Consider the following 60,948-nt stretch of genomic DNA (forward strand, 5'->3'; position numbering starts at 1 on the left):
CACATGGCTGGGGCAGTGGTCCGCAAACCACAGCTGTCCACCGAAGGCGCTGACCACGAGCCAGCGTGGTCTCTGCACAGAGACCAGATGCGTTGAGCATCCCTTGGCCCATTGTATCCCCTCCTGGATCCCAGGAGTGAGTCTGTTCTACAGACGAGGAAAGTCACCTGCCTAACCACCCCTGTCCCGCTTCCTAGATGCCACCACGAGGAGACTCGGATCAGGGGTGCTCACCCCAAAGCCTGAGAGACCAGTCCGAGCTCTCCCTCAGGTGTTATGAAGGAATGATTCCTGAAACTGCCAGACGGCAAGCCCTCCTCACCGCCCCCCCGCCACGCAAGTGCTCACCTGCCCGCTGCCCCTCCTGTTTGGGATTGACATTGGAGGTGAAGCTTCTCCACCTGGAGCACTTGGGGGTACTGAGAAGAGCCGAAATCCGTGGGATAGAATAGAGCCTGTTGGTTCCGGAGATGGGTCTTAACTGGGGGCAAAGAGCCTTTGGAGTCCGAAGCAAAGCTAAACTCTGTATAAAATGTGAACACACACCACGGGAACAATTAAGTAGTGTGTAGTTGGACTCAGCTTCTGTGGCATCCCCTGCAGGGCACGCCAGGGTCCCCTGGACAAGGCTCCAGGAGGCTTCTCTCTCCGCTCCTGGGTGCGAGGCTGCACAGAGACCGTGGCACAGAGGACCTGAGGCCAAGGGAAGGGGGACCCCTCCGTCCACTCCAGCCCTGCGCCTGCCCCTGACGGCTCGGAACCTGACAGCGCCCCCCACCATGCACTCTCCTTCCCTGTGGCTGTAGGGACTGATCACGGCCACTGCCAGGCCACGGAGCCTCCCTGAGGTGGATGAAGGATCTTGGTCCATTTGCTCCATCTGACCGACGTGTGCATGGGGCTCCCGGCCCCCCCAGAACCCAGAGCCTTCCTGACCTGAAGACCCTAAGGACCCTGGGCTGCAGGGGTGAACTCCCCATCATGGGAGGGGTGTGGCCACAGGTGGGGTGCCACAGAGCCAGCGGATCTTGGGATGGAAGATGGGAAGATGCTGTGTGCTGGCTCAGAATGTCGCCCGACTGTACTCAAGCGTTCGCCCACGCACTGAGCAGCCACGCCGTGCTGGGTGCTGCGGCCCCCCGGACAGCCACCAACCCCAGTCCTCAGCAGCGAGTCCTGATCCAGTGGGGTAAACCATGTTGAATGCAACCTTATAGAAATAACCTCAATTCCTGCCCCTAATGGTGGGCCTGGCTGTCGGGTGGGGCACGCAGGGAAGGTGCCCGGAAGAGGAGCGCTGGGGTGCTGGGCTCCCCAGATGCGCCTCTACCCCGAAGGCAGGCATGTGGCCCGAGACTGTCCCCCTGGGGTTCTAACAACAGAGAAAAGAAGCGCCTGTTTCATTTTAAACGTGGCCTCTGCTGGGGGTTGTAGGCAACGGAACTCTATGCTTCTTAGTTTTGTTTGAATTTTTACAATGAAGGGAGAAACGCCATTTTCTTTTGGGTAAAAAAAATGTAGCTGGTAAATACAAACATGTGTGTTTTTCCTCAGTTGGTGTTGAAGTGAGGAAAAAAGTAACTTTGCAGAGAGAGATGAAGAGTAGCTGTGGGGAGGCCCAGGCCCTCCAACGGCTGATGGTGTGGCCCCGCCCTAGGGTACTCTGCCTCAGTTTCCCTTCTTGGGAAGCTGAGGCTGCCCCTGGCTAGCTGAGACCGAGAGGAGGACGCCCCCACGCTCCAGCTGTGTTCTGCTGTGGCCGTCCCTGAGTCTCTGCCCGCTGGGTCCCTGGCCGTGACCTGCGTGGCTCGGGGGTCACCGCCCTGCTGCAGCGCCCAAGCAGAGGGTCTGTCCCGCTGGGAGGGGTCCAGGTGGGAACCAGGCCCTAGGCTCTGGGCTCCAAGGAGCTGGGGCCTCCTGCTGGGGTGGGGCAGGCAGGCTGGCCCCCTGGAGGCGGTGCTGGCCAGCACCGGACTCCCTACACCTCATGGCACCTTCCTTCCTTGGGGCCTCCTGGGACAGAGACCAGGACCGCCGTCAGCACAGGGCCCAGCTCAGAAGTGGGCCGCACATGCCACAGGGGCAATCCGCGGTGGGGAGGGCGGCAGGTGCCTCTGGGAGGTGGGCGCCGGCTCCTCCCCATCTGTCCAGAGGGAGGCTGGTCGGAGCCTCAGGCCGCCCCTCAGGCTCCTGGAGTTCCCACAGGGTGTCCTCAAGCGCTGGTGCCTTTCTGCACCGTTCAAGGTACGGGAGGAGTGCCCACAGCACAGCCTTGCCATCGCTGGCTCCTATAGGCCCTATTCCGGAACCCGCCCCAGGCTCGGCCACCCCTGCTGTGTGCGGCCCCGAGCACAGGCCTGTTTGGAGCCCTCGCAGGGACGGGAGGGGTCTACAAGGGGGCACATGGAGTCAGGTTCCCTGGGACCCGCAGGCCCTTGGCGGCAGGGGCGTGGGAGGGACGGGAGCTGTGGGGTGGAAGGGCAGGGACACCTGCGTGTTCCTCCCTCGCATCACCTCCGAGCCTCGCTGTTCTAAGTGGGAAGCCAACATTAGTACAGCCACACTCGGTACCCCCCGCTCTGGGGCAGGAGGCCAGACGGCCTCCACGAGTGAGGGCCTCTGGGGAGCAGGGGAGGGGGTGCATGTCACTTGCTTGGGCAGCGGCCCACCTCCCCTGGCCCCTGAACGTCCCCTGGTGCAGAGGGACTTGCCAGCTTGCTGACAGGTGGGCAGTACGAGGGCAGCCACCCCCCTATTTGCACGCTCACCCTGCACCAGCAAAGCCCCGTCACCCCTCCCCGCCCAGCCTCTGGGGGCAGCCACGGGTGCAAGGTGCCTGCGTGGTGGGTGCTCAGCCCCCACCCCGCCCCCGCCCCGAGCAGGGCACCGGCCTGAATACAAGTCCTGAGTGCGGTGGCTTGGCCGAGCCCCGGCGTCCTGGACCAGGGGCGCCCATGTCCAAGTCCTGGTTTTGCTGCAAGGTCCCCCGGAGACACACACCCTAAGCCCATGATGGCCTGCCGGCCCACGCATCCCTCTGCCCGAGGGATGGCCGTGCTGATGTGTGCTGCGCAGAGCCCCTCAGGGCTGAGGCTCCCCAGAGACAGGCTGGGGCAGGCCGAGGAGCCCTCTCCTCCAGCTGGGCCAACGCACTCTCGGCCACATGAAAGACCTGACTTTCCTTGCTGATTTTTGAAAATTATTGCACCAAATGTTTACCAGTGAAATGCTGATTGTGATGATAAGGAGGCTGGAGAAGCCAAGAGAAAGAGCCCAGGGCGCGAGAGAGGGAGGTCACAAAACCCCCTTTCTGGGCACAGAGCTCCAATCCCAGGAGCGCCCCACTGGAATTTGCCACCAAAGTGCCTGTTTTTATTTAAATGGCCCAGAGCAAGTCTGACTAAACTAACATTCCCACGCCAACACTCAGCAGCGCCTCTGGTTTTTGGCAAATTTTTTCCTTAGCTGTCAAGGCAGGAATATAGAAGAATTCTGGTCTGACTTAAGGATGGTCAGGGGTTTTTCCCTTCCCCTTGGAGACATGGAAATAACTCACAGATGTGCTCTACCTGCTGATGTCTGCGCTCGGGTTTACCTCAGGAACACAAGTCCCTGGGCGCCCTGTAACCCAAGCCCCACTTGCTTTGTAACAGGGGGGCCTGGGGGAAGTGTGGGGGAGGACGGAAGTTCTAAACATGTTTAAATGTGTCGGGAGCAAATGGGAGGGAGCCCAGGAGGCCCTGAGAAACAGGCTGAGGCTAAGGATGGCAGAGCCCCACCTGGGCCGCGGGGGCTCCTGGCCTCTCTTGAGCAATTCTTCCCTGTAAAAATAAAAGTGGACTTACTTTTAAAGGGAAATGTCCAGCTATTTTTAACCCCAGAAAGGAAGAAAGGGAAGGAGGAGGAGGTCGGGAAGGAGGGAGAGAGGGAGGGAGGCAGGGGAGAGGGAGGAGGGACTCCCCGCATGGCCGGCTTTTCCTTGAGTGACTCAGCCTGTGCAAAGCTGCATTTCTACCAGAGCCTGAGGGGTGGGGCCAAGCAGTTTCGTCCCCTGGGGCCCTTTCTTTTTGGAGAAAGTTCTGGGCTGCAGCCAGTGGGGCGGGCAGGGTGGAAGGTCCCCAGAGCTGTCGTCCTTGGAGCCCCGTGCCCACCCCGCAGGTTCTGTGGGGTCCTGGGACCCATGGGGGTGAGGACTGATGTGGGCAGCCCCGGGTGCCAGGCTGGGCTCCAAGCCACACTAAGAGCATCAGTGTGCCCTGTCCCTCCGACGGGCTTGATGACAGCTTCCCCGTTGGGGCCCAGCCCCCTCGGCCAGCCCCTGCCTCAAGGGGTCATCTCTGGACTCCAAAGCCTTCTCAGAGCCTGCCCCCACGATGTCCCTCATCCACGGAGCTCCCCTGATTTTCTCAGCATCCAAACAGTACCTTGGAGTCCCTGCAGGACCTTTCCTCCTTGGAGCCTCAGCCTCCAAGGGACACCCAAGGGGTGAGCCACCAAACCCTGAGTGACCCAGCCCCAGGCCCGGCTGAGCTCGGTTCCCGCTCCGTGGACCGCTGAGGGGATCCGGGGGCCTGGAGAGGTCCGAGTGGGGCTCCTCCTTCTCAGGGCATGGGATGCCACGCCAAGGGCCACCTACAGTGGGGGTTTCTGCTCTGAGCAGTCCAGGGGCTGCTGGGAGAGGCAGGGAGGTCTCTGTGGGGTCTGTAGTGCTTTGGCCCCCCTGTAGCATGTTTCTCAAGTGACAAGCCTTGTGGTCCTCAGAAGCCACCCCAGCCCGTGCTCGCTAGCTCACCTGCTCACAGGCAGGCTACCTGTTCGGGGACTTGCCCGGGCAAGGCGCTCCCTAGGCTCTTGGCCTACCTCTGTGATGCCAGCCCTCCTTCCTGGGCCTCACCGGCAGGAGGGAACGGGCCCTCGGCCTGCGCTGACAAGAGGCCTTGAGGCTCCTAAGCAGTGACCACCAGGGGTGGTAGGTGTACAAGACGCCCCACAGGCAGAGCCCTGTGCGGAGCCCCACATTACTGTTAGTCACAGCTGCATCCGGAACGACAGACATCTTCCCGAGGGCTCTGGGATGGCTTCCTGGAGGAGGTGAAGGCTAAGGAGGGAGGGGTCATTTCTGCAGAGGACAAGACGTGCAGACAGCAGAGTGGGGCACTGACCCATTGCCGGCAGGCCCAGGGGGAGATGCTCAGCCCCTGCAGGTAGCCCCAGCCTGCTCACTCCTCGTGCGGACTTCTGGGTGCACGCCTGGGCCTGGTGACTGTGGACCCCTGCGTGAGGTGCAAGGGGCAAACAGGGATGCGAACTCTAGACCCTAGCCTATGCCCTTCCTCCTCAGAACAAGGGGGAGCCCTCCAAGGTCTGCCTGAATCCATCCTCGGGAAACACAGCAAGATGCTAGTAGAGTTCCACACGCATGCGCCCGCGTGGAGACGCACTGCTGGAGCCCAGCGTCCAGCTCAGGGAACTGGGTGGCTAGCCCCAGCCTGTCCACCCGAAGCAATGCCACAAAGCCACTAAGCCCACACCTTGGAAAAACTCAGCCCTCCGGGAAATGCTTCTGGTTGGTCTCAAGCAGAAAAAAGTAGATAGGACTTTAGAAAGGATGGGGCCACTGAGGCCCAGGGGGCAGTGGTGGTCCCTTGCGGGGGGGCGGTCAGTGGCCAGAATCCAGTGCTGGACCTGCACCTGGCTGTGGCTCATCATGGGTGGGGTAACAGGTTGGACACTCCCCCCTGGGCTCTCTTTACAAGCAGGTCAGATATGTTTTACGATCAACTTCAAAAGGTGGTGAGTGAGGCCCTTCCCTTGTGTTCTAGAATCTTCCCACAGCTGCTCTGCAGGGTACCCCCTCCCCCCAGGTCAGGCCTATGCACTTGTCAAAGGCTACAATCTCAGCCCAATTTGTGAGCCCTTGCTCATCCCACCAGCACCCCTCCCCTCTGCTTCAGGGCCCCTGCAACCCACACTGAGCAGACCTGGGCCCATACCCTAAGTGCAACTGGCTGCCCCCCACCTTGTGACCCATATAGGAGGGTGGTGCACACACAGCCCTCTGCAGCCCTCCAGGGGCCCATCTGCTGTTGGGGACGGAGGCCCAGACCTGGCCTGATCAAGAGCCAGCCTTGGCCTAGCTTTTCTGAAAACTCAGGAGCATACGCTTACCTTCCTCCAACCCCCCGGGGCTGCGAGGTGTCCCAAGGGGGCACAGGAAGCACCCAGACCAGTCGCTGCCAGAAGGAATAGGCTCAGCAGCCCATGACCAGGGTACTCAGCCCTTGCTACACCTTAGAATCCTGGGGAGCTTTAAACACATTGACCGCCCCCCCAAAGCAGGTTGAGTCACTGCTGACTAGCTCCCCCCCCAAAAGGGGGCTGGAGGGGTTTTCTTCTGGGGGCAGGAATAGGCCAAATGTCAGCATGGCCTCCCCAGCCCTCCCTGACCACAGCACCCCAGTATCTCCGGATGCAGGAGAGGGGAACTGACCCAAGTCAGTCTGCCCAGGGTGAGAGTGTGGGGGCCTTCTCTCCATTAGGGCCTGGCAAGCTGGCCCAGGGGAGACACCGAGAGCCTGAGGTGGCCCCTGGCCACTGCCAGCAACCCCTCTGGAAGCCAGCCCTGCTGCCTCACCCCTACTGGTTCAAGCTCCGCAGCCAGCCTGGGGCCTGTTCATCAGCGGCCTTGTCGCAGCCCCGACCTGAGCCAGGCAGGCACCCAGTCCAGCTCCATGCTGCCCCTGCCCCTGCTTTCCCATCAGGTTTCTGGAGTGGCCAGCACCCTGCATCTACCTCCCTCTCCTTGTTTCTCCCAGCTGCCCCACACCTACCGTCCACAGGCCCTAGGCTGGCAGAACCCCTCCCCTCCCTCCAACCCCCGGGCCTGGGAAGTTTGATCAAGACCCACACACAAGAAGGCTAGGCCAGAAAGCTCAGGCCTAATTTGTGAATGAATAAGCTTTGCATCCGCATGCCAGGGCCCTGCCCACCCCCTGGCCACCCACCTCAGGCCAGCCGCTGCCTTGGCCATTCACAGGCCCTTCCCAGCCCCAGCCACTCCGGCTCTCCAGGGTCTCCTTGGCCCCTGTTGCCCTTGGGGTACCCAAGGCAGCGGGTGGTACAGGTGTTGGAAGCCTGGGAAGCCTGGTTGTCCTGTCTACCATGGGCTGAGAGCACCCGGCTCCTGGGTGAAGCCCAGAATAGAGTTAGCACAGCCGGGCCAGACCCAGGTAAGACTCCCCTACCCAGAGCGCCCTCCTCCCCTCCTCCCCTCCTCCCTCCAGCGCTGCTCCCTCCTCCCCTCCTCCCTCCAGCGCTGCTCCCTCCTCCCCTCCTCCCTCCAGCGCTGCTCCCTCCTCCCCTCCTCCCTCCAGGGCTCCCTCCTCCCTCCCTCCAGGGCTCCCTCCTCCCTCCCTCCAGGGCTCCCTCCTCCCTCCCTCCAGGGCTCCCTCCTCCCCTCCTCCCTCCAGGGCTCCCTCCTCCCCTCCTCCCTCCAGAGCTCCCTCCTCTCCTCCCTCCAGTGCTGCTCCCTCCTCCCCTCCTCCCCTCCTCCCTCCAAAGCTCCCCCCTCCGCTCCTCCTTCCAGTGCTCCCTCCTCCCCTCCTTCCAGAGCTGCTCCAAGGCAGGAGGGTGAAAACCTGCTCGCAAGCCAGGGCTGAACTTTTGGCCCAAAGCCTATTGGCAGAATGCAGGGCCCCAGTGGAGGGCACACAGGCAGTGGCTCCTGAGGCCTTCAGTCCTTCCCCAAGAGTAGAGGGGGATGTGGTGGGCAGAGCCCTAAGTCTGTGAGCTGGGGAGGGGGGACAGGGAGGGACTTTGCAGCCACCCTCTTCCTTGTACGGACAATCTGCTCCTCCAGGCTGCTGGGCTGCCCTTATATAAACATCTCTGCTGCCTCCAGGCGCCTCAGCTCCCAGGCACTGGCCCCGAGAGATGTTACCCCAGGTTCTGGGAAGGGCAGCCAGCTTCTGGGAGGAGGCAGGCAGCTGCCTTGGCCTGGACTGGCTGTCCCTCCAGCACTCACATCACCCCAGCCGCCACCAGTGCCCCACGGCAGGTGTGCTAAGAGGAGCAGGCCGGAGTCAGGTGTGCAATCTGCCCACCACCAGCCCACTCTGCCTAGCTCGCAAGGCTCCCTGCAAGGGCTGCTTGGCTGCCAGCCTCCAGGTTCTGCAGTCCTGCAGGTGCTCCTTCCCCTCCCTCCCCAGGATCCTTCCTCAGGGCCCTTCACCCAGCTAGGTCCCTCTCGGCCTTTAAAGGCTCCCTTCTGCCATCACCTACTCCAGAAGCCCGCCAGGATGCAGGGCTGGGTGGTTGTACCTCCTCCCGTGGGGCTGACCACCCTGCATTGGGATAGGCATGTCTGTCCTCAGTGCCAGGCCATGAACTTCGGTTTCAGTGGGGACTATGGCAGGCATTCTGAACGTCCAGCGCTTAACCCGGCTTGGCACAGGATGCCCAAATCTGGCATCGCGGCGGAGAAATAAATCATGCGGAAGGAACACGTGGGAGGCGTCCAGGGCGGCATGGGCGCTAGCCGCGGGCCTGCTGGACTCGTGGGCTTTGCGGGGCATCTTAGGCTGGAGGCGCCAGAAAACGGGCCGGACAGTGACCAAGGAGCGTCTGGGGCGGGTCCCTCCTGGGGGAGTGGCAGCGCAATCCGTGTGGCCACCAGGCACTGGCCCCAGGTTGTTTCATTGGGGCACCCAGAGCCCTCTTTCCAGAAACCGTGGCTTTGGCGCCGCCATCCCTCGGGGTCAAGTGTCAGAGCCAGGGTGTCTGTGCGGTCTCCAGGGGGCTTACAACTGAGACCTCAGGGCTCCGGGGAGTAGAGCCTCCGGTTCAGGGCTTACCTACGGCTGCTGAGGGTACGACTTCTCCCTGAGCTCCCGCCCCGGGGCCTGGAGACCCTTAAACGGCCTCGGCCGCCCCTCCCCACCTCCACGGGTCCAGCTCCCCACCGCGCACGGTTCCCTCAGGATCCCCAATCCCCACTCCGGCCGCGCCTCCTCCGCTATTGAGATGCAAATCTTTGCCAATTGTCGCCGAGTAAGGCGACAGAGCCGGATCCTTCCGCAGTCCTGAACCAAACTTTTTGCCGCTGAAAACTTTCGAACAAGAAGTAGTCCCTAGGGCCGGCCCCCGACGTCCCTTCGCCCCGCCACGTCCCCCAACCCCAGAGGACCCGGGCTCCGGATACGCGTCCAGGCCGAGGCGACGCAGGGCTGTCGCGGTGCGCGCAGGGGCGAGGCCAGCGAGGGAGAGGGGTGCGGAGGGATCGGCGGGGCGGGCCCGAGGGGCGGGGCCGGCGGGCGGGGGCGGAGCGCACGGCGGTCTGCGCCTCACTAGTGCCTCGGCCGCGGGAGGGAGCGCAGGGGCGCGGGGCGCGGGGCGCGGGCGCGAGCGCAGCGGAGGAACGAGCCGGGGCGCCGAACCGGGCCCCGAGGCCGCGAGGGTCCAGCGCCGCCCGCCCGCCAAGAAGCAGGGAGCAGCGCGGGCCGCCGCCACCGCTCGTGGGACAGTCCGGCGAGCGCCTGTGCGCCGGAGCCCCGCCGTCCCGGCGCAGGAGGCCGCCACCGGGCGCAGCGGGCAGCCGGCGGGGTAGGCATGCCGCCGCTCCTGGCGCCCCTGCTTTGCCTGGCGCTGCTGCCCGCGCTCGCCGCACGAGGTAGGCGCCCGCCCGCGAGCCCGCAACTTTCCGCGCCCTTCGGAAACTTTGGTGGCGCCCTGCGCGCGCGCCCCGGGCGTCTGGGAGCGGGCGGCCAGGGTGGGGAGGGGGGGCCCGGGTCACCCGGGGCTCGGGGAGGTGAGCGACCCTCCCCCGCACCGCCTGACCGACCGGGATGGACTCGCGCCGCCCGCGCCTAGGGCCGGGTTTGAAGCCGGGCGTGGGGGGCTAGGCGCCCCCCACCCCGGGGCCCCCGGAGGCCCAGCCCTGGGCTCGCCATCGTCAGCCACGCGTGGGGCTTGCCGCCGGGGTAGGCGGGCGAGCTGCCTACTACTTTTCGATTTGAATCGAGTCGGTTTTGGTTTCCTGTTGCTTTGGGGCCATTTATCTTTTTCCTCGCCTCTGGCCCGCGCCGGGGGCGGATGTTGGGGCGCGGAGTGTGGGGTCCGGGGCGTCGTGTTGCCTTTACTGAGCTGTGCGGCGCGACCAGCCTGCCGGGCGTGGTGGGCAGTGGGGCACCAGGCGGACCGGCCTTCTCCCCATTCAGGAGAGTTGGCGAGGGGCCGGACGAGGGGCGAGGGGCGCTGACGGAGGGGTCTCCTTCCCACGCCTGATCGCCGCCCCCATCCCGGCTCACAGACAGTTTGGCTGGGGAGGGGGCAGGGGTGGTGCGGGTGTGCGGAACACCCAGCGGTGACTAGCGGGACTTTCACTTTGCCGAGTTCAAGTTTGGAATCTTGCAAGGGTGAAGAGGGACAGGGAGAAGGAACGCTGTCCCTCTCCACTTCACATCGAGGAATCCAGTGGTGATTAATTCCTCTCTTCCCCTAAAAGTTGGAGGGGAGAATTAGCTCCCCACTTCCAGAAGGTGGGGTTCCAAGTCACACCCCATCCCCGCCCCCATGAGGGGCTTAATTTACACAGCACTGGTAAAATGGGGAGGGAGCGACTGGATTAATCCCTTCTTGGGAATGGGGTGGAATTCCTTCCAACCAGGGTATCTTCATCCCCTTTTCCTGGGTGTAGCTGAAGATGCCCGCCTTCAGGAGCAGGTATTGGGTGTCCTGGAGGCTGGGCTAGGTCCCCGAGGTGCAGCCCCTGTGCCCCAGGAGGCGGCCCTGGTGACAATGGGCTGCTCTGATTCTGGGGCTGGTGCTTTGTTGGCGGGCGGAGCCTTGAGCCTTGCAGCTGTCGCCTTTTCCCACGAGTTGGGGGGGGTGGTGGGCCAGTGTGGCCACCCCACCCCTCAGCACCGCCCCCTCACAGAACACGTTTGAGCAGCAAGACAATCTTGGTGGCTGGATAGGGGCCCCAGCCCCGATGGGCTCCCCGTTGAAGACCCGTTGAAGATGGGTCGGGGGTGCAGAGTTTGGGAGAATGGCCCAGGTTCATGTCAGATCTTCTTCATTGTCCAGATGGCATTTCAGGACACCGTACCCACTTTGAGTGTGACCTGCCCACCTGCCACCCAGCCAACCTGTTGCCCTTCCCCCCATTTCTGACTACAGAACTCTGGGCAGATTTGAAGCCCCTTGGGGGTTCACGTTTGGGAGGGTTCCTGAGGTCCCCTGCCCCCAGCAAGCCCATGATGAGGCAGAGCCTTCTAGGTAGAGGGGTAGCTGTACCCCTTGGAGTGGGCCCTTCCCTGTCCTGAGGGCCCTCCTGCCACCCAGGCTGACCTCTCGTCTTGCCCCTCCCCAGGCCTGCGATGTTCCCAGCCCAGTGAGAGCTGCTTGAATGGCGGGAAGTGTGAAGTGTTCCCCAACGGCACCGAAGCCTGTGTGTGAGTACGCACCCTGCACCCCTGTGGGGACCTGTTGCTTTTGTCGGGAGCAGAGCCCCTGCCTTCTGCATCAGCGGCCCGCAGGGACAGAACACTAGGCCATTGTCTTCTGGAGATGGCCCAGAAGGCTGGGCGCGGTCACGTGCTACTTTTATTGGACAAAGTCTGGCAATTACTTAATCACCAGCAATTATGTTGCGTGTGGAGCTGGTCTGGCCGCTGGAGGTTCAAGCATGCCTTTGTGGGCCACCTTGGACTCCTGGGGTACTAGGTGGGAATTCCTGGTACCCCATTTCTTTCTAAAGTCCCTGAGAAACAAGTTGCCCACCAGGGGAGGCTGTGGACCTTTAGAGAGGCCCGGCCCCCACCACCTTGCCTACGGGAGTGCCTCCTCCAGGCAGGGCCTCTCAGCCAGAAATGGGCTCTTTCAAAGTCAGACCTGCCCCTCCAGGCCCTCGGCCTTCCCCAGCAACCCTCCTCTGACCTCAGGTGAGGTTGGGGAACACATCATCATCATCATCGGGAGCCCATCTCCCAGGTTGAGGGTGGGTGGGAGTACCTGCTGGAGCTTGGTTTCCATCTTGCCATCTGTAGCTCCAACCCCCCACCGTCTGGCCCACCATCCAGCCCATCACTCTCCAGGCCTTGGTCCCCATAGCTGGGGCAGGGGTGTGTGTGTTGTGGGGGCGCGCGCCGCAGCCTGCCTGGACTCCAGCGGGGAGTCCTGGTACAGTCCGCGCCCTGCCTGCCCGTGCACACCAGCCTCAGAGAAGTTTTCTGTTGCGCTGGTGCCCTTCAGCTTGACTTCGTCCGATGGGGATACAAGGAGGTGCTTGGTGGCTGGAGGAAGGGCCCCTCCGCCCCCAGGGGGAAGCTCCCTGGCCGGTCCTGGGTCCTCTGTCCTCCTCTGAGTGCTGCATTCCCACTGCCGAGGGCCCCTTCCCTTGACAACCCTTGGCCCGTGGGCAAGCAGTCCCCCCTTCCACTGCCCCCATCCCCCCCAAACTGAAGCCAATTAAGCAGGTCTGTGAGCAGTTTAATAGACAAAGAGGATTGTGTCTTTGTCAGATGCTAATGAATGCACACTACTTTTTTTTTTTTTTTTTTTTGCTTTTTTGGGGCCTTTTTCTTCTCCTGCAGAAGCCGCACCGACGCTTGATGCCCTAAATCTTGTTTCCTTTCATTCAGAGACCGACAGCTGGGATTCAGGGGAAGCGCAGCGGCTATTGTCGGGAGGCGGATTAATGCCGTGTGATTAATTATGCGTGGCTTCCCAGAATGCACGACTCCCTTCCCGCCAGCCCCGGGCCTGCTCTGGCTGCGCGCTCACCCATGGGGTGTGTGTGGGTGGGGGGGGGTCTCTGTACTTCTGCAGAGGGCTTTGGGAAGGCAGGAGGGGTGCGGTGCTGGGGAAGGTAGGAGCAGTCTTTTATCAGGGCCACCAAGGAGCAGGGACAGCCCGGCCCAGGGGCCACTAGGGTCTCCCTGGGCTGGAGCCTGGGCCACGAGGGGGGTGCCTTGGGGTGCAGGCTACTGCATCCCCCTCCTTGGCATTGGGGTGAGACACTTCAAGGGGACAGAGCGATAGTGCGGCATGCTCTCCCACCCCTCAATCCTAGAGCCCTGCCAGCCCAAGCCGGACCACTGCTCAGGGCTCGGGCGCCGGCCTTGTCTTCTCCCTGGGGCCTGGGGCCCCCCTCCTCCTTGGCGGGAAGCCTGCCTTAGTCTGGCCTGGCACTCAGCCGAGCTCAGCCCACAGAGACCCCATTGTGCACACCCCGCATATCCACTTGGAAGGCGGAACGGAAGCACCGTCCTCAGAGGCCCTACCTCTGGGTCACACCGTGTTGGAGACTGGGGAGCGGGGATGGGGTGCCAGCCAGGCCCAGCTGTGGAGAGGCACGGGTCTGGGCTCAGGGTGCAGCTCGGGGATGTCGTGGCCACTCCTGTGAGGGGCCCTGGCTCCCTCTGATCCTGGGCCCTGTGCCCTCTGCTGGGACCTTCTGTTCCCTTGAGGCCCCAGAAAGTCTGCTAGTATGGGAGGCCGAGTGGGGAAGCCACCTTCTTTCCTCAAAGGTGTGAGGGTGGAGGCCTCTGGTGCCAGCCTCGGTGTGAATTCCAACTCTGCAGCATTCATCCTGGACTCTCTCGGAAAGTTCTTTGACTTTCTGGATCGGTTTGCTGGCTCTCCTATGGATAGGGCGTGGGAAACGGTGGTGTTCCCGTTCCAGGCACATTAGTACCTGGTGAATCATATGTTTCCACCCCAAAGAGAAGGAACCTTCCCCAGAGGCCGCGAGTCAGGTGGCTGCAGGGATCAGGGTCAGAGAAAAAGGTTTCTGTTGGTGTGAAAGCCTTCCCAGGATTTCACGGAGTAGCTGAGGCTTGGTGGGCCAGTGGCTGCAGAGGACGGGCCCCACGGCCTGTCCCTGTGGGCAGAGTGCCGTTTCTGGACGGCTGCTCTGTGTGTGCAGTACCCTGCAGGCAAGCCCAGGGCAGTCGGTGCAGAGGGGGGATACTCACATGGGCTCCCCCTCTTTTGTTTGGGGGTGGGAGAAGGCTTGAGGGGACTGTTGTCTGTTTGGGTGGGCGTGCGATCTCGGTCTGAAAGGCTTGTGGGGCCTGCCCCGGCCTGGGCGGGGAGCTGAGGCCCCAGGATTGCTAAGGTACTCCCCCTGACTGCGAGAAAGGCCATCCCCGCCCCCCGCTCCCCGCCCAGGGCCTCTCCCAGGTGATCACAGAAGCGGGGTGAGCCATCATGCTCAGGGCACCTGGGAGGGAAGTCCAGCTGGCTGGCAGGTGGTGGGCTTTAGCCCGGGACCATCCAGTGTTTGAGGCCTGGCTCCGCCACCCACTAGTTCTGTGACCCCAGGTCGCTGGTCACCTGAACTCCGACTCCCCGTCTGTAACGCGCAGCTGACCCACCATTGATCTCTTCGTGGTGCGAGGATTGCATAAGAGCCGCATGCTTTAGGCACCGGCTGGAGTGTCCGGTTCCCTGCCTGCCTTCTCCTTTTGAGCTGACAGGGCTGGTTTCAGGATCCTCATTCTCGGATGTTTAGTTGGCTGATGAGTTAATTCAGAGAACTCAGAAGGTGCTGCCTGGGGAGGGGCTCACCGATGCTGAGGGTCCTGTCACCGCCCGTGGCTCTGATCCCCAGTCCTCTTTGCTTTTTCCCAAAGACGCTTTTGAGCACCTGCTGTGTGCGCCAGGTTCTGCCCGAGGCACTGGCTAGCAGGCTCAGGGCGCCCTGGCCCTGCTGGGGGTGACGAGGTGACTTTCTTGGCAAGAACACGTGGGTGGGTGTGACGTGTGAGGCAGAGGGGAGCGCGGTGGGCAGGGCAGCCTGACCCAGGGCTGATATGGCTCCTCGCAAGCCTGTGACACCATGTGGGCCGGCCATGGGGGGTGTGATCTGCCAGGCTGGCGGGGTGCAGAGTGGCACCTCTCTCTCTCCAAAGCCTGTGTTCCTACCCACTGTCCTGTCTTGCCCGCGCCGCCCCAAGCCCTCCCCGGCCACTCTCCGAGGCAGCAGGCCCGCAGGACAACTTCCCTTTACGAGGGGAGGTCGGGAGGCTCAGGCGGGAGAAGTGACTCGGCCCTGGGCTTCAGAGGGACCGCTCCTTCGGCTCCCGTCACCTGGTTGGCTGTTTCCACTGAGTCACCTGGGAGTCTTGGGCGAGGCTGGGGGAGGGCCAGCCTCACTCTCAAGGCTGCTGTGGGGCTTCCTCTGTTTATGTGGTGCCTGGGCCCCGGGACCAGGTTAGAAACACACGTGTTAGACACCCAGGGTGAACCAGACTGGCTCCTAGGCTCACCTGCTCTGTGCAGAGACGTCAAGGCACATGCCTTCTTTGAAGGAAGGTGCCTCCTGGGACCAGGCCTGCCTCTGCACAGAAGCTAACATTTTTCCCGTTGCAAAGAAGTACATACTTTTTTTTAAAAGAGAGAGGAAACTGTGCCCTTAGCAGGAAGAGGGTGGGTCAGGGCCAACAGTTGACGGAGGAGAAGCTCTTCAACAGGATGGTGGGGGGTGTGGCGTGGGTGTTGGGACCCCCTGCTGCTGGTGGCTGGGGAGGGGCCTGCGGGACCCCACGGAAGCCAGCGCCAGCCCCCTCTGTGCTCGGCGTGCCTTCGATGGGTGGCCGGGGCTGTGCTGGCAGGTGGGGGGCCCCGGGGCCGTGCCGGGCCGAGGGGTTGCACCCTCCTGGAGTGGGGAGGGCACCTTTCCTGTTTCATGTCTTGTCTATAAATAGTGAAAGGATGTGGCTTTGCAGAGCTGATTGAGCACCTAGATTGCTTTCCTCAACAACGTACCAGTAATAACTCCACGCGCAGACAGCCCCATAAAACCCTGGCAGACGCGTTTCTCGGCGGGCTCACACCCCCTCCAGGTGGTGGCCAGCTCTGCTTGTCTTTTTTTTTTTTTTTTCCAAAGCCAGTTTACAGGTGGGAAAAACTGAGGCCGGGCCGGGGGTGGGGGTCTGAAGCCAGCTTCTGTCAGCGCCCCCTTCGTGTGCAGGTGTATCCAGAGCTACCCAGGCTTTGACAGGCAGCTGGCTTCGGGGCATCGTGACTGTGGGGCCGATGTGTCTGATGGCCCTGAAGTTTCCCGGGGCGGCGGGGCTTGACCACCTCTGGGGGGCTGTGTGCCCTCCCCCCATGCCCTGCCGTGCCTGGTCGAGAAGATACAGAGCCAGCGTGGTTCTGGTTGGCAGGGCCCCCTCAGACACACAACCTGGGCCTCCGTTTCCCCCTCTGTACGTGAGGGAGTTCCCCTCCACAGCATCCCAACAGGACCCTGGGACAGGCCTGTAAATGCCTGGGTGCGGGCGGGGGTGCGTGGCGGTCAGGCCAGGCCGCGCAGGAGGGCAGGTTCTGCGAGTCTGGGCCCTGCTCTAGGCTCCGGTGTTCTCACCAGCTGGCCCCTGGGGCCGGGCAGTGCCTGATGGGGAGGGTGTAGTGATGTGCAGGTGTCTGGAGGAGGGGCGGACAGGCAGAGGAAGGCCCTTTTCGGGAGCAGCCCGGGCCCCGGGCTGTCTCCTCAAGACGGAGCGCCCCCACCCCTAGGACACGGAGGGGCTGAAGATTGGGGGGGTTGGATACATATATGGATGTCTTGGTGATCAGTTATAGGCATCGTGAGTTTTGCTGCTTTAGCCACTTGAAGGGTGCGATTCCAGCATTTAATACGTTCCCAAGGCTGTACCACCACCAGTGTTGTCTGGCTCTGGAGCTTTGCCCCCCACCTCACCCCCACCACCCCCCGTCTCCCGCTCTGCTCTCGGGGCCCGCTCTCTGTCCCGCAGTCGGGTCCTGCAACATCGCATCTCTCCTACACGGTGGGGCCTGTGTCTGCCTCGCCCGCCCCCAGCACCTCTGGGCTGGCCCCGCTAAGTAGGCCTCCCATTCTCCCGGCCCCCGGCCCTGGTCAGCCCATGTCTGCTTTCTGCCTCTGGATTTGCCTGTCCTGGACGTTCCTGGGTCAGCTCAGAGTTACCTGGTGTGGCCCCGTAGAAGATGAGAGGGGGCTGGGGGCCTGGCCTCTCGCTCTTAGACGCAGATGGGGTCCCTCCAGGTTGCCTTCTGGGCTAAGGGAGGCTCCACGTCTCCCGCAGGGCAGCAGAGTGGTCCCTCCCGGTCAGGCAGACTTGTGAGCGTTAGCATCTGGACTCACCCCCGCTTGGTGGGGGGGTTGCTTTCTCTGCATCTCCGAGACCCATGGAATTCTGGGGCAGAAACTCTCCCCCGCAGTGTTTCGCCATTGAGCGGTTCCTTCCGACCCTGCACCCACTGCTCCTAGGATGGAAGCATTCTGGCAAAGGCGGCCCCCAAAACGACTTTCCCCACTTTCCCCCAAGCTCAGGGCCAGGGATCAGCAGGGGTCAGGATGTCACGTCATTAGCGCTTTAGGGTGAATTAGTGCAGTTAAGCATTGTGCTCTCCCTGCTTCCTCCCTGACGCAGAGCTGCTTCTTTGAGTGGGTGGTGGACCCCTCTGGGAGGCCTGGCCTCTCCCACCAGGCAGCCTGCCCCCTCCGGCCCCCACAGCCGTTTGTCGTGCTGTGGGTCTTGAGCTCTTCTGGGCTGGGGGCTGGGGGCTTTCTCTGGAGGTCACACCTGGGGCCCCCAAGCAATGGAGGCAGCCCTCGGGGGCTCACAGTTTCCAGGAAGAAGTGCCTGGGGTCCTGGTTTCCAGTGGGTCTTGGGGAGAGGCGTGCACTGGGGAGCCTGGCGTCTGATGCCCACACCTGCAGTTCCCAAACCTGAGCGTCCCTCACACACAGCTGCCAGCCCCCGGCCGGGTCTCAGTCTGGGAGGCCCCCACGGCACTGGCCCAACTGCGGCTTTGGACTCTTCACCCTGAGAGCTCCCCCCGCCAAGGTGGGGTCCCTCGATCACGGGGCCCTCGCCAACTCCCCTGGCTCCCTGCGCACAGGCTGCTCAGAGATGGGTGGGCGTGCAGGTGGGAGCCACTGAGGTGCTTGCCAGAGGAGTGGCCACATTACAGCTTCTGTGCTGGGCTGGGGCTGGGGCCTGTCCTGGCCACACCGTAACGAGTGGGTGAGGCTTCGTCCCCAGCTGTCCCAGCTTAGCCCTCAATGGGCTAGCCGTCAGTCGCGTGTGCTCTAGTGCTCCAGTTGGTGGTTCTGTTAAGCTGGGTGAGTGGTTCCCTTGTCCCTCTGTTGACACTGTTGATTTGCTGAGCGAACTGCTCCCCCGCAGGTGGAGCCAAGGCCCCGGGGAGCCAGGCGGATGGTCACGTCCATCCCACCGGGACAGCACGGGGCCCCGGGAGGCTGGGGCTTGACAGGTGGCCACAGAATGTCTCAGACAGCCCCACCCCACCCACCCGCCCTGAGACGTCTTGGACCCATGTGGGGTCATGCGGCAAGGGGGTGGGAAGACGCTGCGGCAGCCCTCGGCTACTCCCTTCCCTGGGGACCCTTCCGGGCCCGGGCAGCCGCTCGGCTGCCGACCCCCTTCCTTCTTCAGCCCACGGTGGTGGCCTGGCCTGGGTCACAGCTGAGCCACAGGCATCTGCCCAGGGGGCCAGAACCCAGGGCCCGGCCACACCCGCTCTTGACCCTCCGCCGACCGGCCTGGGCTAGTAGGGAGCCTACTCGGTGCGCCAGGCCCCGGGGAGGTGTTTGCCCCTCTGCCTGTGCCTAGCCCGGGGCAGGAAGCGGCCAGGAGGGAGCAGCACAGACCTCCCACCAGCCCGGCCAGGCTGCGGGGGGGTGGGGAGGGGGGGTAGCCGCTGCGGGACAGGGGGGTGCGCGGGGGAGAGGGGCAGCTGTCGGCCCCTGGAAAGGTCTGTCCAGGCCTGCGCAGCAGGGCCCGTCGTGGGGCTGGGGACCTGCCTCCCACCATTTCCTGTGTCGGTTGTTGGTGAGCGGAAACTGCACAGTTACTGGAAATGAGAGGTTTGGGGAAGAAGCCAGAGTTTTGAGTGTGTGTGTTTTTCCCTGACAGCTTTTCAGTAAGAGCGACGCTGAGCTCAGGCTGGGCAGTGGGGAGGGTCCTGCCACACGTCTGTCCGCCCCTCGGGGCCTCTGTCTCCCCTCCCTCCGGGGAGGGCCTGGGTGAGGTGACTAGCCCTGGGCCTTCCGGGTCAACCCGAGGGCTCCTCCACCTGTCAGCCTGGCTGGTCCCGGCTCCCATGGGGCGGCCCGCAGGGCGGGGCTCCCCCTCTGCACTTCCCCTCCGTGGTCAGAATGAGGGCGACCTCAGCCCTGTCTGCTTGGGAGCCAGACGGGGCGGCCAGGCAAGGCTGTGTGTGCCAGCGTCTGCGTGTGGCTGGGGCTCAGAGCATGGTGACACCCTCCCCCCGGTGGTCCGGGGCCCGGGGTCCGGCACAGCGGTGGGGGTGGGCGCAGAGCCGGAAGTTGAGGCCGGAGGCTGGTGGGCGGCTCGAGGTTCTGGAAGAAGCTGCAGTCCCAGCCGGTTGCCCTGAGCGGGGCTTTCCCCCGTTTTAGCGTGCCGCTCCCGCTGAGTTGGGGTGTCGCCTCCATTGGCAGCACAGGCTGTGGCATGGGCTTCCTTCTGCCACCCGGGCTGTGTGACCTTGGGCTGCCCACTCACCTTTCTGAGCTCCTTTCCCTCAGGGAGGATGGGGACCTGGCGCCTTGAGCTGGGGGAGGCATCCCACAGAGCTGCTGGCCAGTGATGGTGCAGCCCTTGCAGCCTGTCTGGGGTGATTCTAGGTCAGTGTCCCCTTTAGGTCCATGTGGGTCTGCACGCGGCTCTAACACGGGCGGGTCCCCCGATGGAACACATCGGTTGACTTTTACTCTGTCGGAGCCCTCCCCTCGTGCCCAGAGGCCTCGTCCAGAAAGCTCCCCCAGGCCAGCCCTGCCCCGGCATTTGGGTGAACTCATGCTAGGGCAGAGGGTGAAGCCCAGCCCGAGAGCCGCCCACTTTCCCTGCAGGGAAAAGCCCTCCAGAGGGCCCCAGACCCATGTCAGCTGTCCCAGGACAGCTGGGTGTCCCCAGAGGGTGACCGCAGGCCCCACCCTCACCTCCTTGACCCCGGGCCTAGGTTCCGTCTTCTGGCATTTGCTGCATCCCAGGGCACCTTGGAGGCCGTGCTGGGCCCAGGGTGACCGGCAAGGGCTACACAGCCAGGTACGCAGGCCTGGGGGGCGTGGAGCCTGGTCTGTGGGGGCGGGGGTGCTCAGCGGTGTGAGTGGGCAGCAGAGGCCAGAGAGAAAGGGACTGGGGAGCGGTGCAGGATGGGGGTGACCTCTGGGACCACCGCTTAGCTGGAGGCAGCCCACAGCTGGCCCTGCGGGGTCCCCACAGCCCACAGGTGTCCCGGCCGAGTGCAGTGGGGGCAGGCTGGCTATGAGCTCCCGCCCCCTCGTGCCAGCGCCTGTGGGCAGGAAAGGCCCCCGGCCCCGTGGAGGAGGGTGACTGGCCCTCCTGCTGGACGGGGCTGCAGAGGAGCCGGGGCCCCAGAGCCGTCCCACCCGCCAGCTGGCTGGGAGGCTTCCTGGTTCCCAGACCTCTCACCCGGAGCCCTACCCCCCACCCCGGGTTTTGTGTTTCTCTGAGCTTGGGGGTGTAAGAATGCATTGTCTGCTGCAGCCCTCTGGGGCTGGGGCGGTCAGGTGGTCAGGTGAGAAACCCCGGCCTTTTGGGCAGGGCATCTGGGGTGCAGGGGACACACACCCTCCCTCCTCTACCTGTGAGCTCCTGCTGGACCCGAAGCTGCCTCTGGAGCGGGGCAGACAGACAGCCCTGCTCTGACTGCTCCTGGGTGGCTGGCTCCTGGTAAAGAGCTGCATTCAAGTCCAGGTGGTGCTGTGTGCATACCATGCCTGAGCCCTGGTTTTCTTGTCTGTGAAATGGGCCCAGTGTGTACCTGTAGGGCCGTTGGGGGAGCCCGGCGAGGGGAAGCTGGAGGGGTCTAAGTACAGGTCCTATTTCATCATTCGGGAACCCACGTGAGGGGGTTGTTGGTGCCCTCTCCAGATTCTGGACGAGCTCAAGTGCCCCTGAGTGTCCGCTCTGGCCGGCCAGGGGGTCGGGGGTGTCACTAAGCAGCCTGTCCTCTCCCCACACCCCCTGAGACGGCATCTGCTCCTAGGAGTGGAGGCAGGAAGCTGCCAGAATCGTTTCTGGCTTTGGCAGGGAGCTCACTCTGCAATTGCTGACTTAATTAATCGAGTTTTGGATTAAGCCCTCCCTGTGGCCTCGTGAGCCTGTCGAGTCCTTCATTGCATCTGAGCGATTGGGGGTGCAGGTCTGGGCTCTGTCCGCTTGGGAGCAGAGGCCCCTGCAGCTGGAGGGGGGCAGCAGGCCTCTGGGAGAGGTCACATCTTCCAACCTTGTCTCTAGTTTGGGGCTCTACCTTTTGGGGGACGGGGGAAGGATTCTCTGAGTGGGCAGCAGACTGTTCTCACATGCCTCACTGCCACAGGGCTCTTTTGTGATCCCAGGGGACCCTGTTCTTGCTGGCTGTGCCAACCAGCGGCCCTCCTCACCCCATGGGTGGGCCTGGGTCGCCTCTGTCCCCTGCTGCTGGGCCGTCTCAGGAAGCTGCTCGACCTCATACTGGCCTTTCCCTCCCTTCAGACCACTGGCCACTTCCCACATCGAGGGTGGGGCAGCCCAGAGTGACCCGGGGACAATGAGCCATTGGGGGCATTGTTTTCCCTGCAGTGGGAAAGGTGGCTTCCCAGGAGGGCAGGTTCATCATTTGTGTGGGGACACAAAGGGCTTCCCCCAGAGCCGGGGAAGGAAGCCATGCTTTTCCTGCATTTGCTCTACCCAGCATATCTTAGAGCATCCAGAGATGTGACTTGGGGAAGAGATTCAAGACAAAGAGCCAGCAGCTGTTGGGGCCGGAAAGCCTGGGCCCTGGGTCGTGGGCAGGCCCCACGCCCCCACCTGCCCTGGGCTGCTGGCCACCGCCGCCATGCTGGTCTGGGGGGGGGGGGGGTCGGTCTGTGTCAGCCCTCGCTGCCCCCCCCGAGGCCCTGGGAGTCACAGGCAGGGTCCCCCCCATGGGGCCCAACGGCTGCAGAGGCTGGAGGGAGGCCACTGCTCAGCCAGGCACCCACCGCCCCTGCTGGGATCACTTCCAGGGCCACACGCGGTGGTGGAGGCAGTAACCCCCACACCTGAGCAGGGCACAACCCACGCCCCCCTGTGCCTGTCGAGGTGGGGAGGGGAGCCAGAGCAGAAAGGGGCAAAAGCCTGGAGGTTGCCGAGGGCCATGGTCAGGTGCCCCTGGAGCCCAGCAGAGCACTGGCGGGGTCCCAGCTCAGCCGCAGACAGGTGTCTGGGCAAGTCTTCTGCAGGTGTGAGAGGGACCTGGGGACTTTTCACACGATGGCTCTTTGGGGACTCTGGGGGGAAAGGCAAGGGGCCAGTGCTCAGTTGTCCCAGTTCTCACATCTCCTGGGGGTGCTCTCCCCCCAGCTGAGCTGCCCTGGCTGTTCCCAGTGGGAAAGGACGCCAGGTCCCCGGGTGGGGCACAGTTGGGGGAGGCCCACAGAGGTCACCAAGCTCCCCGCCCAGCCTGCAGTCAGCACATCATCCCTCATCCATTGCCTCCTGGAAGACGGTGGCCCCTGCTGGGGTATGGGGGGGACTTGGCCTGGCCTCTACCCAAGGGGGGGGCTGAGGTCTCAGAACCGCCCCCCCCAAGCCTTGACCAGAGAAAGACTTGGGCTTATTGACTGCAGTACTCATGGCTGTACCTCTGGGGACCTCGGGTCCCATGCCTTTCTATGCTGGCCTCTGTCTGCCCCTGTAGCAAGGGGCCAGGAGCCTCCCCACCCAGTCCACGGGTGGCCCCATTTAGGTGGGCTGGGAGGTGGGTGGTTCTATTCTCCCCAGGCCAGGGGTCTCAGAAACTCCTGGCCCAGCTGTCCAGGGGTGGGTGGGCCCTAGTTTTGTGTCCCGTGTCAGTGGTTTGGGTGGAAGGCGATGGGCCTTTGCTGAGCACCACGGGATTGGGCTCCAGGCAGGATCAGGAAGCAGCCGTGTTCCCCACCCCTTGTCACCAGTGGACACCAGTGATGTTGACTTGGTTGGCCCATACACAGCAGGAGCCCAAGGGCCCCGGGCGCTTCCTAGGCAGCAGGCTCGTGGAGGGGCAGCAGGGGTGATGTGGGGAGGGGGCTTCTAGGCAGTCTGCTGCAGGCAGAGGCATGTGGGGAGCAGGCAGCTTGGGGGCAGGGTCGGTGAGGAATGCCCTCCTTGTTCTGCTCCCGAGTAACCATTCCGCAGCCAGGAGGCACTGGCCCTGGTGATGGTGGCGGCGGGAATTTGGCCTGGGAGCAGGCCTTCCCCGCTACCCCTGGGGTCGTTCTACTAGGGACAGGTGGAGTCAGTTAAGGAAGGGTTGCTAATTACATCCAGGTGGCTTTTTATAGCAAGCAGCCTGGGATGCAGGCTGCTCAGTGGGGTGGGCAGGGCGGTCCCTGCGTCGGGAGGCGGGGGCCTTGCCCACCTTTGGAGTGGCCGCCCGAGCTCCTCCTGGTCCTGGCAGGGTGGGTCCCCTCTGGGCAGGCAAAGTCCTTGTGTCTCCAGAGCTTTCCGTAAACACGCGTAGCTCGGCTGGTTCCGTCAGTATGTTCCCAGGGACGCGGTAAATCACGCACAGACCAAATCCAGTGCTGGCGAGAGTGAGTCCCCTCTGCCCAAATGGTCAGGTGGCCGGGCGATGTGCACGAGGGCCCTCTGAGCATGTGCAGTCCCTTGACCTCCCCCCTCGGGAAACAGAGGCCCAGGCAGAGTGGGATGGAGACCCCCTCCTCTGCCCGACCCCGAAAGTTCCTCTGATCGAAGTACGTTTCACCGGCGCCCCCAGGAAGCACCTGTCCTGGGGTATCTTGGGTTCCTCCTGTGGACAGAAGGGGGGGTACCACATCACTGCCCCCCCAGCTGCCAGGGTGCAGGGCTCCGTGCTCACCGCTGGACCACAAACTCCTTGAGGGCAGAGCTGAGCATAGCATTCTTCACGACTCCCTCCCCCCTCCCCTAGTGTGGGGCAAAGAGACCTGTCATCTGTCCCCTGGGGGTGGCAGATGGCTGCTTAGCTTAGAAAGGAAAACAGCACAATTTAGAATTAGTCCCGGGTGAAAGGTCACAGCAACATCTGCCTCCGGATGCTTTCTGGAGTCGCATTTCTATGGAGCGGTGCCGGCTGGGGAGGGCGGGAGTGAGCACAGTGGAAATACTGAGGCGGGGACAAAGCCGCCCGGCAGCCATTTGGCGCTCCTCCGCTGGGCAGGGTGTCTGCCGGAAGCCTGGCCCCCTGTCGGCCCCCTCTGCGGCCCTGTGCCTGGAGCCCCCAGCCCACCTGTCACTCACCTGCCACGGCCAGCATGGGTTGGCCTGTCGGAGGGGCAGGCCGCACGGAGGGTGGGAGGAAGGGCAGGTGGGGGAGCAGGTGCTGGGCGGCCTCAAGGAGGGGCGGTGAGGCACGGGAGCCGTGCAGTGTGCTGGGCGGGACCGTCCCTGTCCAGTCTGTAGGGGGCTCGCCTCGGCTGTCTTGGGCTCACCACCCCGCCCGGACAGGAGGGGCGTGCAGGTCGGCAGGAGGTATCGCTCGGGTCACCCGAGGCCCTGACCCGGGCCCACTCTGGGAAGCCTCTCACTTTCGAGGCAGCTGTTGGGTGCCATTCCCTTTGCCGGGCCCGGGGCCCCACCCCACCAGGCACTTACACCGACCCCCAGGACAGGCACTGAGGACGGAGGGTCCCTCCGGCCCCCTCAGGGAAGTCTGGGTGCCTTGGGCAGAAGGGACCACAGGTGTCCATCCCCGGGGAGCTCCCGTGCTGTGGCCAGGTGGGCAGAGAGGTGTCCACAGGTGCAGAGGAGAGAGATGACTGGAGGCTGCCCGGAGCCAGGGGCGTGGGGCACAGAGGGGGCAGGATGGCCTCCAGGACTGGCCCAAAGGTGCTCCACCCGCCTCCCGTCCCAGACCCTGTGCCTGGCCTGGTGCTTCCTCTTGGCTCAGGCTCCCAGCCAAGCCCCTGTACCTCACACCCCACACTGCCCCACAAAGCATCTGCCTCTACTGTCCCTCCTCCAGGGGCCACCCCTCCCCTCGTGGCCCTGCCTGTCCTCGAGCTGGGGTGCTGGTGGTGGTGGCGGCCACGTCCAGGCCCAGCCCAGGAGCCAGCTCGGGCCGGGCAGCATGCTTTCACGGTGCTGTCTGCCTGGCCTGGGCAGGAGTAGGGGAGACAATGGGCCTTCTCAGCCGTGGCTCCGCCCCCCCGCCCCCCCCCCCCCCCCAACGCAGAGAAGCCTCTCTGGTCCCTGCCCCGCCCGCCCTGGTTGGCGGCCCGCCGCGCCCGGCTGGGATCAGCTGCTGCCCGCGTCCCCGGCCACAGGCGCACCTGCTTCCCGGCCAGCCTTTGTCCATGCTACTGACGCCTGATTTATTGGCGTATTTTCCCTCGCTGGCCTGGCATAACCCAGCCTCATTGGCTAGGTTGCCACCCATCCAGGTGGGTTGTCCCAAGGTCTTCCCACGGGGGTCCCCACTCCTGAGCCAGAGCACGGGGGCTGTTCACAGAGACACTGTCCCATGGCTGGAGGGTTTGGGGTGTGTATCCAGGCAGAGCCTTCCGGTCCATCTGGGGACACCCAACATCCGGACAAGTTAGGGATCCGTCTAGTGGCAGGGGGTACCCAAGGACACCCCCCCAGGACCCTGAAGACTTCCCTCCCCTCAAGCCAGCAGGGCTTGTGGGGGGGGCGGTGTGGACAAGGCAAGCACCCTCTACCCGGCACCCACCACCCGCCCGCTCCGTCCATGGCTGGGAAAGAAAAAAGAGCCTTTTCTCCAAGTGGCGCGGTGGCTAGGTCCTGCCTGACAATGGAGGGCATTGATAGGTTGGGGGAGGTGCTGCCTGTCCCCCCACACCCATCCCCCGCCGCTCCACTCCGGGCTCCCAGTGCCACTCAGGCCAGAGCCGACGGTCGGTAACTCCCCGGGGTCCTGGAGCGTGGTCGTGCAGGAGTCCCCCTTGCCAGAGCCACCGACCCCGCGGCCTGCTTCCCCAGCAGGCTGGGCAGGAGCCCGACTCTGGCCTGAGTTGCCTCCCCCGACTGGTTTTCTTGAAGCCAGTTGGTTTGGGACTGTTGGCTTCTGACAACAGATGGTGGGCCAGGGGGGCCATTTTGTGTCATCCTTATCACCTTTCCAAGCTGCCACCACAGATAGAAACCTGCAGGGAGACAGACGCGTCCCAGGCCTTGGGGACAGCCTGGGGAGAAGCCCACTGCTGAGAAATGCGGAGACTCCGAGACCCCGGCCCCCCAAACCGCCACCCCACCCATGCGGGTCTGATTCTAGCCCCAGGGGCAGGCAGGAGGGGAGGCAGTGAGGACCGGCAGGCTGCGTCCCCATGGGACAGCCGTGGCTGTGGTTTCCGTGCCAGGGCCACGGGGCAGCCCCTTCTTGGCTGGGCTCTGAAAGATGGGATATTTCCATGCTTGGGAGAGCCCCCTCTTCATCCGGGGACCTGAGCTTCCCCACCAGTACCCGCCTCTGCTGGGGGTGGAGGCCCTGCTGACCCGGTGCCCAGAGCTGTGGGTGTGGCGTCCCAGCTGCCTTTCCCAGGCCGCTGTGGGCCGGAGGCGGGCCAGGGGCACGTTATGCCTCAGAGCCTTCACCCCTGGGAAGAACAATGCCTGGCTGGTCCCAGAGCCTTTACTGAGCTTTTCCCTCGAGTACAAGGCCACAAGGTGACCTCAGGGGGCAATTTATGGCCCAGGCTCCAGAAGCTGGGCCGACAGGTGGCCAAGGGGGGCCCTGGGGTGGGGGTGGCCTGCGCGGAGCCCCGTCCCTGCAAAGAACCCGTGAGACGCCCCCCTCCCAGTTCGTCCGCTCCTGTTGGAGCCCGAGCAGCATGTTCTGGGGCAGGGCACAGACCTGGTGGACATGGCAGCCTTCACCCCCAGCTCCCCAGCCCTGGGCTGGCTCACTGAGAGCTCGGGAAGGATGCTCTTCCGCGCACCTTGATTTCTCATGCCATGAAACGGGTGTGTCTGCTCCCAGCTGATGTTGTCTGGACATTGTGAAGACTTGATCCCGAAAGGGAAAACCATGTCTAGGCGCTGAGCGTGGGTTGGGGGGGGATGGGGTGCCAACCACGTCCTGGTGGTATTCCCGTCAGGTAAGACCTCCAGCAGAAAGAATCCACATTGGAAAGGAAACGGGAGACAATCTGCTGCGTCTCGGCCCTCTGTACGTTCATGATCGCGTCCGTAGTGAAAGCAGAAAAGCCGTGAGCCCCCAGAACAGAAGAGCGTCAGAGCACTCCTTCGCGGGGAATGGTTGGGACCCACCTTGTGGCCCCTTCCTGCTGGCTCACCCAGGCGCTCATGCAGACATAAGGGTTTTGAAACCAAGGCCAGGCCTCGCTGTGCGTTCTGCTTTCCAGCCTGTTGCCCCAATTAACAGAATCATTTTTTTTTTTTATTGAGGTGAAATTCATTGAATGTAAAGTTAACCACTTTAAAGTGTGCAGCTCAGTGGTGTTTGGCACATATGTGCTGTTGTGCAACCTCCTCCCTGGACCCAGATCATTCAGCTGCCCCCCGAGGAGCCCCTGACCCGGCCCTGCACCCACCCAGGGTGGGGCCCGACAGCTGCCACGCTCCCCGGGGGCAGCCGCGGCCTCCACAGAAGCCAGTGCTGGGTGACGGGGGTGGTTGGCCGGGGTGCCGGCACGAGTAAGCGCTCTGGTGTGTCTGCCACAGTTGCAGCGGGGCCTTTGTGGGCCAGCGATGCCAGGCGCCCAGCCCCTGTCTCAGCGCCCCCTGCAAGAACGCCGGGACATGCCACGTGGTGGACCGCGGAGGCCTGGTGGACTACGCCTGCACCTGCCGCCTGGGATTTTCCGGGCCCCTCTGCCTGACGCCCCAAGACAACGCCTGCCTCTCCACCCCGTGTCGCAACGGGGGCACCTGTGACCTGCTCACGCTCACCGAGTACAAGTGCCGCTGCCCCCCGGGCTGGTCAGGTGAGAGAGGGCAGCGGGTGGCGGCCCCGAGGACCCTCAGACGCTGGCCCTGCCCCGGCTGCCCATGTGCCGTGACGAGCGGGGCAGATGCCAGGTCAGTCTGTCCTTCAGGCCGCTGGGGTCGGTGACCCCTACCCTGGAGTCCCCACGCCCCTTCCCAGCCCCGAACTTGTCCAGTTGTGGCTGCCCTGCTCCAGGGCCCCCACTCCTCCCTGCCCCCGTGAGGAAGGGGGTCCTGTCTCTCGTCCTGTGCTCGGGGGTGGGCCAGCCTCCGTCGGGGGCTCTGACGCTGCGTGGGGCTCTGGAGGGGACACACTGGGGTCAGGTCTCGAGGCCGCCCCCGCCCCCCTTAGCAGCCGTGCGTCCTGGGAACCTTGGTCCCTGTCCACAGACAGATGGCCGTGTCCCGCCGTGGGTCCTGGGGGCTAAAGAGAGGATGCTGTTAGGTCTGTGCCAGGCTGGTTCCTCCATGGTACCCAGGAGCCGCCCCCCGGGGCCTGGAGGAGTCCTGGCTGTGGGCAGCCAGAAGGCCTGCGTGACCCTCTCACTGCCCCTTGCCCACCAGGGAAGACGTGCCAGCAGGCCGACCCATGCGCCTCCAACCCCTGTGCCAATGGCGGCCAGTGCCTGCCCTTTGAGGCCTCGTACATCTGTGGCTGCCCACCCGGCTTCCACGGCCCCACCTGCAGGCAGGACGTGAATGAGTGCAGCCAGAACCCCAGGCTCTGCCAGAACGGGGGCACCTGCCACAACGAGGTCGGCTCCTACCGCTGCACCTGCCGCACCACCCACACTGGCCCCCACTGCGAGCTGCCCTACGTGCCCTGCAGCCCCTCCCCCTGCCAGAATGGGGGCACCTGCCGCCCCACGGGGGACACCACCCACGAGTGCGCCTGTCTGCCAGGTACCATCCCGCCGGCCTCCCCGCTGCCCCTGGGGACCCAGGGGTGCGGGAATGGGGGTGTCCTGTGTGGGGACAGGGGCGGGTCTGGAAAGGGTACAGGTTAGGCAGCGGCTTGAATCAGGGTCCAGGTGTCACCCTGGTCCCTGGCCATCCCACTTCTTCCTGGGGGTGGGGTCTGCTGTGGCCCCCAACACTTCCACCCCCCCACCCCCTGTGCCAGGGACCTGGGGTCCCCGCAGCCCCCAGGGCAGGCTCGTCAGTGAGATGCGGCCCTGGGTGAATCGGGCTGGACAGGTGTGCCCTCCCTGGGGGTTCCCCCCTGCCCTCATAGCCCCTGGCCCTTCGCCCTGCTTGGAGCCTCCTTGGGTGGCAGGCATGAGCCTCCCCGCCCCTTAAATTCCCTGGAAACCTTGTGCTAGTTGTGAAACTCAGCACAGCCTGGCTGGGACACTTGCTTGTGTCGCCCCGGGCCTCCCGTTTTGCTGGGGCATGTCACTGCCCCCCGGTGGCTTGTCACCCGTGGGTGTGGGGGACAGCGAGGGGCAGCCAGCCATGGCCACTGGCCCTGTTGCACAGGCTGGTCTTTGCACCACAGTTTCTTAGTCCGTTTTGCTGCTGCTGATCTAAAAATAATATTGACGGGAGGCTTGCCAACCTCGTAGTGTGTCAGCTGCAGTTAGGTGGGCCTGGGGCAGGGGAGGAGGAGGAGCCGAGAAGGTGGGGTCGTGGGGTTTGGGTGCTGGGCGTGCAGGGGTACCAGGAGGACTGCCCCAGCTGCCATACTCCGTAGCCCCTGCAAAGGGGAAGTGGCCTGCCTGCCGGCCACATAGCCCTGGGCCTCGTCACCGCACCAGCTGCCTTTATGTGCAGACACCAGGCACGTGCATTTCCTGGGCAGTGCTGGGCGTTTCCCTTGCCACCTGACCGCCCCCGTGCTGCTGGCTGTTCAGCTCTCCCCGGGGGCTCAGAGCTATGCCCAGTTGCCAGGCCCACCCTGGGTTCTGGGTTCAGATGCCTTTTTGTTGGCCCAGTGACCTTGGGCCTGGGATCTCCCATCCAGCCACGTGGCTCAAGAGGGGCCTGCCCCCCTGGGGCCACAGTGAGGGCCGGAGGATGCAGGGTGTGGGGGACCCACTGGAGGATATCCCATGCCTAGAGCTCATGTGCCCCACCATAGGAGATCCTCCAAGGCACGGGGAGAAGCCGTGCTCGAGGCCCACTCTAGCACACATGGGAGTCACAGCTCGGGCTCTGGGCTCCCATCAGGGGTGCTCCCTCCAAAACACTGTCCACTTCGCACTTTGGCTCTTCCAGGCCTCCTGCTTTTGCCCCCCACAGCACGGGTGGGGTGGGGGGGCCCCGAGGGAGGAGACTGGCTCTCCAAGGGCAAGAGAGGGGTTCAAAGGCACCCCGGGAGGGGCATTAATTAGTAACCGGCTGCAGGTTTGGGCTCCTGCCCAGCGCACCTTTCTTGGTTGATGATTGAACGAGCGGGACTTGAGCGGGTTAATGGCTGACTGGCGTGGAGGCCATGTGGCAGTTGACCCCATGTTGGGGAACCACACCTCTGTTCCTGGGAAGCTGAGGGCCACGTGTGTGCACTGCCTCCTGCAGTCCCCTGCCTGGAGACCCCCCCCCCAGCCCCAGGGCAGTCCACTAAGATGGGGCACGTGCTGCGGGCCCACGGGGTGCCCTGGGAGCCCCCCTCATGGTGCTTGGCCTGGAGGCAGCCACAGGGAACTCGGCTACAGAAGGATGTTTCCAGGAGCACCTCCAGAGTCCCACGTTCCCAAGTCCCTGTCTAATTAGCCAGCCCTGGGCCAAGGGATTCATGAGAGGAACGTGTCACCTGTGGGCTCTGGAGTGGGGGGCCTGGTCACATGGGAAGCAGGGAGAGCAGGGGGCAGGGCCTGGACCCCAGGGCCCCAGGGTGGTGGGCACCCCAGCACAGGCCTCGGAGGGGCAGCACCCCGCCCAGAGCAGGGTGTGTGGGTCCAGCCAGGAAGACACTGGAGCGGGCCCATGGCGTCCGACCCTGCGGCCAGGGCCTGACCGTGCCCCCGGCTCCTCCTGCTGCAGGCTTCACTGGCCAGAACTGTGAGGAGAACGTGGACGACTGTCCCAGCAACAATTGCAAGAACGGAGGTGCTTGTGTGGACGGCGTGAACACCTACAACTGCCGCTGTCCCCCAGAGTGGACAGGTGCGCGCCGGGACCGGCTCGGGGCGGAGGGGGCTGCCCGCCCGGTCTACCCCGGGGGAAGTGTGGCCGGGTTCTGAGGCCCCCACCCCAGTGGCCGCACTGTCCGCAGCCCGGCCCCGGTGGCCCCGCGCCGCAGTCGGGCTCCCTGGGTTTGGGCCCAGCCTAGGGCTCGCGTCTGGATGGCGGACAAGCGTGGCCCTCCCCACCCCCCCGAGCCCCTGTGCCCGCAGCAGAGCAGAGGCTCGGGCTGGCGGTGGGCGGAAGGCTTCCCGAGGAGGTGGACCCCGCGCCTCGCGGTCCAGGGCCCTGGCGGCATTCGCCCAGCCCGACGGCCTTGGCCCCCTCCCCCCGCAGGTCAGTACTGCACCGAGGACGTGGACGAGTGCCAGCTCATGCCCAACGCCTGCCAGAACGGCGGCACGTGCCACAACAGCCACGGCGGCTACAACTGCGTGTGCGTCAACGGCTGGACAGGCGAGGACTGCAGCGAGAATATCGACGACTGCGCCAGTGCCGCCTGCTTCCACGGCGCCACCTGCCACGACCGCGTGGCCTCCTTCTACTGCGAGTGTCCCCATGGCCGCACGGGTGAGCACCAGCAGGGGGCAGGGCGCACTGTCACCCGGACGCACAGCTGTGGCGGGTGGAGGGAGGAGGGCCGGGGGCGCACGGGGGCAGGCCCGCTGCTGACGAGCCTCCTGGAGCGACCCGCCGTCGTGGGCCTGACGGGGCCGCTGGGCAGCGTGGCTGTGGGAGGCCTGCCGTCCCCAGGCTGGGGCGGGTGCCCTGCTGACCGCCGCCGTCCCACCCAGGCCTGCTGTGCCACTTGAACGACGCCTGCATCAGCAACCCTTGCAACGAGGGCTCCAACTGCGACACCAACCCTGTGAACGGCAAAGCCATCTGCACTTGCCCCTCGGGGTACACGGGGCCGGCCTGCAGCCAGGATGTGGACGAGTGCTCGCTGGGTGCGTCGGGGCGGCCGACAGCAGGGGAGGCTGCTGGATGAGCGTTCCCGGTCTGGTGGGGAGGCGGGCTTGCCCCACGACGGTCCGGAGGTCAGGGTGCCTGAAGCAGCCTCTCACCGGAGCTGTGTGCCCCCTGTCCCCCCACCAGGTGCCAACCCCTGTGAGCACGCGGGCAAGTGCATCAACACGCTGGGCTCCTTTGAGTGCCAGTGTCTACAAGGCTACACCGGCCCCCGTTGTGAGATCGACGTCAACGAGTGCATCTCGAACCCGTGTCAGAATGATGCCACCTGCCTGGACCAGATCGGGGAGTTCCAGTGCATCTGCATGCCTGGTATGTGGAGCCAGCCTCCAGCCCATCAGGGTGGGCCCTGCAGCGCCCCCGGCCTCCACAGCCACCCGGGCCAGTCCCCGGGGCACCAGCCCGCAGAGCAGCACCAGGGCAGGGTGGGAGGGTGGACCCCGGGGTGCCGGGCCAGTCACGGGAGGGCACGCGTGGGGGTGCCAGGCAGTCGGCTCCACGGGCAGCAAGAGCCAGGGACCACTTCTCTGCGTGGAGCCCCCAGCTGTGGTGGGCCGGCTGAGGCTGTTCATGGGCCCAGTGCCCCCTCACCATCCCCCACCCCCAGGCTACGAGGGCGTGCACTGTGAGGTCAACACGGACGAGTGTGCCAGTAGCCCCTGTCTCCAGAACGGCCGCTGCCTGGACAAAATCAACGAGTTTCTGTGCGAGTGCTCCACAGGTGAGGCCCGTCCCCGCAGGGCTGCCGCCGAGCCCGCTCTCCCCGGGGGCACTGGCCCAGGAGCCCTGACGCTCCGCTGGGGGGCCCTGGGCTTTGTCCTGCACGAGCCTCTCCCTACAGGGGCCCCAGGGGCGGGCCTGCAAGGACTTCACCTCAGGAATGACTGGGCCGGGCTGGGCAGGGGGTGCTGACTCCCCGCCTTGCTGGGGGGGGCGAGGGGCACCCAGGGCCTAGAAATCCTCCTGGGTGCTGCAGTTCCCTGGGGATGAGCGCCCTGGGAGCAGCGGTGTACTCCCCAGACCCCCGAGGGGCGTAGGTGGGCAAGAGGTGTCAGCCCGGCACTCGGAGGGCTCGCAGCTGGGAGGGAGTCAGCCTGGCCTGTGCCCCCTGCAGCGGGCGTGGCCTGTCATGGACAGTGGACGTGGCCCACAGTGGACGTGACTGTCAGGAGGGCCTGAGGAGCTCGGGGTGGGCGGGGTCTGTAGGTCCAGGGGCCAGCCCCGGGCCCCGGGAGGTATTTGCAGGTCAGAGTCTGGGCCTGCAGGGTATAAATCGGCCATTGCAGACACTGGGGGACCTCATTCACAGTCCGACATGGTTGTAGACATAGCGGCTGGGGTCAGTCGGGGAAAGGGCCCCTCTTGGCGGGGCAGGAGCTGAAAGGGGGCAAAAAGAGAGATAGGAGGTCTCCTGATCCCTGGCTGCAGCAGGCTTTGGGGAGCCCATCCCAGGAACTCCCTGCTCTGGTCCGGCTGGGGCTCAGCCAGGGGCCCCTGTCACCCACTGCATCTGATGGCAGCCCTCCCCCGGCCACAGGCTTCACCGGACATCTGTGTCAGTATGACGTGGACGAGTGTGCAAGCACGCCCTGCAAGAACGGCGCCAAGTGCTTGGACGGGCCCAACACCTACACCTGCGTGTGCACAGAAGGTGTGGGGCCCGGGGAAGGGGGCGGGAGGCAGTCCGTGAGGAAAGGCACGCTCCAGTCCTCCCCTTCGGGAGCACAAGAGTGCCAGGTCCGCTTGGCGGCCTTCCGGCCGCAGCCGCCCTGACGCCCCGGGCCCTGCCCTGCAGGCTACACGGGGCCGCACTGCGAGGTGGACATCGACGAGTGTGACCCTGATCCGTGCCACTATGGGGTGTGCAAGGATGGGGTGGCCACCTTCACCTGCCTGTGCCGGCCGGGCTACACAGGTCACCACTGTGAGAGCAACATCAACGAATGCCACAGTCAGCCCTGCCGGCATGGCGGCACCTGCCAGGACCGCGACAACGCCTATCTCTGCTCCTGCCTCAAGGGGACCACAGGTGCCTGGGGGGGCGGGGGCGGGAAGCGGGGGCGGGGCACGCGGGGGGGCCAGAGGGCTGACCACAGCGCTGCCCACCGCCAGGACCCAACTGTGAGACAAACCTGGACGACTGCGTCAGCAGCCCCTGCGACTCGGGCACGTGCCTGGACAAGATCGACGGCTATGAGTGTGCGTGCGAGCCCGGCTACACGGGTGAGCGGCCCACGCACTCTGTCCCTCCCGGGCCCTGGCGGGCCAGCTCAGGCGCAACGGAGAGCAGGGTGCTGCCGGCCGCGGCCGACCGCGGCGGAGAGCACAGGGGCCCCGGGGCTCTGACCGGTGCCGGGATGGGCACCCTCGACCCTCTTGTCTCTGGTCAGAGCCAGACTCCTGGGCGCATGTTCTGTGTCTGCCGCCACCACTGTCCACCCTGGAGGCCCGTCTGGGCTGTTGGGATGACGTGGGCCCTGTCCCTGAGGCCACTGCGCTCACGTGGGAAGCCCCAGCTGAGACTTTTTATGCCTTAGGAGGACCAGGGAGGGGGCTTGGGTGTCCTCACCCGTTCAGCAGAGGGGGAAACCGGGGCTCCAAGGGGCCAGAACCTGCTCACTGAAGCTCGTCCTCTTCTGAGGGGGGCTTGGGGGGCCCCGGGGCGTGGGTGTCTGAGCTCCCCCACCACTGCCCACAGGGAGCATGTGCAACGTGAACATCGACGAGTGCGCGGGCAACCCCTGCCACCACGGGGGTACCTGTGAGGATGGTGTCAACAGCTTCACATGCCGCTGCCCCGAGGGCTACCACGGCCCCACGTGCCTGTCCGAGGTCAACGAGTGTAGCAGTGACCCCTGCATCCACGGGGCCTGCCGGGACAGCCTCAACGGGTAGGTGCGGGCTGGGGGTGCTGTGGGGGGGAGCAGAGCCGCACACAGGCTGCAGCCGCAGCCCCCCACCCCCGGCACATGGTTGGCCTGGCCCTCCTCCCCAGAGCCTGGCATGGGCATGGTCGGCTCAGGGTTCAGGTCTCGGTGACCTGAGGCACGTGTGCGGGCTTCCCGCACCCCACATTTCTGTGATGTGCTCACCTGTCCCGTTCCTTGTCCTGGCTGCTGAGCCAGCTCCTGAACCGTAGCGGGGAAAGGGGCATCTTGAACCACACCGGAGTTCACGTTAACGAGGTGGCTGTGGTCACCAAAAGACGGGCACCTGGGGGGCCAGCCTTGTGACCTCCCAGCAGGGGAGGGGGGCGGGAGGTTGAGTTAAGCCCCAAGGCCAGAGATTTATCAGGCACGCCCGTGTCCCCCAGGGGTTGGGAGAGCTTCTGGGCATGTGGACGCGCTGGGAGGCCTGGGCTCCCCTGTGCCTCATCCCGTGTCTCTCCCATTCAGTTGCTCCTGAGCTTCAACTTGTATTAACCGCTAACCCGGCAAGTACACTTTCTCTGAGCTCTGTGAGCCGTTCCGGCACGTCCTCAGTCTCGAGCAGAGGGTCTCGGGACCCCCAGTTGATGGGTGACAGCCCGGCCACGTGGCGGGCGTCTGATGGGGGCACTGTGTGTGTGCCTGAGCCCGTCTCCCGTGGCGTCTGTGCCAACACCAGCACTTGAGTGTGAGACACCCAGAGCTGGGGAACCGGTCGGTGTGGGAGAAGTGCACACGCGGCGTCGGCAGGGCGAGGGCAGGGGCGGCTGAAGCTCGCTTTGTCTCTGACACCCACTGTGTGCCCAGCACTGCCCTGTGGAGGTGGGCTGTTGACATGGCCAGGGAGCCCTTGCTCTCTGTTCGAGGCCACGTGGGGGCCGAGTGGCACGTGGCCTGACCCCGGCCTGGATGAGGCGCTGTCCCAGAGGTGATGTAACCCCTGTCTCAGGCGAGGGGGGTGCTGTTACCCCCACTTTAAGGGGCTCTGAGGGCCGGAGTGGACCAGGCCCTCTGTGGCGTCGGACCGCAGGGTGGTGGCAGAGCTGGGAGCGTGGGCGCACGTGAACCGCCCTGTGGTCCGCTCTGCAGGTACAAGTGTAACTGTGACCCTGGGTGGAGTGGGGCCAACTGTGACGTGAACAACGATGAGTGTGAGTCCAACCCGTGTGCGAATGGCGGCGCCTGCCGAGACATGACCAGCGGCTACGTGTGCACCTGCCGCGAGGGCTTCAGTGGTGAGGAGTGGGCCGGGCAGGGGGCTCTGGGGCCACCCGCACCGCCTCCCTCCCGCCATGGGCACCGGCTGCCGCCGGGATGGGCACGGCGTAGGGCTCTGCCTGCAGCCTGGGTGGCAAGGAGGGTCCTGCAGCAGGATCCTTCCATGGCCCCGCGGTGATGGGCTCGCCGACCACTGGCGCTCTCTCTCCAGGCCCCAACTGCCAAACCAACATCAATGAGTGTGCATCCAACCCATGCCTGAACCAGGGCTCGTGCATCGATGACGTGGCCGGGTACAAGTGCAACTGTCCACTGCCCTACACAGGTGAGGGTGGGCTGGTGGGCCCCGGGCTGCCGGGGGGGGGGGGGGCGGCAGTGTGGCACAGCATGGCTTTCTTGGGGCTGGCCTGGCCACACTCGGGCCTCCCCCCATGGCTGGCCTTGCCAGATTCACAGCAAACACACAAGACGCTGGGGAGACGTTGTACTAGGAGTCTGTCCCAGACGGTTGGTGTGGTCGGCCGGCCCACCCAGGAGCTGGGGTCCTCCGCAGCAGAGCCAGGAGCTGGGCCTGGGCGGTTGGCCTCCACGGCCCGGTGTCCACACTGCGTGGGCCCCTGGGGGCCAAGCGGCACCCCCCCACCTTGCTGGCCGGGCTTGAGGGATCCCTTTGACGGCGGGCCTTCTTTGTGTCGGGGAACAAGGAGCCCTCTGTGAGGGCTGAGCGAGGCGGGAGGCGTTTCCCTGGGCGTCCTGGCGTCTGCCGTTGGCCCGGCCAGCAGGATCGCAGGAAACGGTCCCCTCTGTGGAGATTGAGAGGGGGCTAAAACACGGAAGTCCACAGCTACTCCTGCCACTGGGTCCCACTGGGAGTGGGCAGAGGGCACTGCCACTGGGGACGGTTTCAGGACGGCCGCCGCCTGGGGGTCTGGAGGCGGCCCCGTGTGGCCAGGCAGGTGCGATGGGGGCCTGGGCCTGTGCTGGCAGTTAGGCAGCCTGTGACCCGTGTGGCCATAGGCCACATGGCCAGCGTGGTATTTTCGTGGACCAAAGCCGGGGGCCTGGATTTTTTCTCCTGCATGGGTGAGGAAGCTCCTGGCTGATAGCTGCCCTCGCTGGGGCACACGGGTCCCTTTTGGACACAGTATCAGAGGCTGGCGGGCCTGGTGGGGAGGAGCCGGCCTGTGCTGACCGGCTTCCCGTCTGCCCACTTCCTGCTTCCCTCTGCACAATTGTCGGAAACTCTGGCGAATTTCCTGCCTGCCTAGGTCACTGTGGAAACAGATAGAAAGAAAGGCTCTGGAAAATCACCCCAGCAGGCCAGGGAGATAATGGGCCGCAGGGAAGATAGTGCTTCCTTTCTTCCCCGGGAATCGGCCCCCACGGCTGTAAACAGGAAGGCTGTCTGCTGGGCTCTCGTGGAGGAAAGTCACCCCAGTGTGACACGCTCCTAGCGAGACTCCCTTCCCCGTGCCGGGGTCCTGTGCCGCTGGGGCTCCTTCCCTGCTGCCCAGCCTCTGCTCGGTGGCTTCTGTGGCCTCCGTGACTGGACGCTGGCTGCCCGTGGCACAGAGCCCTTGGGAAGAGCTCCCAGGCCTCCTGGAGGCCAGAAGAGGGTGTGAGGCTGGAAGCAGGCCGGGCCCCTGTGACGTGGTCGGGGGCCGCCAGTCCGCTCCTGAGGGGTGGGGACCCAGGCTGTATCCTGCAGGGACTGTCGGGGAGCCGGGCGTCTCTCTCGTCTGTCTTCAGGCCCCCGGTTTGGGTCCTGACCCAGCCAGGAGCTTGCCTGGGGTCCCAGTGCAGCCCCATTCACCCACCATAGGGCCAGCCACTGGGAGATGCTGTGGGACAGGGACCCTCCGGGCCAGGGCTCCCTGGGTCTCAGCACTTGTTCACCTTCCCGTTAGGAGCCACATGTGAGGTGGTGCTGGCCCCGTGCGCCCCTGGGCCCTGCAGAAACGGGGGCGTGTGTAAAGAGTCCGAGGACTATGAGAGTTTCTCCTGCGTCTGCCCCACGGGCTGGCAAGGTGAGGCCTCCTGTCCCGTGGCCCTGCCTGGGTGCGTCCCCCTGGGGCAGGAGGCCTGGAGATGAGCCAGTGGGTAGCAGAGCCACACCTGCAGGGCCTCTGGAAGCAGAAATGGGCCTGATGGGGCCCTTCCCACCCTGCATTTCTATCATCTGTTTGGCTCGAGGTTGGGGGGGTGGCAAGTCAGAGAGCCCTTCCTTCCTGGGGTGTCCACGGAGGACTGTCCTGGGGCACAGGAGGCCCTGCTGCTGGGAGGATGGGGGAGAGGCCTGGAAGGCGGGGGCTGAACCCACACCCCCCCTTCCCCCCAGGACAGACCTGCGAGGTCGACATTAACGAGTGTGTAAAGAGCCCGTGCCGCAATGGTGCCTCGTGCCAGAACACCAACGGCGGTTACCGCTGCCGCTGCCGCGCGGGCTACACGGGGCACAACTGCGAGACGGACGTGGACGACTGCTGGCCAAGTGAGTGGCCCGGCCGGCTCGGCCCCTCTGAGCTACTCCTGGACCGGCTGTTTCTTGGGCGGCCATGGGGCAGGGAGCTGGCTGGGGTCCAATGGGAGGACCGATGTGGCAGTGCCTGGGGGCACGCCTGGGTCACGCTGCGGGGGGGGGGGGGGTAGCCTCGCATGGACCGAGGAGGGTGGTCCTGGGTGGCCCCAGAAGTCCCCAGAGCCAGACTGCTGGCACCTCCCAGTGGGTTCTGGGAGCTCCTCCACCCGCGTGTCCTTACCAGTCCTTATTGTGACCCCACGAAGGAGCAGGGCTCTTAGCCCCCCACCCTGGGTCAGGACACTGAGACCCGAGACACCAAGCGTCTTGTCTGGCGCCACCAAGCAAGCAGGGGAGATGGTGCCGCCAGCCCTGTTGGTCTTTAAGCCTGCCCGTTCCGCCCCTGCCCTGCAGCCTGGGGCCTGGGAGCGTGTCGGGGAGCGTGGGCCCCCAGCTTTGGCCCCCTGGCAGAGTGGTGGTACCCACCCTCAGCCTGCCTGCCTGTCCCCTCCCAGACCCGTGCCACAATGGCGGTTCCTGCACTGATGGCATCAACACAGCTTTCTGCGACTGCCTGCCCGGCTTCCGGGGAGCCTTCTGCGAGGAGGACATCAACGAGTGTGCCAGCAACCCGTGCCGCCACGGCGCCAACTGCACAGACTGCGTGGACAGCTACACGTGCACCTGCCCCACGGGCTTCAGCGGGATCCACTGTGAGAACAACACGCCTGACTGCACAGAGAGGCGAGTGCTGCGCGGGGTGACCCGGGACGCAGGCCGGGGGCCAGTGCACGGTGCCCCCAGCGGGCATCCACTGGGCTGGCTCTCACTTCCCGCGCAGTGTCCCCTGGGTGCTTGTCTGCTGGCCCGTGTGAGAACCAGGAGCCCTGGCGGTTTCTCCTGAAGACCTGGTGCGCCCCCTTCTATCCCACGGCACCAGCTCTGTGACCCATCTTGTTTCCTTTTTTGCCCGGGCTGCCAGGAAACTCTGCCCTCAGTGTTCTCATCCTTTGTTTCTGACACGGTCCTCTCTGCGGTAGCCACGCGGGTTCTGGTTTCGTCCTCGTTTTTCCGTTTGCCGCCACATGCCCGTGTTGTGAAGACAGAGGAAGTGGGTGGTGGGTGGCGGGAGAGCCCGAGGTCCCCGGCCCTGAGGTTAGCCCAGGACCTCCCTGCCTGCTCTGGCTGTTGGGCCCTCCCACCACAGTCCGAGTCGAGGGGGAGCTGCCCGGGCGGGGCCCCCCCACCCCCGCTCACCCGGCTTCCCGGCTGCTCACCTGCAGCTCTTGCTTTAACGGAGGCACCTGTGTGGACGGCATCAACTCCTTCACCTGCCTGTGTCCGCCGGGCTTCACGGGCAGCTACTGCCAGCATGACATCAACGAGTGCGACTCGCGGCCCTGCCTGCACGGTGGCACCTGCCAAGACAGCTACGGGGCCTACAAGTGCACCTGCCCGCAGGGCTACACGGGCCTCAACTGCCAGGTGAGGCAGCGGGCTGCGGGGGGGGGCCGGGAGGGGGCCGCAAGCGGGGCACCCGCCCCCAGCGCGTCGTCACAGCCACACTGCCGGGCCCCGCTCACGGCGGCTTCCCCACGCTGCCGAGGAGGGCGGGCGTGGGGCTCGCAGGGGCCCCGATTGCCAGCGCAAGGCTGTGCTGCTTCCAGAGGAAGCAAGTGGGGAGCGGGGCCTCTCGGGTCAGGACCGGAGGTTTATGGAGAGAGAGCAAGAAGCAGGGGAGGGAGGCAGCTAAAAACCAGCTTTTTTATAGAAAATATACAAAAATGTTAAAGATGTATTTTTTTTTGAAGATTTTTCACATAAGATACCTGTTACAAAAACTCCCAACAGAGTAGTTTACTTCCAAAGATAAATCTTCCTTCAAGGAAAGGCGGTTCTGGGGGCGCCTGGGGGGCTCAGTCGGTTAAGCGACCGCCTTCGGCTCAGGTCATGGTCCCGGGGTCCTGGGATCGAGCCCCGCGTCGGGCTCCCTGCTCGGCGGGAAGCCTGCTTCTCCCTCTCCCGCTCCCCCTGCTCGTGTTCCCTCTCTCGCTGTCTCTCTCTCTGTCAAATAAATAAAATCTTAAAAAAAAAAAAAAAAAAAGGAAAGGCGGCTCTGGATTAGCCAAGGGCCCAGAGAAAGGGAGTGAGGCCCCAGCCCCAGGCGGCTCCCGAGCCGGGGGAGGGGCGGGGGGGTCCCACAGGCCTCAGCTTCCAGGTCTGTAGGTGGGCTGCCCACCCTGGGCACAGGGCTGTCTGGCGGAAGTGTGTTGCGCTCTGCCGGGGGGCCAGGCCGGGTGGGGAGTGTGAGTACGGGCGCCCCCTGCTGTCCCCAGAGCCTCGTGCGCTGGTGCGACTCCTCGCCCTGCAAGAACGGTGGCAGGTGCTGGCAGACCAACACGCGGTACCGCTGCGAGTGCCACAGCGGCTGGACCGGCCTCTACTGCGACGTGCCCAACGTGTCCTGTGAGGTGGCCGCTCAGCGGCAAGGTAACCAGCCGTGCGCGCCCCCCCCCCCCGGGGTTCCCCCAGCTGCGGCCCCAGGCCTCACGCCCCCGCCCTCTGCCTCCCCACAGACATCAACGTCACCCACCTGTGCCGGAACGGGGGCCTCTGCATGGACGCAGGCAATACCCATCATTGCCGTTGCCAGGCAGGCTACACGGGCAGCTACTGCGAGGACCAGGTGGACGAGTGCTCACCCAGCCCCTGCCAGAATGGGGCCACCTGCACCGACTACCCGGGTGGCTACTCCTGTGAGGTGGGCACCCATCCTGGGGGCGGGGCGGTCTGCTGGGACTGTCACCGCATGCCAGGCCCTAGGCTGCGAGCAAACACAGCAGGGAAGACTAAACCCCACAGGTGCGGTCCCAGGAAGGGAGGGCTGTGATGATCAGGGAAGACTGTCTGGTGGAGGTGTCGGTGGGGGAGCGTGGAAGAGGAAGACTATGCAGAAATATGGGGGGTTTCCCTCGGGGCCCCTTTCCCCAGAGCTTTCTCCCTGGGCCCAGCTGACACCTGCCCTGAGGCCCCCCACTTCTATTCCATGAGACAAGCTCTAGCCTGCGCTCTGGGCAGTGACTGTCAGCTTACTAGGGCCCTTCTCAGAGTTCACTAGGCGGGGGTCTCTCTCTGGGTTGACTGGGTGTGAGGAACTCAAGCCTTTCCTGGTCAAGAGGGTAGCTTGTGTGGTCCCTTGTCGGCCCACACAGGGTGCGGAGGGCCACATCTCCACCTCCCACTGAGCCACGGGCCCCCACCCCTTGTCTGTCTCCCTGCACAGTGCGTGGCCGGGTACCACGGGGTGAACTGCTCCGAGGAGATCAACGAGTGTGTGTCGCAGCCATGCCAGAACGGGGGCACCTGCATCGACCTCACCAACACCTACAAGTGCTCCTGTCCCCGGGGCACACAGGGTGAGCACTTGGCCACACCCCAGGGCTGGGGTCCAGGGAGAGGTGGGCGCATTGGGCATTAGCCACAAGCATGCTAGACCCAGTCCAGGCTTCCACTCTGCCGCCTGGGGCTGAGCGGGGTAGGAGCCGAGGGAGGGAGCCCAGCCAGGCCACTGGCACCCGGCAGCCAGTGTGGGGTGCGGCCCTATGGCCACGTCTTCTCTCCTGAGCATCTGTGTGGTCCCATCCTGACCTTTAGCCGGGGGGAGCGCCATCAGGAGGGAACTGGGCCAGCGTGTGGCCAGCACAGTTCCCTGATGGCACCCGGGCTTCTGCAGGCGTGCACTGTGAGGTCAACGTGGACGACTGCAGTCCCCCCATCGACCCCGTCTCCCGGGGCCCCAAGTGCTTTAACAACGGCACCTGCGTGGACCAGGTGGGCGGCTACAGCTGCACCTGTCCACCCGGCTTCGTGGGCGAGCGCTGTGAGGGCGATGTGAATGAGTGCCTGTCCAACCCCTGTGACGCCCGTGGCACCCAGAACTGCGTGCAGCGTGTCAATGACTTCTACTGCGAGTGCCGCGCAGGCCACACCGGTGGGTGCCACGCCAGGGCGGGGCCGGGGCCGGGCAGGGCAGGGCCAGTGCTCACTCCCACTCTGGTCCCCAGGCCGCCGCTGTGAGTCGGTCATCAACGGCTGCAAAGGCAGGCCCTGCCAGAACGGGGGCACCTGCGCCGTGGCCTCCAACACAGCCCGCGGGTTCATCTGCAAGTGCCCCGCGGTAGGTGCTGCCGTGGGGGTGCTGCGGGGGGTGGGAGAGTGCCCCCTCGCTGCCACCACACACCCAGGGCCAGAGGGTGGGAGGTGGCTGGAGCTGGGCTTCGTCCTCCTGGCTCCCAGACCCAGGCTTTCTGGGGGAAGTTTATTTTCAAAGGGGTCTCGGGGGGACTGGCCACGCCCCGCTCTCCCTGGCCCACATCGGGGTTACAGTGGGTGAGCCCACATTCATGCGGTCCATGCTGCTCGGTTCTGGCAAACCCAGCGACACTCGCCCGCCAGGGCTCAGTGCCCTGTGTGTCCTCCCCGCTCCCGGAGCGCCCCTGACAGCCCCGGGGCTTTCGTATGTGGGGTGAATGTGCCGTCCAAGGCGCGGGCTGTGGGCCCCCTGACGCCCCGCCGCCACCTGTCCCCGCAGGGCTTCGAGGGCGCCACGTGTGAGAACGATGCACGCGCCTGTGGGAGCCGGCGCTGCCTCAATGGCGGCACGTGCATCTCAGGCCCGCGCAGCCCCACCTGCCTGTGCCTGGGCGCCTTCACCGGCCCCGAGTGCCAGTTCCCGGCTGGCAGCCCCTGCGTGGGCGGGAACCCCTGTTACAACCAGGGCAGCTGTGAGCCCACCGCCGAGAGCCCCTTCTACCGCTGCCTGTGCCCTGCCAAGTTCAACGGGCTCCTGTGCCACATCCTGGACTACAGCTTCGGGGGCGGCCTGGGCCTCGACATCCCGCCGCCGCAGATCGAGGAGGCGTGCGAGCTGCCCGAGTGCCGCGAGGAGGCGGGCAACAAGGTGTGCAGCCTGGCCTGCAACAACCATGCGTGCGGCTGGGACGGCGGCGACTGCTCGCTCAACTTCAACGACCCCTGGCAGAACTGCTCACAGTCACTGCAGTGCTGGAAATACTTCAGCAACGGCCGCTGCGACAGCCAGTGCAACTCTGTGGGCTGCCTGTTCGATGGCTTCGACTGCCAGCGCGTGGAGGGCCAGTGCAAGTGAGTCGGCGGGGGCGGGGCTCGGGGAGGGGCCTGGGCATGGGGCGGGGCTCCGGGCGTGGGCGCAGGTAGGGACGCAGGTGCAGGCGGGGCCCAGGTGGGGAGGCGGGTGCAGGGGGGCTCCGGGAGGGGGCGCTGGGGGTGAGGTGCAGGTGGGGAAGCAGGTGCAGGCGGGGCGCAGGGGGGGAGGCGGGTGCAGGGGGGCTCCGGGAGGGGGCGCCGGGGGTGGGGTGCAGGCGGGGCGCAGGTGGGGAGGCGGGTGCAGGGGGGCTCCGGGAGGGGGCGCTGGGGGTGGGGTGCAGGTGGGGAAGCAGGTGCAGGCGGGGCGCAGGTGGGGAGGCGGGTGCAGGGGGGCTCCGGGGGGGGGGGCGCTGGGGGTGGGGTGCAGGTGGGGAAGCAGGTGCAGGCGGGGCGCAGGTGGGGAGGCGGGTGCAGGGGGGCTCCGGGGGGGGGCGCTGGGGGTGGGGTGCAGGTGGGGAAGCAGGTGCAGGCAGGGCGCAGGTGGGGAGGCGGGTGCAGGGGGGCTCCGGGAGGGGGCGCTGGGGGTGGGGTGCAGGTGGGGAGGCCGGCGGAAGCAGGGCTCCGGGAGGAGCCGCCGGGTGGGCGGGGCCGGGCCGGGGCCTGAGCGTGCCTGCGTCCGTTCGCAGCCCCCTGTACGACCAGTACTGCAAGGACCACTTTGGCGACGGGCACTGCGACCAGGGCTGCAACAGCGCTGAGTGCGAGTGGGACGGGCTGGACTGCGCGGAGCACATGCCCGAGCGGCTGGCGGCCGGCGCGCTCGTGCTGGTGGTGCTGACCCCGCCCGCGCAGCTGCGCAACAACTCACTGCACTTCCTGCGGGAGCTCAGCCGCCTGCTGCACACCAACGTGGTGTTCAAGCGCGACGCCCATGGCCAGCCCATGATCTTCCCGTACTACGGCCACGAGGAGGAGCTGCGCAAACACCCCATCAAGCGCGCGGCCGACGGCTGGGCCGCGCCTGGGGCCCTGCTCGACCGAGTGGAGGCCGCCCTGCTCCCGCGCGGCGGGGCGGGCCGCCGGCGCAGGGAGCTGGACCCCATGGACATCCGCGGGTGAGTAGCTCCAGCCGGCTCCCCTGGGCGCTCCCAACTTGATGGTGGAAGAGCCGGAGGGTCCGACAAGACCGGGACTTCTGGGGCCCACCTGTCCAAGCTCCCGACCCTCCACCCCCCCACCCCCCACCTCCTGGCAGGTGCTTCAGCGCCTGGGGTCAGCTCCCAGATGAGGACTAGACTCTTGAAATCTCTCTTCTTCTGCAATGGGAAAAGGATGCTTATGGCTCCCAGTGGGACAGTGGAGGACAGCAGGGCTGGCTGGGAGAGCACTTTGAGGGGTATCTCAGGTGTCACAGCCCTACTGTGTGCCGGTGCTGGGCTTGGTGGGTTGGAGAGAGCACTGTCCACCTCCAGGGTGGTTCTGTGCAGGCGTGGCTCCCTGCGGCCCCAGGCCACCTCTCCCATCCTGGGAGTGGTCTCTCCCCCTACCTTGGGATGATGCTGTGGGCCTGAGGGGTAAACGGGGCGGCTGCAGGGGGCAAACCTGAGGTCTGAGCTTCCTCACCTGGCTGTGCCCCCAGATCTATCGTCTACCTGGAGATCGACAACCGGCAGTGTGTCCAGTCTTCCTCACAATGCTTCCAGAGCGCCACGGACGTGGCCGCCTTCCTGGGCGCGCTCGCCTCACTGGGGAGCCTCAACATCCCCTATAAGATCGAGGCCGTGCAGAGTGAGTAGCCCGCCCCAGCCCTGCTCCCTGAGGGACAGTTTCCTGGCTTCTAAGGAAAGTCTACCTGGGAGGGAGCAGGTGCCCTCCTGGGGGCACTCCCAGTACCCCCCCAAACGTTCTTGTTCTCTGTGCCATTTTCCGCCCACGGGTGCGTGTCATGCCATCCAGAGCTCAGGAGGCACTTTTGTGGGATTTTCTGCCTGGCGCACCCTCCCTCCCCGTAGTGACAGCTGTCGGTGCGGCTGGCCCAGGGGACGGACACATCTGCCAGAAAGTGGGAGCCTTTTTCTCCCCTCTCTCATTCCCGATTTTTCTTTGTTGGGTATTATTTCAAAATCTTTACAGCTTTTTAAAAAAGAGAGAGAGGGAGAAGAATTGATCGGTGTCATGTGAAGTGTTGAAGTTTGTATCTCGAAAATCCCCCTAAATCCTTTGTCTTAACAGCTCAATGCAAGTGCAGTGATTTGAAGTTGGCTAATCCTTCTCCCTTAAAGGAGAAAAAAGTAAAAGCCGTCTCCAGATAGTCGGCTGGTGCAGGAGAGAATTTAGCAATAGTTTGCAATTCTGATTAATCGCGTAGAAAATGACCTTATTTTGGGGGGCGGGATGGAGGAGAGCGGGTGAGGAGGCGCCCAGCCGTGGAGCCAGTCCGCTGCCCCCCGGCCGCCGGCCTGCCGCGTAGCCGCCGCCTGATGTCCGGACGCCCACAGGTGAGACCGTGGAGCCGCCCCCACCCCCGCAGCTGCACTTCATGTACGTGGCCGTGGCCGCCTTCGTGCTGCTCTTCTTCGTGGGCTGTGGGGTGCTGCTGTCCCGGAAGCGCCGGCGGCAGCATGGACAGCTCTGGTTCCCCGAAGGCTTCAAGGTTTCAGAGGCCAGCAAGAAGAAGCGGCGGGAGCCCCTCGGCGAGGACTCCGTGGGCCTCAAGTTAGTGCATGCCACCACAGCCTCTGGGGGGCTTGGGGGAGATGGGGCCCACCCCTGCAGACCCACGGGCCTCACCTCACACAGTGTGAGGGCCCCGGGCGGCCACCTGAGCCGCAGCCTCAGGGGGAGCCCCGCTCAGTCTCGCTTCCCCGCCCTCCCGCCTCCAGGCCCCTGAAGAACGCCTCAGATGGCGCTCTCATGGACGACAACCAGAATGAGTGGGGGGACGAGGACCTCGAGGCCAAGAAGTTCCGGGTGAGTCCAGTGGGCTCCTGGGCCTCCCCGGGCGGCCCTACCCCTGCCCCGGCCCCCACGTGACGGGGCCCTCTGCTCACCCCTTCCTCAGTTCGAGGAGCCAGTGGTTCTTCCCGACCTGGACGACCAGACGGACCACCGGCAATGGACGCAGCAGCACCTGGACGCTGCCGACCTGCGTGTGTCGGCCATGGCCCCCACGCCACCCCAGGGCGAAGCCGACGCCGACTGCATGGACGTCAATGTCCGAGGGCCAGGTAGGTGCACAGCTGGCCGCCTGCACCGCCCCCCCAGAGGCTCTCGGGTTAGGGTCCGGTCCAGCAGCCAGCTGGGGGTCGGTGTTCTGGAAGCTGAGCACGGGGCGGGGACAAGGGCGCTCCCTCTGTGGAGCAGGAGGGGCCATCTTGGGAGACTGTCTGCTCTTAGCCAGCTCCGTCCTGGGGGAGGCTCTCTGTCCATCAGATTAATTCCTTCTCTTGAAACACCCGAGGAGCTGATTTCCTAGGCACACATTTCTTACGTGGTCTCGTCTCGGGTGGGTCATCGGTGAAGATCTCAGGCAGGTTAGGAAGCAGAGCCACAGGGTCGCCTCTGCCCGCCGGCCTGTTGGCAGCTGGCCTTGGCTCTGTCCCTTGGGAAGCTCAGGTTGATTTTGGTGACCCCGGGCGGCACGGCCATGGGCGCAGGGTGTCACGGGCTGGGCCGCACGTCCACATGCTGCCCACCGAGTCGGGACCCTCGACACACCGGCCGGCACTGCTGCTGGGAGCCCGCCAGCCTGACGGAGCCCTTGCCCCCCCCACAGACGGCTTCACGCCCCTCATGATCGCCTCCTGCAGCGGAGGGGGCCTGGAGACGGGCAACAGCGAGGAGGAGGAAGACGCGCCGGCCGTCATCTCCGACTTCATCTACCAGGGAGCCAGCCTGCACAACCAGACCGACCGCACTGGCGAGACCGCCCTGCACCTGGCTGCCCGCTACTCACGGTCTGACGCGGCCAAGCGCCTGCTGGAGGCCAGTGCGGACGCCAACATCCAGGACAACATGGGCCGCACCCCGCTGCACGCCGCCGTGTCTGCCGACGCACAGGGAGTCTTCCAGGTGGGCAGCCGCGCGTGGCCTTCCGCCTGCCCCTGGGGACGGCTGCTGTCTGCCCCGCAACCCCGCAGCTCCAGGTCAGGCTCTGGCAGGGCAGGCAGGCTGGAGGCGGGCCTGCAGGAGGTCGGCGTGACCTGGGGGGGAGGGGGGCACGGGGCGTCCGCGCCCTGACCCGAGACCGCTTCCCGGTCCCACGGCGGCAGCCCGGCATGGCCTCCCGGCTCCGTGTCAGCCTTGGCTGGAGGCATAGCTTGTGGTGGTGAGAAGGGTTTCAGGGCTGCAGTGGACTTGGGGCTCTGGCCTCTCTGGGACCCCAGGCATAGGGTGGGTTTCAGGGATTACCCCTGCACTGGCTTGTCCCCTGCCACAAGTCCCCAGGCCCTGGCCGGCCCTGCGCTGAACAGACAGACCAGACGGGGCAGAAACTGGGGGAGTCGTTGCAGAGCTGTTAACGTAATGATTTGTGATGCACCGTCGTCCTGCAGAAGTCAGGCAGTGCGGCTGGCTGAGGGCGCACTGGGTCAACGAGCCCCTGGAGGCAGGCTCTGGCTGTTTGCCCTGACAGCCTCTCCGGCGTGCAGACACGTAAATTCCCGTGGGCACTTCGTGGGAGTGAGGCCAGCCGTGACGCTGCCTGGCACCCCGCCCCTTCCCCCACCAGTGCACAGTGACCATCCTTCCCACTTGGGACCCAGGATGCAGCAGCATCTGAAGGACTGCCTGCACCTCTGTGTCCTGGATGGACGCAGCATAGCTCAGCGGTTCTGAGTCCATGGTCCAGGCGTGGCTCTGCCCACTGGGGCTGGGCAGGGACTGAACCCTCTGTGTCCTGGGGTGGTGGTGGTGGTAGCCAGGCCCGGGGCGAGGATGAGATGAGGCCACACTTGGGCATCGAGGGGGCAGGTCTGTGGGGGCAGTGCAGCCAGCACCCCGGCCCCTGACCCCCTCCAGCCGTGGCCGGCGGAGTTCCACCCTTCCTGCTCTCCTCCCGCCATCCACGCTGGCTGGGGCCACACAGACCCCAAGAGAGGCTTTGTGGTATTGCGGATCGGTTCCCAGGTATTGGTCCTAGGCCGGCAGCCTCAGACCCCTGTCTGCCCAGCCTGAGACCTTCCCTGTCACCTAGATCCTCATCCGGAACCGGGCCACGGACCTGGACGCCCGTATGCACGACGGCACGACGCCGCTGATCCTAGCGGCCCGCCTGGCTGTCGAGGGCATGCTGGAAGACCTGATCAACTCGCACGCCGATGTCAATGCCGTGGACGACTTGGGTAAGGCAGACTGCGACCCGGCCCGTGGAGATGGGCCTGCTGCCGCCCGGGCTGCCCCAACCTACCCTCTGCTTCCCCACGCAGGCAAGTCTGCCCTGCACTGGGCCGCCGCCGTGAATAACGTGGAGGCTGCCATCGTGCTCCTGAAGAACGGGGCCAACAAAGACATGCAGAACAACAAGGTAGGCTCGGGGGCGGGGTGAGGCTGATAGGTCCCTCCACCAGCACCACCCCTTTCTGAGCACAGCAACACCAAGCCCCTGCGTAAACCCCTGGGCTCTGACTTCCTAACCTGGGAAGTCCCCGTGAGGAGCCCTGAGCTCGGTGCCTGTGCATCGCTCGCCCTTCAGCCTGTTTCCGCGTGCTTACTGACACCTCTCAAGCAAGCGCACGCCATCTTAGCTCAGGCACCATGACCGGCACTGCACCTTCTGTTCTTGGCAGTCACTGGGCAGGGAGGGTTGATGCAGATGGTACAGAGAGAGCTCGCGCACTGGTGGGTGTGGGGCTCGGCACATTGTGAGGCCCCCAGGTGCAGAGGTGAGTGGCCATCTTCCTGCACATGAAGCCTCGGCCCGTCTTGCTCGCTACTGCCATGGCAGACTGCAGACCCAGTCTGAGCTCTGAGTGCTCATCGGGTGCAGGCAGGCACCCCAGCTCCTTGGCAGCCGGGCCGTGCCTACATCTCCCTGATCCCGCCTGGGTCTCTCTCTTTCCTTCCTGGGGGACACAGCAGCTGTTGGACCCAGGCATTCCTGAGTCCCCTGCAGGTGAGGTGTGACCCCGTGCCTCCCACTGGGGAGGCTGAGCCTCAGAGAGGCAGGGAGTGCCAGAAGGGCATCAGGCCATGGCCAAAGCCTTGTGTGAGCCAGGGAGGCACCATCAGGCCACACACTCCCCACCACCTCGCCATGCAGAAGCTCACGGAGACATGTGGCAGACAGGGAAACCAAGGCTCCGGGAAGGAGCTAAGGCATCAGGCTCACTTGGGGACCATCTGGGATGGGGCACTCCCACCCTGGTGCTCAAGGACATAAGTCAGGGGTCCTCAAGCCCCTGAAATTGCTGCGCTGTTTGCGGCTCTGCTGTTCTGAAGGCAAGAGAGAGGCCACGGCTTTAGATTTCCCGTGGGGTCTTGTGTCCCCCGTACAGGTGAAGTCCCGGTGATTTAGAACACAGAGTCCCGCAGACTGCCTCAGGGCGGGACTCGGGAGGTAGATTTTTACGGCCGTTCATAAGGCCTAGTCCGGTCAGCTAACAGCGGAGTTATGGGACAGCCCACGTGAGTGTTCTTCTGCCGCGGTCCCTCTGGTGAGGGGGCGTGGGTGTGGGCGACCCCCTCACCTGCCCCCATCCGTTCCCAGGAGGAGACACCCCTGTTCCTGGCTGCTCGGGAGGGCAGCTACGAGACAGCCAAGGTGCTGCTGGACCACTTCGCCAACCGGGACATCACAGACCACATGGACCGCCTGCCTCGCGACATCGCTCAGGAGCGTATGCACCACGACATCGTGCGGCTGCTGGATGAGTACAGCCTGGTGCGCAGCCCCCAGCTGCACGGCACTGCCCTGGGCGGCGCACCTACCCTGTCCCCGCCGCTCTGCTCTCCCAATGGCTACCTGGGCAACCTCAAGCCGGCCGTGCCGGGCAAGAAGGCCCGCAAGCCCAGCACCAAGGGCCTGGCCTGTGGCGGCAAGGAGGCCAAGGACCTCAAGGCACGCAGGAAGAAATCCCAAGACGGCAAGGGCTGCCTGCTGGACAGCTCGAGCGTGCTGTCGCCCGTGGACTCCCTTGAGTCACCCCACGGCTACCTGTCGGACGTGGCCTCGCCGCCCCTCCTGTCTTCTCCATTCCAGCAGTCCCCGTCCGTGCCCCTCGGCCACTTGCCCGGCATGCCTGACGCCCACCTGGGTGTTGGCCACCTGAGTGTGGCTGCCAAGCCCGAGATGGCAGCGCTGGGTGCGGGTGGCCGGCTGGCCTTTGAGGCAGGACCACCGCGGCTCTCCCACCTGCCCGTGGCCTCCAGCACCAGTGCCGTCCTGGGCACTGCGGGTGCCGGCGGCGGCGGCGGGGCCGTGAATTTCACCGTGGGCGGGGCCGCGGGCTTGAATGGCCAGTGCGAGTGGCTGTCCCGGCTGCAGAACGGCCTGGTGCCAAACCAGTACAACCCGCTGCGAGGGAACGTGGCGTCGGGCCCCCTGAGCACGCAGGCCCCTGCCCTGCAGCACAGTATGATGGGCCCGCTGCACGGCAGCCTCTCCACCACGGCCGCCCTGTCCCAGATGATGAGCTACCAGGCCCTGCCCAACACACGCCTGGCCGGCCAGCCGCACCTGGTACAGACCCAGCCACTGCAACAGGTGCAGCAACAGCAACAGAACTTGCAGCTGCAGCAGCCCGGCCTGCAGACGCAGCAAAACCTGCAGCCGCCCAACGTCCAGCAGCCGCAGAGCCTGCCGCCGCAGCCGCACCTCAGCGTGAGCTCGGCCGCCGGTGGCCACCTGGGCCGGAGCTTCCTGGGCGGGGAGCCGAGCCAGGCGGACGTGCAGCCGCTGGGGCCCAGCGGCCTGGCAGTGCACACCATCCTGCCGCAGGACAGCCAGGCCCTGCCCACGGCCCTGCCCGCCACGCTGGCCCCGCCCATGACCACTGCTCAGTTCCTGACCCCGCCCTCGCAGCACAGCTATTCTTCCTCACCTGCGGACAACACCCCCAGCCACCAGCTGCAGGTGCCCGAGCACCCCTTCCTCACCCCGTCGCCCGAGTCCCCGGACCAGTGGTCCAGCTCATCACCACATTCCCACGTGTCTGACTGGTCTGAGGGCATCTCCAGCCCGCCCACCAGCACGCAGTCCCACATCGCCCACATTCCAGAGGCGCTCAAGTAAACAGCCGGCGCCCCGGAGGGACCCTGCGCTTCCTTTCCCAAGCCCTGCTGGGGCGCCTGCGTGCTCCGCACGGACACGGGGACGGACCAAAGGGGCTTTTTCTTAAGAAACATGTTTTTGTACAAAATAAAAGGACAAGGATTTTAATTTTTTTTTTTAGTATTTATTTATGTACTTTTATTTTACAAGGAAACACTGCCTTTTTATTTATACGTAATGTTTTCTATGGTTCCAGGTAACAGCTTTTATCTGTTCCAAGAAAATAAACTAGTTTTCAGCCAGGATTTTCCTACTTACGATAAATATTGTTACGTATTTGTAAAATATAAACAAAGATTCATGATTTATAAATGCCATTTATTTATTGATTTTTTTTTTCCCCCTTCGAAATCCAAAAAGAAACGATGTTGGAGAAGGGAGGTTTGAACCAGCGTCGTCCAGAAAGCTGCCAGGGTGCCTGGGCCTGCTGCCAGGTCCCCAGATGCCCCCCACCCCACACCCGGCCCCGAGCCTCCTGCACGCATCACCTGCCTTGTGCGAGGAGATGCATCTAGACGCAAACAATAAGACAGAACCTTTGTCACACCTTTGGCACGTGGATTAATTTGCATCTAAAATAGGAACGTAAAATGTAAAATGATACGGTTTATACATTTTGGTGGCTTTTTATTAAATGATTTTTTTGAAAACATGCTTTTAAAGATGTGTTCTTGGGGTGTCCCACGAATACATTTCATGGTACCGATCATGAATCTTTGTTTCGGGTTCAGTATTACCCAGTTGTTGATTGGTCTTGTGAGTTCCTGTTCCTTCTAGAAGCTCCCCTGCCCCCACCCCGGCCTGGATGTGGAAGCATTGTGTAGGAGTGAGGAGTCAGGTGGCTGTGGGGAGCCCACCTGGGACGCCATGTGGAGGAATCCTGCCCTTTCCTGCGGAGAGACACTGCCTGGGCCACCCCGATGGATCGGCAGCACAGGGCCTAGGCTCAGCTCGAGGCCCCGTTTTCACGAGAGACTTCCCGGAGCAACCTCTGCCAGGCTTTGGAGAAACACGGCTGTGTCCAGCCTCGGTTCGCAGAGACGGCTCATCCCATGGCCTGGCGCAGCTCCAGGGTGCGAGCCGCTGAGGTGGTGCCCCCAGGGCCATGGGAGCCAGCTCAAGGGCCACCCCTCCCAGTCTTGGGGGGGGGTGGCATGTGCCCTGGGAGGGAGCAGATTCTTGCAATATCAAGTATAAGCCTGTGGCAAAGTAAATATCTGTAAGTACATTTTTAAAGATGGATTTTGTTTAAAAAATCTGAACGAACAAGTCTGTCGGGGGTCATGCTGACGAGGGATGTCAGAACATGGCTCTGCTCACGACCCAGGCCTGGCAACCTGACCTGCAGCCGCCTGGACCGTAGCTCCGAAGAGCAAACCCAGGGAAGGCTTCCCGCTGCCTCCTGCAGGCAGCCTCCCCGGCCTTGCGGGGGGCAGTGTTGTGCCATCCCTAGTGGGCATGACCAAACATGCCCTAAGATATTGATTCTTACTGTGTTTTGTAAAAATAGAGTGTAGTTTACAGAAAAAGGAAACTTTTTAAAAAAGTTATCTACGTGCAAAACTGTAGGTGATGAAAATGCTGTATTTTTTTTTCATCTTTTTTTTGTTAACTGATTTGCAATAAAAGTAATGATGGTCATCCCGATTTTGCTAAACCTGGTTGTGGCGTTGGCTCCCTTTCTTGGAGGGAGGGCAGGCCGTTCTGCTCCGAGGGAACCAGCAATTCCTCTGGTCCCTCTGATGGAGGGCAATGAAGCCCACCCAGCCCTGGCCGCTCAGAGGTTCTGCAGTGTCTGCATCTGTGTGGGCCACGCCCCGAGCAGGGAGCCGGGGGACATGGCCACGAGCAGGGAGCACGCAGCCCCCCTGCAGGGGCCTCCTGGGTCTGGGGTGACGTGGCTGCCAGGACTGGGCTTTAGGCTCCCCCATCTGTCTTGGTCAGAGGGGCAGGGCACCACTTACCCGACCAAGGGATGGCAGCCGGGAGCCCGCTGCAGGCAGGAGGTGCACAGGGAGGAGCCCAGAGGCCACAGTGGGGAATCCAGACCCCAGCAGGAGGGCAAAGGGAGCCACAGAAGCCTCTGAGCAGGGGCACCGCCGGGGATGATGGAGGGAGTGGGGAAGGTTCTGTGAAGCCCAGGGAGTACTGCTAAGAGGGCTGCCCCCTGCCAGCCACCCACATGGGCCTCCCTCCCTCCCTCCTGCCTCCACCCGGCCCCACCCCAGCCAGTGGATTCAAACCAGATTAACAGAAGGAAAGTCTGACGCCCCCCTCTGCTGCGAGGTGCTGCCCGCCCCTGCAGGCCTGGCCTTCCCAAGCACAAGTGCGAGCCCAAGATTTCCTCGCTGAGTTTGGAGGCTTCGTTCCCACCTGGCACAGTGTCGGGCCCTGGGCTGTGTAGACGGGACAGGAGGTTCCGGGAAATGGAATATGGTAAGTGGCCCAACTGTTGTGTATGGAGAAAGTAGACCCAGTCTGAAATCTGCCCCAAGAACTCCCAACGCCCCGCGATGCTGCTCCTAGGTATACACCCAAAAGAAGTGCAAATGGACCAAACGAGTCCACACACGCACCTGTTCACAGCAGCACGATTCACAACAGCCAGGAGGTGGGAACAGCCCAACGCCCATCAGCTGACGCATGGATCAACAAAATGTGGTAGGTCACGCTGCGATGGTTCATTTTATGTGTCAACTTGGCTGGGCCATTTGGCCAAACACAAGAGTGTTTCTGGATGAGATGAACATTTGAATCCGTGGATGGAGTAAAGCAGAGCCCTCCCCAATGTGGGTGGGCCGCACCCAATCAGTCGACGGCCCGCATAGAACAAAAAGGGCTGAGTAAGAGGGAAGTCCTTCTGCTCACACTTGTCCGGGAACACAGCTCTTTTCCTGCCTTTGACGTTGGACGGAAGCATCAGCTCTCCTTGGGTCTCGAGCCTGCTGACTTTCCAACGAAAACTTAAGCTTCAGCTCTCCTGGTTCTGAGGCCTTCAGACTCAGGCTGGAACCTCTAGCATCCACTGTCCCTGGGCCCCAGCTTGCTGACCACAGATCTGGGCACTTCTCAGCCTCCATAATCTTCTGAGCCAGCTCCTGATCAGAAATCTCTTGATACATACGTGCGGCCTATTGGTTCAATTTGTCTGGAAAATCCAGACTGAGTGCACACAGTGGAATATTATTCGGCCCTGAAAAGGAGTGAAGGCCTGACACACAGCACAGCACCACCAAACCTCAAACACGGGAGGCTGAGTGCAAGGAGCTGGACACGAAGGCCACATCATTGTCCTGAACCGATGAACCCAGAGAGACTGAAGGTGGAGTGGGGGCCCCAGGGCCTGCCTGCTGGGGAGCAACTGGGGCCACGAAAGGCGGGGGTGCATTCTGAATGTACTAAATGTGACGGATTTGTTCACTCCAACAATGGCCACTTTTATGTTTTATCTCAGTTATTGTTTTAGAAGAGAGAAAGAACTCCCAGCAGTGTTGGAAGTTTCCAAGAAGCTTGTTTGGGTCATAAGATCCACTGATGGGGCAGGATGGGCCTCGGGGGTCCTGATGATCCCCAAAGTCACCGGAGCCCCTGGCAGCCTGAAGGAAGCGCACAGAGGAGGACGGGGCCCTCAGAGCACTACACTGGGCGTGCCGGAGACCGGGGTCCCGCCTGTGTCCCCGCAGACGAGGTCCTGGGGGCGGCCCACCCTGGCTGCAGGCTCTGTCCTGGCCTGCCCTGTGCGCCCTGCAGCGTCCCCCCAGGAACTCGTCCCCACCCGCCTGGCTCGGAAGCACTGGCTGAGAGCCCCACCTGTTTTTCTCCTTGGGGCCCAAACCTGCTCCGTGGCTCCAGAGCCCCCACCACCAGTGCGCTCTCCCTCTACGCCGTGGTCCTCATTCCCTGACGTCCACCCTGAGCCGGCCTATTCTGCCAGTCCTCACCCTCAGAAGGAGCCCCATCCAGACACCATGGGCCTCCCAGAGGGGACACAGGCCCTGACTTAGGGCATCTGTTATGGCTGAATCCTATCCCCGCCCCACCCCACCCCCCCAGCAGAATTTCTATGTTGAGACCCCAGGTTGCAGGACCTTGGGATGTGGCTGTATTGGGAGAGCTAATTAGGGTAAAGTGAGGTTGTTCGAGTACACCCTACTCCAGTCTGGCCGGTGTCCTTATGAGGAGATGACACAGACACGCACACGGGACCACGAGCTGGGACGCGGGAGGACATGGCCGTCTACAAGGGCAGGAGGGAGGCCTCGGGAGGAACCAGCCCTGCCCACGCCCGGGTCTCAGATGTCCAGCCTCCGGAGGTGAGGACACTCATTTCTGTTGAGCCACCCGGCCTCTGGGCTCCTGTGCTTTGTTAAGGCAGGCCCCAGCAGACGAAACTGGGGCGCCAAAGGCATGTCCCAGGGGCCACAGGGCCAGCCCCACCCCCCCCCCGCCCGCCCTCAGGCCCTTCCGCTCCTCAGGAGCCTTGCCCTCTTGTGAAACCAACCCAAGAGCTGCCCGCCCACCTGCCCCTTGAGGCTTCCTTCCTTTGAAGGTTTGAACGGGGCACTTCCTTCAGAGCAGCGCCTTCCAGCAGAAATATAATGCGAGCCACAGATGCAATTTTAAATATCTCAGTAGCCACATAAAAAATATGAAAAGAAACCAAAAAAGCTTATTAATACATCTTAGATAATCCAATATGTCCAAAATATTAGCATCTCAACATGTAATCGATGTAGTTAATGAGATAGTTTACATTCTCCCCTCACCCCGCGTTTACCCTATGTCTTTGAGACCCAGTGCGTGTTTCGGGCTTTCAGCACACCTCGATGTGGACCGGCCACGTGCTCAGCTGCCACGCGAGGCTCGTGCCTGCCACACAGGATGGTGCAGGTTTTGACCTTCAAGGTGGCCCCTAGGCACAGGAAGCCCGAGACACAACATCGGCGTGGTGTCTTGCCCTCATTCATCCAGGGCAAGCCCCAAATGTGGCTCTGCCCCCTTCTGGCCAGAGCAAGGAGGGGACGGCATCAGGGCCACAGATCAAACAGACTGGCAGCGCTGCCACGACACCCGCGGGGCTCAGCGCCCCTCCGTGGGCACCGGCAGCCTCCAGAGCCTGTCCGCGGGCCGAGACTGGGCTCGGTGGTGGAGCTCATCTTCACGCTGGCGCCGCTCCGGTCTCCCCGCGGACCGGTGGTGGGTCTTTCATGGGCTGGTCCGATCTGGAAACCACACCCCGGAGTCCCGTGGGAGGGGACAGCACTGTCAGCACAGACAGGCGGTGGAGAGCTTCCTGGGGCCACTTCTTGCGGGACCGCCCCCGGCAGGGGTCCCTGGCACAATGCCAAAGGATTGTTCTCTCCAAGTGTTCCAAACAGGAACCTGAGCAATGCGGTCCGGCTGGACGCCGGGGCACTCGGAGACCACAAGCCCTGTGTCCCGAAGGGTTTGCTGGCGGGGTCGACGGGCTTGAGGAGCCCTGGTTCAGGACTTCATCTGCCGTCACATGCTTGTATGTCCCGTGGGTCTTGAAGAGGGTCCCCACGCCCAGTGAGTCCCGGGCGGACGCGCCCTCCTGGCCGACTGAGGGACCGCCCCGGTTGAGCGCAGGCTGGAAACGCGGCTGGGAGCGCCTCGTGTGCCCGGCCCCGCTCCCTGATTTGTGGCATCTTGATCTCGCCTTCCTCGTGGCCACTGTTGGACCAGAGGCAGGTGACCCGGCACCTCTGAGCCTCCGTGTTCTCAGGGCTGACGCAGGAAGGGCTCGCAGCCGACCTCCCGAGCGTGTGGAGGGGCCCGTGAGGTCGCGGCCGCAGAGCTCCCGGCACGCCGTAAGGACACAGAGATGGTACAGCTGCTGTTACAACGAGTTCTAAAACCGTCGCCCTCCCCACGCCTGCCCGTGTGGTCCCCCTGAAGCCAGCAGCAGCCCTTCTAGTGGCCGCTGTCACCCTCCCCGTCCGGCACGTGCACCACAAGAGTGTTGTTCTTGCTGCAACAGGGCCCGTGTGCAAAGTGTCTCAGGGTTGGATTTTCGATGTTCTCCGTACCACCCTGGACCTGTTCCTGGAGCAGAGAGCCCGTGATGTGTAATCAGCGTTTATCACAGATCTATGCTTTTCTATGGCCACGCTGACTGGCAATCTAGTTACGTTGCATTGCATGTACGGTCGAAGAGTTGCTTGTCTCAAAGTAAACGCACCGCACTAGAGCTTTAGTCACCGTGTTTGGACATTTCTTCATTCTAAAAATTGGCCTTAGGAAAGTGTAACCTTAAGGAACTTCTTACTTGCTCTCTACCTTGTTTCCTTGTCCATAGGGCAGAAAAGAGGGAAGGGGATGCTGGCCACACCTGACAAGGGACCGGGTGATGCAGAACACAGGGGTTCTTTATGGGAAAGAAGAACTGTCGAGCCCCCAGAGCTGTGAGGATGAAATCACTGAGCACAGAGCTCGAGAAATACACATTCTCTGTTGTGCCATTAAGCTCAACTCAGGGAGGATTTATGGAGAACCTGCTGTGTTCAGCAGACCAACCCCTGCTCCCCGGGGTAGGGGGAGTCCAGAGATGAATAATACCCTGGAGAGGGCAGCAGTCTGGGGGTGATGTGGGCAGCCAGAATCTTTTGTCCTGCTGTACTGGAGCCAGATCCTATAGGAGCCCACGGTGTCCCTGGTGCCGGTGCCCTGAGTTTCCCTGGCGAGGCTTGCTGGGCCTGCGGACTCGGGGGTGGCTCTCTGCCTCCCCCTGCTGGCAGCATCCTGCCAGTGGCCCCCCCCCTCTCGGCAAGCATGTGGTGCCATGGGGATTTCCATCATTTGTCTGCAGCTCACAAATCGCTCATGGTGTCACTGTGTTATTATCCCATTTTACAGATGGGGAAGCTGAGGCTTAAAGAGGCAGGAGACTTCCCCAAGTGCACCCATTTAAGCCAGGGCCATGTGACCTGGAGTTAGTGCCGCAGCCAGCCTGGCACTTGGCAATGGGCAGATTTGGGGGTTCTTCCGTGCTCCACCTCGGCCCTTTTGTCTTCCCAATCTGCAATCCCCCAGGCCTCCAAGTCCACGCCTGAAACAAGTCACCACTGAGGCTCAGGGCTCTTGCCCTCCTATGTTGTGTGTGTCTTCGGCTGATGTGGGGTGCCAGTGCCGTGCAGGGGGGCTGCAGATGCAGCGAGAGGGCTGGGTCCTGCCCTCGGGAGTCGCCTGAGGTTCAACTCTCCCCACCAGTCTGGCCCAGCAGCCTACTTCTCCCCTGGGGCCCCAAGACCACCTCCTGGGCTCCTGGCTCTCATCAGCACCATGCCAGAGCCAGGGGGAGGCCAAACTGGCGATGTCCCTCCTGGGGGAGAGCCCCTGAAAGCTTCCTTGCTTTCAGAAATCAAGTGCAAGGCCTGAAGAGCCCCGGGCAAGGCACAACCCCCTGATGCCACCTCCCACTCTCCACGTTTCTGCTCCTTGCCACTCCAGAAGCTTCTGTTTGCTTCAGCCACAAATGCGCCTTCTCCTCCACCCCTGGCTCTACCCTGTCACCAGCAGGTGGGACCCAGGCCTTGCCGGGTGCCCCCGCGGTGCCCCCAACCACACTGGACACATTTGCAGCTCTCCAGTGTCCATGCTCCCCAGGGCGGAGGCCCGGCCTGTCAGTCCCACAGCCCCAGCCTCCTAGCAGTGCCTGACACACAGTAGGGCTCAGCCAACGATGCATACAGTTTGGTGAAAGAGGTCTCTCTCGGTTTTTTTCCAGGCCCCCGCTGCAGCTAACGGGACACGACTCCCTTTCTTGCCTGGCTTTGACTCTCTGCGGACCGACTCGTGTGGAATTAGCATCCTTCTTGTGCTTTCTAGGACACGACTCTCACTTATGTCACCTTACATGTTTACCTGGCTCAACGATTAAGAAAAAAACAAGTTCTCCGAGGCTTGCCAGGTACCAGGCACGTTTGCAGATGCTGGAGATGAGAGACCAGAGAGACGGTGCCATGCTTATGATTAGCCTGGATGTGGATTTTTTCTTGCAAGGCACCTCAGGGGTCTGGGATGGTTCTACTAGTGCTGGTGCCCCCATGGAGGTGCCTCCCTCTGCTTATTCTCGGCCTGGCCACACACCACCGACAGGTGCTCCACACCATGGGGGCCACAGAACAAGCTCTGACACCCAGCTCTCTCTGCCCCCGGACCTGTGCTCTCCTGAAGGAACTGATGTCCCCTTCCTCTCCATTCAGACCTGCTCAGCTGTATGGCCTCCTCTTCCAGAAGCCCTGCCTGACAGCTCTTTCCACCTCGAAGCCCCAATGCACTTTTTCCCTGGACCACTCAGCCAGCCCTGTCTCATGGAGGCAGCCCCTTGCTCTCTCCAGGCTGAGTCAAGCAGGCCCCCTCCCATGCCTCCAGCCTCAGCGCCCAGGACGGAGGGCTTGAGTCAGAGGCTGAGCAGAGCACCTGGTGTGGAGCAGGACTGCCCTAAAAGCGTCCACTTACAAACCACTCTACTGCAGCTACTTTATGCCCTGGAGGAGTAAGGGGCAGAGGCTCATGGCCGTGGACCACCAGCCTTCACCTACACCCAGACTGCGGGCACCCTTCCAAGGGCTCCTTCCCACAATCACCGAAATGGTCGGTTGTCAGCTCCAAAATCTAGGGAGCTACAGCCCCAGGCTGGGGCTCCTGGGGGGAGGGGGCCCTGACCCCCCCACACAATGTGCTCAATGTCTACAGCAGCGCTGTCCAATGGAAATATGCCAGGCACGTATGGAATTTTAAACTTTTGATGAGCTATGTTAAAAAAAGGGAAACAGATGAAATAAAATTTAATAGTATATTTAGCTCAATATACCCAAAATGTTATCATTT

At 63.9% G+C, this 60,948-nt stretch overlaps 1 protein-coding gene across 2 annotated transcripts; it reads left to right on the plus strand.

Annotated features, from left to right (window-relative positions):
- Positions 1–9,363: 9,363 nt before the first annotated feature.
- NOTCH1 (notch receptor 1) lies at positions 9,364–53,750 on the plus strand. 2 transcript variants are annotated; one of them, XM_027615832.2, is made up of 35 exons: positions 9,364–9,667; positions 11,369–11,450; positions 27,681–27,943; positions 28,509–28,847; positions 30,927–31,049; positions 31,404–31,637; positions 31,862–32,017; positions 32,166–32,351; positions 32,647–32,760; positions 33,577–33,690; positions 33,835–34,068; positions 34,152–34,262; positions 34,738–34,930; positions 36,056–36,201; positions 36,396–36,509; positions 38,092–38,211; positions 38,523–38,675; positions 39,218–39,446; positions 39,986–40,187; positions 41,039–41,192; positions 41,279–41,463; positions 41,986–42,118; positions 42,436–42,693; positions 42,767–42,879; positions 43,294–43,865; positions 44,513–44,941; positions 45,466–45,614; positions 46,325–46,541; positions 46,709–46,796; positions 46,888–47,053; positions 47,602–47,897; positions 49,021–49,168; positions 49,253–49,350; positions 49,905–49,938; positions 50,533–50,846. In XM_027615832.2, exons 1-35 carry the CDS (start codon positions 9,607–9,609, stop codon positions 50,694–50,696), a joined length of 6,378 nt encoding a protein of 2,125 aa, XP_027471633.2. In that variant the 5' UTR covers positions 9,364–9,606; the 3' UTR covers positions 50,697–50,846. The 2 variants fall into 2 exon arrangements, with proteins under 2 accessions (XP_027471633.2, XP_027471632.2); XM_027615831.2 differs by lacking the exon at positions 49,905–49,938 and having other exon boundaries at positions 50,533–53,750.
- The last annotated feature ends 7,198 nt before the right edge of the window (positions 53,751–60,948 follow it).

The sequence above is a fragment of the Zalophus californianus genome, chromosome 13 (assembly GCF_009762305.2).
Source record: "Zalophus californianus isolate mZalCal1 chromosome 13, mZalCal1.pri.v2, whole genome shotgun sequence".
Lineage (NCBI taxonomy): Eukaryota > Metazoa > Chordata > Mammalia > Carnivora > Otariidae > Zalophus > Zalophus californianus.

What these genes read in the sequence shown, in the direction of transcription:
- NOTCH1 (XM_027615831.2), top strand. Translation starts at nt 9,607, where the DNA reads ATGCCGCCGCTCCTGGCGCCCCTGCTTTGCCTGGCGCTGCTGCCCGCG. An exon ending in ACGCCTGACTGCACAGAGAG is followed by an intron (nt 39,447 to 39,985) that starts GCGAGTGCTGCG and finishes GCTCACCTGCAG; the next exon opens with CTCTTGCTTTAACGGAGGCA. An exon ending in TAAGATCGAGGCCGTGCAGA is followed by an intron (nt 45,615 to 46,324) that starts GTGAGTAGCCCG and finishes GGACGCCCACAG; the next exon opens with GTGAGACCGTGGAGCCGCCC.